The following is a 72089-nucleotide window of genomic DNA, read 5'->3' as shown; positions in this document are numbered from 1 at the left end:
CCATAATTTTGCTGAGAAAATGAATATCAGGACCAATAAATCATTTACTGAAGAACGGAGGAAAATGTTCAGTGCCCAGATGAGGATATTTTTGAGGAGGAAATATAATTGTCAGCCAAATATGTTTTATGGCGCTCCATAGATGGGGATAACGCTATAAAGAAAATAGCCATCAGCTACCATGTCGAGATATGTTGACGACCTTTAGATTGCTTGCTTATCACTTTCGAGTTCCACTTCACTGTACCAAATGGCAGAGGAACCGGAGCTCTAACGATGGTGAAGATGATGGTAATAATAGTAATAATAATAATTTAATTTTTGGAGACGCTGATTTGCCGGAATATTGTCGCGTGGGAATTCATTTGCATGCCGATAAATCCACCGGCACAAGACTGGCATATTTGACCACTTTCTTGTACCACTGGATTGAGGCAGGATCGAACCCGTCAAATTTGGTTCACTCTGCCACCTGTGACTCTCAACTCCGCACTTAGAGTGACGTTTTGTAAGCACCGATATTTTTTAATACAATTTGCTTTATGTCGCACCGACACAGAGTCTTACGGCGACGATTGGATAGGAAAGTTCTAGGAGTGTGAAGGAAGTGGGCGTTGCCTTAATTGCGGTACATCCCCAGCATTTGCCTTGTGTGAAAATGGGGAACTACGGAAATGCATCTTTAGGGCTGCCGACGGTGGGGTTCGAACCCAATATCTCCTGGATGCAAGCTCACCGGTGCGCGGCCCTAACTGCACGGTCAACTCGCCTGGTGAACAAACATCGAATTAGATCTGCAGTATGCTGACATCATGCATACAATGAGGGGTGTCCATTGAACTTAGTCCCGCCCTGTTCGGCTCCATGGCTAAATGGTTAGCGTGCCGGCCTTTGGTCACAGGGGTCCCGGGTTCGATTCCCAGCAGGGTCGGGAATTTTAACCATCATTGGTTAATTTCCCTGGCACGGGACCTGGGTGTATGTGTTGTTTTCATCATCATTTCATCCTCGTCACGACGCGCAGGTTGCCTACGGGAGTGAAATCAAAAGACCTGCACCTGGCGAGCCGAACCCGTCCTGGGATCTACCGGCACTGAAAGCCATACCCCTTTTATTTCATTCCCGCCCTTCAAAAATCAAACTGCGTCTCCCAGGTATGAACCCAATTTAGGATCTGGAGGTCAACATCCTACGACAGAACAACGGAGGAAGGCCCCATATTGTAGACATGCTAATTTGTTACGTCAGTTTTTGTCATTTTGTACTTTTTTAATTTTTTGTAATTTTGTATTTTATGTCATTTAAAAAAAATATACGCCATTATTTGGCCATTTGGCTATTTTATATTTTGGGGTCATTTTATTACATGTTTGAAAATTTTGCAGCACTTACGCGTGTGCTATTAGATATTATTGTAACTTTAATTGAGGATGAATACGGAGGCCTGAGAATCTTCACAACGCTTTGTCAATCTGGAGACCAAAGAAACTTTGTTCACCACTCACTTCTTGGAAATGTCCACATTCCAGGAGAGACACCTCCAGTTGGAGAAGTCCTCCTCGTGAACAGTTCAGATTTTCTTCTGAAGGTGCGGAGCAAAGTTGTCTGCAAAACGTAAAGAATTTCACTTGTTTTATCGATGTGGCAATACCTCAAAAGCATATTATAATGTCTATAACATAAATATAAGTTATACCAACTCTATGAGTAAATTGATTTAAAATTTCATTTAAATTTTGCCATATTTATAGATCACTAGCAGTCACCCGCGCCTTCGCTCGCGTGGATTTCGTAATTTGATAAATGCAATCGTTCCTCGGTACTGCACTAAGACATTATCTGAAGATCCCTAAAGTATAAAAACTCACCGAAAAATTGAGTTTCATTTACCCTAGAAACTCTTTGTGAACCACGTTTTGGGCCCAAGGTGGCCATGCAACATAGAACTGTACATATAAGAAACTTTTCTCAAGTCGAAAAAAAAAACATGTTTCTTTATTTTTAAAGGAGATTCCAAGTATCAATTTTCAGATCTTTAACATTTTTAGTTTTTGAGATATCAGTATCCTAATTAAAAATAGTTCAACCCCCTTTACAGTCTTTTCACCTTCCATTTATTTATTTTCTCTGAAAAACAAAAAATACATTTTATTTACTTTTAAAAGAGATTTTTAAATGCCAGTTTTACGTCTGCAACATATTAAGTTTTTGAGATATACTGTAGACATGCTCGTTTTAAAAATTCTCCCCCTTTTTCAGTTCCTCTTAAGTGGATTTTCCGGAAAAATCATCTATGTTTCTTTACTTTTGTAGGAGTTTTCAAATACCAGTTTTCACGTATTTAACATGTTAAGTTTCTGAGATATACTGTAGATACAGTATTTTTTAAATCATCCCCGTTTGTCACTCCAGTTCACCCCCAATTAATTGGATTTCCCAAAAACAAAAAATACCTGTTTCTTTATTTTTTAAAGGAGATCCCAAATGCCAATTTTTAAATCTGTAAACTTTTAACTTCTTGAGATATAGATATAAGTACTTAAACAATTCAACCCCCTTTTCGCCCACTTAACAATGGAATATTAAAAAAATTCTCCCTTAGTGAGTGCCTACACTTTAAAACACTGTAAATGTATATCAAAAATTGCATTTCTTTATGTCTTTATGGCTCGGACATGATGAATCAGTCAGTCAGTCAGAAAGTCAGGACTTGTTATATCTATATAGATTCTTTTAAACATCATTAGGTCATCAAAATCCTGACCCTGTTCATCATCCTTCGCTACGTCCACATTTCAAACGCTTGCATTTGCATCATAACCACAATTCTATGTTTTTTTCGTGTAGTTGAGAAAATGTACGAATGAATAAACCGTAGGAAATATCGCATTTACTTAACTTCAACTCATCACACCACTGGAAGCCAAGAGAATGAATGCATTTCAGACAGGTTGTGTTTTAGAAAGAAATAAAACTCATATCTCATAATTTTAACGCCTCTGTCCTTAAATTTGGAAACTCCCATAGCAGTGAAAGTTGAAACTCCGGCTCATTGGCAACAGATGGTGTGTTGGCGCTGAGGCCAGTCTCGTAACCAAACTGTAACCGGGTTGACAGGGGAGCAGACCGCTGAAACTAGCGTAAACACTCACAGTTCACATGCTGGTGCCATATGAACTTCTGTGTTTGTGAATTAGCGTATATTGTGATTATTCTATTGCCTATATGGGAAAGGTTCTGAAATGAACTCCATCGACTGCGGTATACTGATCGGATAAAAGTACAGTATTGAACTGCTCTTCGATGTGCGAAAACTTACCAGACCGACCAAGTTGACCGTGCGGTTTGGGGCGCGCAGCAGTGAGCTTGCATTCGGGAGATAGTGGGTTCGGACCCCACTTTTGGCAGCCCTGAAAATGGCTTGTGCAAATCTCACCTCCAATATTCTTCTTAACACCACATTCTCTTTCTTTCTGAGCTAGTCATCGTCCCTGTTTCACTTCCATACAATGCCACGCTCTAGACGAGTCTTCAGAAACATCTTTCTGATTCCTGTATCAATGTTTGAAGTGAGCAAATTTATTTTCTTAAGAAAGCTCTTCCTTGCTTCTGCTAGTCTGCATTTTGTGTCTTCCTTACTTCTGCCATCGTTAGTTATTTTACTACCCAAGTAACAATATTTATCTACCTCCTTTAAGACTTATTATCACCGGCGAGTTGGCCGTGTGCGTTGAGGCGCGCGGCTGTGACCTTGCATCCGGGAGATCGTGGGTTCGAATCCCACTGTCGGCAGCCCTGAAGATGGTGTTCCGGGTTTCCCATTTTCACGCCAGGCAAATGCTGGGGCTGTACCTTAATTGAGGCCACGGCCGCTTCCTTCCAACTCCTAGGCCTTTTCTATCCCATCGTCGCCGTAAGACCTATCTGTGTCGGTGCGACGTAAAGCCCCTAGCAAAAAAAAGTTATCTGCGTCACCTGCCTCCGTTCGACTGCACTCCATTACTTTCGTTTTGGACTTATTTATTTTCATCTTGTACTCCTACGTCCTATCCTAAAACACCATCCATACCATTCAGTACTTGCCCATTGCATTGTAGGGTGCTACTACTACTAAAATGTTGTCGCTCCTTTCACACATCTGGAAATATAAATTATTTCAAATGTACGGAATCCCCGTGAGAGAGGAAAATAACTTTTAAAATGATTGAAATATGATTTGAAAGTAAGAAAGGTCATATTTATAGCATTCACCTCTATTTTCAATCATATACAAAATGATGAATCAAAGCAAGGAGGATCAATAATGTGAAGGTAGGGCAGAACGAAAACTTTCATGGCAAGGCGTGACACAGGCGCCACCTGTCATGTATTGGGTCAAATCAAAGTTGCACTCCACTTCTTGAATCAAAAGCAGCCATGATGGTACAATAACAGCTGATCGCAAACAATGCGAATCCAGTACACATATACAGGACATGAAAAAAAGCCACGGTAGTGGGTCAATGTTTAAATCTCTCTCTTTGCGAAGATTTTTCTTCGATTACTCTCAAGCCGGTTTTAAGTCACGTAAAGGTTTAGCAACACCGCCTTTGAAATCCCATTTGAATTCACCCGCGTAGCGATCTGATTGGCTAATATCAGCAGTTGATAAAATGACAATGGCAAGAGATATTCAATTACATTTTTCAAATTAGTAATCAGTGTGACCAACCCACTACCGCTCATATATCCAGTTCACTTTGTTCCTGACCACCCTGTATGCCGGTGTAAAGTATGGGCAATTGTGAAAAACAGAATCCGAGAGATTTAATGAATTCAGTCTATGGATATAAATTAAATTATTTGCTGAAGAGATCAACATACAAAGCAATGTGTGAGATAAGATTGTATCCTCTCTCCATTCCGCTTTTGAATTACAATATACTCTGATTCTTGTTTCATCCTGCTCGTGATGAAGTTGATCAAGGAATCATAAAGTAAGTAAGGATTTTAGCCTTAAAATAAAAATTAAATAATTGTAATCATAAACTAGAAACACTCTCCAATACTGTTTTAAGTAAGGGTGTCACATCTCAAGTACATAGGATGCAGGCTAACAAATAAAACACTTAAAACACGTCAATTTTCTCCGGTACGCGGAAAGCATCGAATCTATATAAATAAAATGGTAACGACCGTGTGTTGGTACATTGACTATTTTGGCTCAATTTTCATTCAGTTATCCAATTCACGTGTAATAATTGACAAACTGCATTTATTTATTTATTTATTTATTTATTTTAGCTTTGGTGTCTGTTTGTTTGTCTGAGTACGTATAACTTAAAAACCACTGGATATATTTGCACCAAACTTCATATTTAGAATCCAGCTGTCCTTGGGTAAGTTTTAGGGCTAATATTGTTTCTAAATCCATGAACTGATTGGGGGTTTATACGAAACCGAAATGACGGGCTGAGTGGCTCAGACGGTTAAGGCGCTGGCCTTCTGACCCCAACTTGGCAGGTTCGATCCTGGCTCAGTCCGGTGGTATCTGAAGGTGCTCAAATACGTCAGCCTCGTGTTGGTAGATTTACGGGCACGTAAAAGAACTCCTGCGGGACACCATTCTGGCACCTCGGCGTCTCTGCAAACCGTAAAAGAGTAGTTAGTGTGACGTAAAACAATTAACATTACGAAACCGAAATCTTGATTTTGCACTCCGACAAAATATACACAACCAAATTTAATAGAAATCTACCTGACTTAATGGAAATACATTTCTGAAACTGTTTTCGATACAATAAGGAGCCGGCCCCGTGGTGTAGGGGTAGCGTGCCTGCCTCTTACCCGGAGGCCCCGAGTTCGATTTCCGGCCAGGTCAGGGATTTTTATCTGGACCTGAGGGCTGATTCGAGGTCCACTCAGCCTACGTGATTAGAATTGAGGATCTATCTCACGGTGAGATAGCGGCCCCGGTCTAGAAAGCCAAGAATAACGGCCGAGAGGATTCGTCGTGCTGACCACACGACACCTCGTAATCTGTAGGCCTTCGTGCTGAGCAGCGGTCGCTTGGAAGGCCAAGGCCCTTCAAGGGCTGTAGTGCCATGTGGTTTGGGTTTGGGGTTTGGATGAATAAGGGATATATCATTAACGGACCGTTTCCCAGTCTATCTACGAGCGGACTTTTTAAAGTTTTTTTGTCGATTTGTCTGGTCGTCCGTTTGTTGAGTTCTTATAACTGGGAAACAGCTTTATATATTTCTACCAATTTTTATATCTGTCCTTGGGTAGGCATTAGGGTTAATATTATTTCTAAATGCCGGACTACTTCGGGGGTTTATTGGAATTCGAAACAGTGATTTCACCCTCGCACAAAATATACTTAACCAACCTCAATGGAAAACTACCACCCTTAATGGAAATCAATTTCTAAACTTTTCTTTTCATCTGCACCTTTCCGATAGGAGGGTAACAAGGAAGTTATCATTAATGTACTGTTTTACAGGCTGTCATGTTATTGCAGGATGGGATAAATGGTTTAACTAAAGAGCCATTTTACTCTTTTCGATAGAGTAGATATTAACCCTGGAACCGTACACCGGGGCACTGTATGTCCCAGAGATTTTTACTTCCGTAATAGTTTGCTGTTGGCAAGCCTTACGAGCTCCCGCCGCAGTGACTTCTCCTTGACAAGCTTTCAGTTGCTGTGTTTCCCTCCAGTGAGCGACATCTGCTTTTGTGTGGGGCATACAGTACCCCAGTGTACGGTTAATGAAATATTTTAATTATTATAACCACTTTGTTTTAGTGCTCTCGAAAGAATAACATTTTGTTTGATGTAATGAACGTGTGAAATGGATCGCCTAGAAAGTGAAAACAAATTTTGCTGGAATTGTGCAGGCCTGAGCCTCATACCAGTGATGATTTTGAAGATATCTCGGATGATGATTGTGAAACAGACTTCATTGAAGAAGATGATGTGGTAGAAGATATATTTTCCCCTGATACTTCAAAAGATGAATAAGTCCCTGATTCAGGCAGCCAATAAGAGGCAGAAGAAGAAGAAGAAGAGCCCGAACGATATGAGAGAAAGAAGTCTCGAATTATGGACACTAGTATTCATGTCAAAAACTCCACTGACCCAAACCACAATCGTATGCAGGTGCAGTGTGCTCAGGAAGAGCAGGTAACGAAGAGTCTACCTGTTCACGTTGTAGTGACAGACAAACCTTTTCTAAAAGCAAAGAATGGTTATCGGTGGTCATCACAAACCCCTTCAAAAACTGGCAGAACCCCCAGTAGAAATATAGTTGTCATTAGGTCTCGCCCCGAATGAGCTGCAAAGGCTGAGTTAAATGAAGTAAATAACTTTGAACTGTTCATAACAAAAAGCATAACTGATGATGTTGTAAAATTTAATAATTTAGGATATTTCAATTCAGGGAGCCTCCGTGGCTCAGACGGCAGCACGTCGGCCTCTCACCGCTTTATACCGTGGTTCAAATCCCGGTGACTCCATGTGATATTTGTGCTGGACAAAGCGGAGGCGGGACAGGTTTTTCTCCGGGTACTCCGGTTTTCCCTGTCATCTTTCATTCCAGCAACACTCTCCATTATCATTTCGCAGCATTTATCACTCTTTAATAAATCACCTTGGGAGTGGCGACCCCATTGTAATAACAGCCTATATATGTTTCATTCATTACATCCCTGACCCGGTCAATGACTGGAAAACAGGTTGTAGGTTTTCATTTTCATTTCAATTCAGAGGGTTCAATATAATGATCAAAGTTGTACTGGAGAAATATCAGCAGCTGAGATGAGATGAGAGCCTTGTTGGGCCTCTTCCTATATTTTGGTGCACAAAAAAAACAGAATCACACCTCAGCAGAAACTATTTGGCACAATACCAGAGGACTTTGTGTAACGAGAAACGACGTGCCTCAGAGATGCTTCGAATTTTTGGTAAACACATTACGTTTTGATGAAAAAACGACTCGGGCCGCTAGACAGGAAATTGACCCTCTTGCTCCAGTCCGTGATTTATGGATAGAATTTGTCAAGACTTGTAAGGCATATTACACACGAGGAGCCTATTGCACTATTGATGAGCAGCTCTTAGCATTCCGTGGAAAGTGTTCATTTAGGATGCATATACCTAACAAGCCTTCGAAATATGGACTGATGTACAATACTTCAAAAGGGTATATGATCATTACTATACCATATACTGGAAGAAAATGGATACTGGAGGCAAATCTCAAGCAACTTTATTTGTAGAGAAATTTTCTGAAACCATTCATGGCAGCAGATAACTGGTTTTCGTCAGTTCCCGTGTTCAATGACATGCTCCAACAGCATAAGCTGACAATCGTGGGGACATTGAGAAAAAATAATCCACAGATTCCACAGGAGATTCTTCAGACCAAACAACGTAAACCAGGATGAAATATGTTTTCTCCAAGGAACTCACATTACTATCTTATGTGCCAAAAATAAATAGGAATGTACTTCTGCTTTCAAATATGCATCAGGGTCGTTGCATGATGAAGTACTGAAGCCTGTCAGAAGGCATCCACTTATGTAATTGTACTAAAGGGGGAGTTGATGTTCAAGATCAAGTGACTGAAACATACCCCCTGCAGTCGAAAAACAAGGCGATGGCCACTTTGCCCATTTTATGGTATTTTGAATATTGCATGTGTGAATGTCTATATCATCTACAAAGATAATACTGTTTCTGCAAACCACAACGCAAAACCAAGAGTGGAATTCCTCTTTACATTGGCAGAAGGGCTAGTGAGACCGTGGATGTTGCAACGGCTGAAAATATAATCATTCCGCAGCGGAATCCGGCTTTCCATCGCAGAGCAACTGGGAGTTGAATTTCCAACTCAGGCAACGGTAGCCAGTCGGAAGTCTGGAAGATGCAACGTATATCCAAGATCCAAAGACACAAAAACAACAATTGTCTGCGAGGAATGTAAGGTGTTTGTGTGCAGAAACCATGTGGTGGTGATGTGTCCGAATTGTGCTAAGTTAAATTTCAAAAAGTGAAGGGAAAAAAATGGAAGGCCTTCGAAACTTTGAAAACTGGTAGACATTTTGTTTTTCTGTATTTTTTGTGATTGTAGTACTTTTCTGATTTGAAAATGAGTGATAATGTATTCAAAGGGACCTGTTTCTTCTGTTTTGAGTACCTTTTTTAATAAATCTTTGATCATGATGTAAAAAATGATTTTTTCTTTTTAGGGTGCCCAGTGTCCCAGTGTACTGTTGGTGATACACGGCACCAGGGTTAAGGGAGGCTATCGTCAACGATGGGTTTCATGATTCTTCAGCCCCATTGCCACTCCCGGTTCAGATGAACAACAATATGTAACCGAGAAATAGGGAGAATTACGCTCATATTTGGACCAGGAACTGTATCGTTCAGTAAACTCTGTGACCTGTTCCATTCTGTCTCCACTTTGTTCAGTTTTATCGTACTTCACGCTACTGCCACTTGCTTTCGTAGAAGAATATCTGTTTAACATGCCGTCCTAAACGTTTGAATACAGGCATGAAACTTCGCATAAATTCATGAAGGAATCGTGAAATCGATTACCAATTCCCGTGCGAAGAACTGGTACATATGCTAGTCATTAATATTTTTGTTGGGCTTAGAAGACGCCTGGGCGGGTTCATGTGCACAGTTATATGCTTTACCGCGTAGCGGAGAGAAAAATAGGACTACACCATCCGCAAACATCAAGGCAGTCGACGATGACTGCCTCGGATCCAGTGCCCACTCTGGGTAGCCTGCTACCTCAATAATTGGTGATGTTTTCTTTCTTCTTTTCGTGTTGGCCATCTGATGACCACGTTAATTCGTATCAGCTTCGTTTCTTCTGCCCGATATTTTTTTCATTCCCCCATACATTTGCAACCTTCATCAGTCTTCTGCCCATGATGATTTTGTTGTAGGCCTAGTTCTGTCCTGAGAATCTGTGCAATCCTGAATGTTTTTATTTAAAAATCACTGTGGTGTATATCTCTGATTCCTGTATTCCCATTTCTTCTAGATCGCTTTGTACCTCTTGGATCCACCGTAATTTTGTTTTTTTTGTCCACAAGGAACTGTATTATTTGCACTGTTATCCTCTCCTGGTCCATTCTCAGGACGTGTCCGAAGAATACACTTCTTCATTTCCCCGTGACGTCCAAGATTTTCTCCATCTGGGTATACAGTTCTTGGTTCGCTCGTCTTCTAAATTGACCGTCCTCTGTTCTTCGCGGTCCCAATATCTTCGTGAGAACATTTAATTCCATCATTTCTAATCTCTTAAGTACTCCTGTTCGTACTAGGTTATACTGCGTATAAGGCTTCGGGACGGATCACTGTCTTATAGTGTCTTAATTTTTGCATGTCAATCGTAACCAACTTTAAATATTTGAGCACTACATTACAGACACTAGACACATCAAAGATAGAGAGGCTGCGGCCGTAATAGCAATGAATTACATCTTGACCTTACGCAAACTTTCGGTTGAAGTCGCTACGAAATTGTTCCATGCAAAAATATCCCCGATAATGATGTATGGACTAGAACTGATATGGGAACATCTCACTAAAAGAAATATTCGAGACATTGAAAAGTGTAAAAAGCAACCTACATGAAAAATGCATTATGCTGGTCCAAATTCACCCCTTCAAGACTATGTTACGAGATGACAGATGCATTCAACCAGTTACAAACAGAGCTGCGAACCAAGAGATATATGGGAAACATTTTACACCCCAGAGGCTGGATGAAGGCAAACTATGAACTCAGGCACACAGTGACTAAATTAGCAATACACGGTTTTCATCACCGCGTGTGTGTAACAAAACTTTTCAAACCCCGAGAAAGGAATGTATATGTGTATTGTGCGAGAAGACTTGCGACTTATATCATGTTGCGGCGTGTACTAAAAGACAGATGACCGGGCGAGTTGGCCGTGCGCGTAGAGGCGCGCGGCTGTGAGCTTGCATCCGGGAGATAGTAGGTTCGAATCCCACTATCGGCCGCCCTGAAAATGGTTTTCCGTACTTTCCCATTTTCACACCAGACAAATGCTGGGGCTGTACCTTAATTAAGGCCACGGCCGCTTCCTTCCAACTCCTAGGCCTTTCCTATCCCATCGTCGCCATAAGACCTATCTGTGTCGGCGCGACGTAAAGCCCCTAGCAAAAAAAAAAAAAAAAAGACAGATAGGACTAACCAAATTCTGTTTTATGTAATTAGTCATGTAAACATATTTTAATGACCACTGTCTGCAATAAAATCTTTACTTAATTTTTCATTAATCGAAATATCCTTCTTATTGTAGATGTTCATAGTTTGTATGCTTTTACTATTTTTATGATCTGTTTTTCTAAACTATAGACGAACGCATAGCATTTCTAACAACAGACACTTTTATACTTATCTGCATAGAGGAAATTCGAATCTGTTCTATTAATTCTATTAATACATATACCTTCTGGCTGTAGTTGCAGGTCAAGGTCATTGACTGATTCTGTTCTTCATTGATGCCGGTAGGGCAGGTCCCTCGCACGAGCTTCTCACGGCGCTGTTGTACGCTAGTATTGGTGGGACTTGCGCATTACGGAGCCGTCGGACTGCAATCAATGGACGCTGTTTAGGCATTATTTACTTCATCCAATGGATCAATCGCCCGATTCAAAGATAAGCCTGTATGGCTCAGAGTGTTCAGTCGATTATGACGGTAAAATATGAGCCGCTTTGTCTAACAGCTTGGAAAAAGTAGGTCATATATCTATTCCAGAGTGAAATTTCACCTGCCATAATGACTTGAATATTAATATGTTACATGCTTCCTGTCGAATTGCACACAATGAATTGAATTAGATGTTTAAGGCCGTGTTTTAGGCGACGGCTGGTTACGGAAAGGCTATGTCTAACAAGGTATGGATCACAGGTTTAATGAACATTCAGTCTCGCCATTTTAATAGATTGAAAATGAGAAACCACGGAAAACCCTTTTCGTGGTACTGACGGTGGAGTTCGAAGCAAACATATGTCAGGTTTGTACCCTAACGAAGGTTACGGTCATCACTTTCTATGCCCAGCCCTTATTTATCCGGTAGACTTCGACAGCCTGTATGATATGGCACGGTATGTTAAAAAATGTATAAAGAGAAAACATTTATAAACTAAAGTGACATTAACAATACATTTGAGAATAAGATCAAAATGACCGAGCTCGATAGCTGCAGTCGCTTAAGTGCGGCCAGTATCCAGTATTCGGGAGATAGTAGGTTCGAACCCAACTGTCGGCAGCCCTGAAAATGGTTTTCCGTAGTTTCCCATTTTCACACCAGGCAAATGCTGGGGCTGTACTTTAATTAAGGCCACGGCCGCTTCCTTCCCACTCCTAGCCCTTTCCTGTCCCATCCTCGCCGTAAAACCTATCTGTGTCGGTGTGACGTAGAACAACTAGCAAACAAAAAAAAAAGATCAAAATGTGTAAATGAATAAATATGTCCGTTTTCATTCGCCATATACAATATTCTGTAACGTAATTGTACAGTACGATACCTAAACATGTTCAGTACGATCAGTTTTGTCGCTTACACACACCTCAAAAAATTGTAATAATACTGCGAATGTAGAGTAACATAATTATCTAACAATTTAATGAATACTAAAATAGTAATTTACGAGATCAATATTATTATTATTATTATTATTATTATTATTATTATTATTATTATTATTATTGGCTTTACGTGCCACTAATTACTTTCACGGTTTTCAGAGACGCCGAGGTGCCGGAATTTAGTCCCACAGAAGTTCTTTTACGTGGCAGTAAATCTATCGACACAAGGCTGACGTATGTAAGCACCTTCAAATACCACCGGACTGAGCTAGGATCGAACCTGCCATGTTGGGGTCAGAGCCACTGAGCCTCTCAGCCCGGTACGAGAGGGATATCAAGACTGAATTGTCTTCTAAAGATTTAATTGTCTACTAAAATCAATAGTACAAGAGTAAAGGCTGATTGATTTCAGGTCATCTTATATTTCAACCTGGTGTTCACAAACCGCAGCTGATATGTGTATCTTAGACTTCAATTTCCCCCGGTCTCGAAAGCCAAGAATAACGGCCGAGAAGATTCGTCGTGCTGACCACACGACACCTCGTAATCTGCAGGCTTTCGGGCTGAGCAGCGGTCGCTTGGTAGGCCAAGGCCCTTCAAGGGCTGTAGTGCCATGGGGTTTGTTTTGGTTTAGAACTCAATTTTAGATTTTCCCTCTCAACTACGAGTCTATCCAAAAGTTCCTTTGAACAGGCTGTATGTCATGATATCTCGTGAAAAGAGTTCATTGTAAGTTTACAAAACTTGGTGCTTACTTTGAGGTAAAGAGGAACTCTAACTTACGCTATAAATATATGTACGAGATTATTTAGTTTATTTTCCGGGTTGAACCGTGTGATGTACAGACAACAATAACACAGTTCAACCCGGAAAATAAACTAATTCTTCACACCGTGGAAGATTCGCTTCGAAGATATGAACGAGATGTTATTGAAAACAACGAAACGCCTTATTTTTCACTTAGTCCGGGATATAATCGAAGTATAGACAGATAATCAAAAAATGCCAACATAAAAGTTCACATTCGTACATTTTCTGCTAAACAGAAAAGCATAGAATCGTGGATATATATATATATATATATATATATTTGCTTAGAAGACGAGAGAACGCGTTCAGATTCTTTGGTTTTTCCTCTCTTAGTAGCCTCTTACGACAAGCAGTGGTACAGATAATGCATCCTTTGACTCCATTCACAGGGGAGATAGAGAGTCCTGTGAATGGAAAGGGAAATGACTTTATCCACAAAAGAATGCAGAGGCTCAGGAACTGCGAGAAAATGAAAGACATTCTAGACCTTAATAATACTGTTTTTGTTATTATTATTATTATTATTATTATTATTATTATTATTATTATTATTATTATTATTATGGTATTTTATCCAGCACTGTGGTGTACTGATAGTGTGCCTACCTCTTATTCCAAGGCCCTTGATTCGTTTTCCAGCCAGTTCAAAAATTTCAATTCTGAACTAAGGAGTTGAATTATACGAGATTTTTCCGAACCTCTTAGTTGCAGCAAGAAAGCGCACAGTGAGAAGATGACGCTACTGACCTAGTATGCATAGACGAATACTGGTAGCCATGGTTACAATGGTATCGGGAATTGATTACGCTAATTCCAGATAGACTCGCAGGCCGAAAACATATCCATTATAACAACAATTTACACTGATCAGCCAGAGCATTATGACCACCTACCTAATAGCTGCTTTGTTCACCTTTGGCACGGATAACAGCGACGCGTCTTGGCATGGAAGGAGTGAGGCCTTGGTAGGTCGCTGGAGGGAGTTGGCACCACATCTGCACACACAAGCCCCCTAATTCCCGTAAATTCCGGGGAGTCGGCGATGAGCTCTGACGCCACGTTCAATCGCATGATAGATGTGTTCGATCGGGTTAAGATCTGGCGAGTTGGGAGGAGGGGAGACAGCACATCAATTGCTACTCGCGACTGTGTTCCTCGAACGACTCCATCACACTCTTGGCCTTGTGACATGGTGCATTATCTTGTTGGAAAATGCCACTGCCGTTGGGAAACGTGATCGTCATGAAAGGGTGTGGGTGGTCTGCAACCAGTGTACGGTACTTCTCGGCAGTCATAGTGCCTTGCACGAGCTCCACTGGACCCATGGATGCCCACGTGAATGTTCCCCGCCGCCAGCTTGTCTCCGTCCCGCAGTACAGGTGTCAAGGAGCAGTTCCCCTGGATCACGACGGATTCGCACCCTCCCATCGGCATGAAGAAGAAGGTATCGGGATTCATGAGAGCATGCAACACTCTGCCACTGCGCCAACGTCCAGCGACGATGGTCACGTGCCCATTTCGGTCGTGGTTACCAATGTCGTGGTGTTAACATTGGCACATGCATAGGTCATCGCTGTGGAGGTTCATCCTTAGAAGTGTGCGATTCACTGTGTGTTCAGACACAGTTTTACTCTGTCCAGCGTTAAAATCTGATGTTAGTTCCGCCAAAGTTCGACGCATGTCCTGTTTTACCAGTCTTCCCAGCCTACGACATCCAAATATGTTAATGATGGGTGGCCGTCCAACCCCTCAACGTTTGGGCGTAGTTTCACCTTGGTTTCACCACTTGTTGAAAACACTTATTTACAGCACCCGTGGAACACCCGACAAGTCGTGCAGTTTCCGAAATGTTCGTGCCGATCCTCCGGGCCATTACACTCTCCCCTCGGTCCTACTCGGATAGATCGATTGCCTCCTACATTCTACACACGGACAGCACGCTCACTGATAATACATACAGCGTGCGTGTGTCTGACTAGCAGCCATTACTCGTCAGATGATGCTGCTATCTCCTGGACGGGTTTATATCGATAGTAGATAGGTAGTCATAATGTCCTGGCTGATCAATGTAGAGCTTCGTCTTCTTCTGGTGCGGTCTCTTCACAAAACGCTTATCAGGGTTGCCGTATCCTGGATGCCGAGCCACTGTCAGAGGTTCATCGCCCAGGATAATCTCCACCCACGTTCATATTTCTCTTCTATCATCAGTTGTATTTTTCATTTCGGAACATGTGACCGAAATAGCCTATTTTACTGTGTTTGGCGAGGATTAGGACCTTGCATGTATTATCACCACGATGGAGTATTTCCTCGTTGATGACGTCCTGGGAATGTGAACATTCTGCTATTTGAAAAGCCTTCATGAACGAAGCTTTTAGTGCCCAGCCTTCGAAAATATAATGTACCACCGATAACACACAATACTTCAGGACACACGAAAGAGTTTCGATTCAGAAATTATAGCTGGAAACACGATTTTTTTTAAATCTCGGAAACATACTTCTTGCGGTTCTGATTCAGGTTCTGATTCCACATCCTGTTTTAACATAAACATATTGGTCTGCCTGGAATTTGCATCATTTTGCCGACCATTGTAACCATGGCAACCAGTGATCGTCATCTATCTATCCTAGGTCAGTAGCGTCAACTCCCCAGCTATTTCCCGTCAATATTCAGTCAGGCTTTTATACTCGGTAAGCAGCAGTAATCCCATCTATCGGAGCTGAGTGGCAGCATAAGAGACAAAGAACATCACAACAAACAATGGCCAATGTAATGTTATTGTTGATCAGTGCTATGCGCTTTCGATATTGTAGGCCTTCACATTTAGTTTTCTTCCAGCTCCGAAATACCACTCTTATCATAGTCGGTACGGTAAAACTGAATAAAACATAAATGATAGGAAATTGTATTCTCTATAACTTTTGTTATGTAGTACGTTTCGATAGGGCCAATAACATAGCTATTTAAAAATAAAATTTTAGGCGCCTACCCCTATACTACAATTTCATTCAGAGTGAATAAAATTGTTTATAGCTAAGACTGTAGTTTCTTACTCCCCGAATCTATATACCGATTTTCATTAAATTCTGTTAACACATTTTCTCGTGGCTCGCCGTTGAGGTGGATTTAGCAACAAAAATACATATTCATGAATATCTGTGTTATCATAGCCGGTACGATAAAATGTATAAAATATAAATGATCTGATATTTAATTATATATAACTTTAGTTACGTAGTATTTATCGATAGGACCACAAATTATACAAATATTTTAGAATTAAATTTTAGGCCGTTCCTTAAACTACAATTTCACTCAGCGTGAATAAAATTATGTATAACCCGGCTGTAGTGGTTCATCCCCTGACTTTACATACCGATTTTCATTAAATTCTCTTCAGCCGTTTTATTTAAAAGATTAACTTCTCGAGTACCAAACATTACTAGTATTATACAGTTACGCAATTTCGTGTCTAAGGAATATATGCAACTAACTTGCCAGCTATCTTAACATTCACTTATATAATGACTAGCTACCAGCTCCGACTTCGCACGGTAGCAGTTACGAATTTAAGGCGATAGGCTAGTTTTAACTCATAAGATTTCCTTATATACTATATTATTAGTTTTCCTCCAGGAGTGAACACGAAAAGATTTCGTTTTGAAGTAACACGCGAAAGGGACACGTAGTAAAGCTGTCCTTGAGAAAAAAAAAAAATTCTTCATGGAAATCAACGCCAGCCACGCTAAGTGTGTGTTTGTGTGACCTGTGTTCTGTTTATTGTCACGCCAAAGCAGACTCTTACCGCGTGGTTTGAAATTCAAAAGAAAATCTGAAGGAAGCATAGGGATTGTCGGTATTAAGACCGTTTCTCCTGCCCCACAACCAGTTAAAATAGTACGAAGTAGCTTCAATCAAACAGTCCTCCAAACTTTCCGCCATCAATCGCGTCCCAGTCATAACTTCGACGGGTGTAGATTACATATTTCGAATGCAATGTACTTCTTCTTTTCCTGCGTTTCTCCCTCCGGGTGTCGGGGTCCTCTACACGGATTCGTTGTCTCCATTTAGTTCTGTCCTGGGCCATGTCAGGGTGGAGATTGTTGCTCTTCAGATCTTTGTGAAGAGTATCGGCCCATCGCTGTTTTGGTCGTCCTTTTGGTCTCCTAGCGGTGACTTCTAACATGTAACCCGTCTTCGCGATAGTGTCGGGGTCTGCCCTTAGTTCATATCCAAACCATCGTAGACGACTTGAATCGGTGCAACGCCGAATCTTTCCCTGATGGACTCATTGGAGATGAGATCCAGTTTGGTGACGCCAGCTGTGCATCTCAGCATCTTAGTCTCCACGACACCTAGTCGACGCTCTGTCTCAGTCGTATTCGGCCAACATTCGCAACCATACAGTGCAACAGGTCGCATCACAGTACGATAGATTTTTGAATTGAGGTTTGCTTTCATCCTCCGGTCGCAAGTGACGCCGGTTGTTGTTCATACAGGCTGCGGATATCCTTGCATTGACCTCTTCGATAAGTCGGCCATCGTCAGCGATCATACTTGAATCTTGTCTCTCGTGGCAGGTCCTCACCGTCTACCTGAATGGTTGCGGTTGCTTGTACTACGACATGTATTCGCTTTCTGTATCGGCATGATGGGTTATCATAAATTTTATATAGATAACGAAAAATCACTGGTACACTTCGTATCGTAGCATGAGGAACGAATTGTTCAGACTGATTTTTTTTTTAAAGCAGAGGTGCATGAATTTAACAGCAAAATTCCAAAGACATTCTCCCTCATCTCTAATCTCAGCTGAACTGTATAACCTGTGCAAGGAAATGTTCACAGCCGTCATTTGAAAATTCCGAGGTGCATCGAATCACCAGAAAAACTATCGACAGATTGTGGAACGTAATGTTTACAGCCAGAATATAAAATAAGTGAGGTGAATCAAATGAATAGCAAAACTCACAAGACATCCACTCCTCGCGCAAGTTGCAACTCGACTGTTAGCTCCTGGCCGAAGCTGTTTATACACTAGCATGGATGAGAGGGTAGCGCACTGGCTCGCAGTCTATTCCATATTTCAGAATGGAAATTGCGCAGTGAAACGAAAACGATGATATTCCGACTGTACTTTATTTATTTATTTATTTATTTATTTATTTATTTATTTATTTATTTATTTATTTATTTATTTATTTATTCATTCATTTATTTATTTATTTATTTATTTATTTATTTATTTATTTATTTATTTATTTATTTATTTATTTATTTATTTATTTATTTATTTATTTATTTATTTATTTATTTATTTATTTATTTATTTATTTATTTATTTATTTATTTATTTATTTATTTATTTATTTATTTATTTATTTATTTATTTATTTATTTATTTGTGGCGAAGTTAGGGCTCACGGCCCTCTCTGACATGCTGTAAATGACATGCTAATCAGCATTACTTCCTTAAGGTGATTAATAATATATTTTGATAAGGATAACTGATTAATTTAAACATTTGTTTCGACATTTGAAGGGCTTTCTACTGTAAAATGTAAGATAAAAACAGTTACAGTGAGCTATATATTAAGAATAGGTATATGCTGCCGGCGACGTTTTTTGTAGAAAATTTGCACATAGTACAGATGTACATATATCGGTTTAGCCATCGTAAGCTAAATACACGCACGGACAACAGTTTTTCTTCGATTTGATTAATTGAAATCGTTATATTTCATATTTCAAACATGAGATTGCGCGGGAAAATTGAAACGACGATATCTCCTGAAGTGTAGATGAACATTTCATACTGCAAATGACATTTTAATCTTCATTAGTTTCTTGAGGAGAATAAACGATTTATTTTTAGTTGTTTCTAAATTTGACGTTTTCCCTCGCAAACTGTAATATAACCCTTATAATGAGCTATGTGTTAAAGATTGATAGGACTACATGCTGTTGCGGACTTCTTGTAGAACTTCTTATTGTGAACATTTCTTACCCTCAGGGCATAGGATATACTGTACCTTTAACGGTAAAGCCACGCAAACTTTAAAAAAACCGCATGGACAGTCGTTTTTCCTTTTACCTGCTTAACAGAAATAGTAACTTCTTAGCTTCTTTTGGTCGTATGTTCTTATACAAAAATGGCCGTTCTTTTAGCACACAAGTGTATCGCTATAAATATTTGCAAGAATATGAGAATAACAAGCTACGTTTCCCTTTGCGAATTTCAAATTATCATAAATATGTCTCTCGGTCATGGCCATCCATCAACGGCTGCTAATTTCAGATCACCACCCATAAGACAGAGCCTGTACAGTTGCTAGGTAACATTGTCTGGCCATCCAACCATACCTTACATCGTTGCCTGCACGGTTGCTATGGTTACACTTCCTACACACATTTTGTGTAACATAAGTTTTCAGATCACTCCCATTTATAAGGCATGTCAAAACCTTACTCAATAAATGCTTTATAAAGGATGGTGAAAACCGCATCAAAATCAATCTAGTGGTTCTCGAGATCAGCCTTATAGACGGACAGAATCGAGGACTTTATTTTATACCATGTGAAGATGAGTGACGTCGGTTTCCCGTAATTCGGTTTCAAAGTGCAGTCTTAAATTCATTCGACAGTCTGTAAATTGAAAGATGGGTTTTAGCGTACACCACATGTCCTGGGAAGGGGTCCGGGGCGCGTTACTTTGCATTAAACGCTACATGATGTCAGAACAATCATCGCCCTTCGTCTGAAAAATCTCTAAGTGTATGAAGACGTACACTGCATCGCTTATGAAGGCAGTGACAGCAATATTGGTTGACTTGGCCCACAACGGGCGACTTGCACGCAGTCTACAGTGTGTAGCTTAGATCCCTTCCAACTTTGTCTGAAAAATCTCTAAGTGTATGAAGACGTACACTGCATCGCTGATGAAGGCAGTGAGTGATAGCAGTATTGGTTGAATAGGCCCACAATGGGCGACTTGCACGCACTCTACAGTGTGTAGCTTAGATCTCTTCCAGCAGAACAAAGATGACCTAGGCCACCGTAGCTCAATTGGTAGGGCAACCGACGCGAAATCGGGAGGTTTTGGATTCGGATCCCACTGGTGTCCAGGTGGCCAATTTTGTTCGTTGCTTAACTTCTCTTCAACACGTACTAAATGTGCGTAACACGACCTAATCGGCTGAAAGTCCGTTTCGAAAACGTTTCTTATATCTAAACGTATATGGGTATTTATTAAACGATTTCTTTTATTTTGAAAGGCCTGCATAGTAAGAGCTTTTCTTTCTTTTTTAATTTCCTTCGTGCATCTGTTGTCTTCATTTAAAAAGGTTCCTAAATAACAGAAATGTTACACTTGTTCTAATTTGGAATTTCCTATTCTTTCGTTTGTGTTAGTTCTCCCGCCGTCTTTGCTCGCAACTAAAATGTTGACTTGGCCCTCAACGGGCGACTTAAACGCACTCTACAGTGTGATGGCAGTAGTGCCAGACCTGTAGCACGGCCGACTGGATCCCTTGCTGCACTCTAGCTAGGAGCGCAACGAGGGATCCTGTCGGCCGTGCTTAGATCTTTTCCAACAGAATAAAGATGGCCTAGGCCACCATAGCTCAATTGGCAGAGCAACCGACGCGAAACCGGGAGGTTGTGGGTTCGGATCTGACTGGTGTCCGGTTGGCCCTTTTTGTTCTGTACTTAATCTCTTCAACACGTACTAAATGTACGTAACACGACCTAAAAGTCCGTTTCGATTACAATGCGGTCGTGAAAATTCAATATTCGAAGAAAGCTTTTGTTTGTCTGCAGTGTACAAATTTATGAATGGTTGTGAGAGCTGGACTATTGCAAAAGAGGAAAGAGATTCTTTGGAAGCCACTGAAATTTTGATTTGGAGGGAAATGATGAGGACATGCTGGATGTAGAAAAAAGACGAATCTAGATGTTCTAAAGTAAGTCAATGAACAGCGCAGACTGATAAAATATAATGAAAGAAGGAAGTTAAAACTTGTAGATCGTATCCTGAGACGACATGACTTCCTACTAAACGTCTTTGAAGGAAAAAATACAAGGAAAGAAAGTAAGAGGAAGACAAAGGAACACACACAGAAATTTGATGGGATGTAAAGACTACAAGGAAATAAAGAGAACAGCAGGATTGAGAGGAGAATGGTTGCTGCGACAAAGATTTAGCCTTTAGTATATGATGAAGGAAATAAATAAAAAAATCACAGAATGCTTTACCAGAGGATGAGTATATATTTCACTTTTGCATTATTCATATTGGATATAGGGGAGAAAAATTCTTGATCAACATTAATCGAGATGTCATTTTAAAACGCCTAGCGAGTTTTCAAAATGGCCAGTTAATGAGAAAAAAAAAGAAGAGAGAGCGAGTGATGAGTGGCGTTCAACATCCGGTAGTGTAGCCACTACGTTGTTTGAGGATGAAGCAATATAAACAGCCTGGCAGGGACAGGCACACACTGCTGGTTGCAAAATGAATTTAATCCCATAGTAGAATTTAGACAAAGTTCAAGCGCTTAGAGCATGGCATCGCTATGTAGACAGAGAGACGTGATTAGGGTCATTCGGCTTTCTTGTACATGAAACCAATAATTACATACGTTTATTTACGGCGAACCAAACCAAACCCCACGGCACTTAACGCCCTTGAAAGGGCTTTGGCCAGCCCAGTGACCGCTGCTCAGCCCGAAGGCCTGCAGATTACGAGGGATCGTGTGGTCAGCACGACGCATCCTCTCGGCAGTTGTTCTGGGCTTTCGGGACCGGGGCCGCCATCTCACCGTCAGATAGCTCCTCAATTCTAATCACGTAGGCTGAGTTGACCTCGAACCAGCCCTCAGGTCGAGAGAAAAGTCCCTGACCTGGCCGGAAATCGAACCCGGGGCCTCCGGGCGAGAGGCAGGCACGCTACCCCTACACCACGGGGCCGGCTTACGGCGAATATATCATGAGACATATCCTGGATGGTGTGAAAGGAAGGTTCTCTGTTGTAAAGAAAATGAGTAATCCATGCTTTGCAGATAACACCACACTTTTTAACAAGCAGTGAACAGACATTTACTGAACTGATGAAACAACATTCCTTGTATGGCAATTAATTGGCATAAGACGAAAGATCTTTATTATTAAAGGTGAAGAGAGTCAGTTGGCTGCACAACTAAACAAACTCCAAATAGTACGAAAGTTCACTTTCCTGCATTCAGCAATAAATGACACCGGTCACTTTGAATGAGATCAGGATACGGAATCTGCGGGTATGTCCAACATGGGAAAACTAAAGAGAGAGTGTTAAAACAGAGCAATGGCGGTAAACACAAAAAAGAATAGTCAGTTCACTTCTCTTTTCAATTCCGTCATCCAGAGAGTGAAGGTAGAACACCGTCCTTATAACATTGCGAAACAGAAAATGTTAAAATTCTTGGCCACATTAAGATAAGGAAAAATTACAACCTGAAGAAGTTAATTATCGAAGGAACATTTAATGGTAAAAGGTTTCGAGGATGAGCTGTAAAATCATCAGTCGACCCGATTCCTGAAATTACTGGGTTTCCATGGAAAGATGCCGCTCGAAAAGCACATTAATTTTTCTATCGCAGTTTCAAAATTCTCTGCCATTATTGCTCTATCATCCACGAAAGCTAAGCAATCGATTTCCACTCCGTTCTTCTTCGTATTTTTATTATTGCGTTAGGGTCTTCTAGAGACCACGTGACAATTTCATTGCTTCATCTTTTATTGTTCCTATTTCTTCCTCCAATACCCCTTCATCCGCTCACTATGTCTCCTTTTCCTTCCCTCCCGACCTTGGAATCCTTCCATTCTTTATAAAATAAACCCTCTCTCCATTGCTGCTCCTTCTCTTACATTGTTCCTTTCCTCTTCCTTGACTTCATGAATCCAGGTTGTTGTTGACTTCTTGTTCCAAAGATATTTGAAGATCTGTTTGGTTAATCTGTTGTCATCCATTCTATATTAATGTCCGAAATATATCAATTGCCTCTTCTGCATTGTATCTGTTATGTTTTCTATGATCCGATATATTTCATCATTACTTCTTGACTTCCAGAGGTCTCTAGCAGTGGCGGTTCATGACATTTTACTCTGGCAGGACTGTGCCGCCATCTCTTCCCTCTCCCTGATCAGTTCAGTTTTCACTGGCCAACACCACGATATTTTTATTTACAATAATAAAACTAATAATAATAGTAATCCGATGGCATTGCCTGAATAGAAACCTGCTTCCGAGACAGAACGATCACGTAGCGAAAATTAGGTAACATCGAAAGAAAACTCAAAAAATACCTGGGTTGTCAGATGTATCTGCTGTCGTGACCTACCTGTCCTGTGAGACGTTCTAGTTGGTTGGTCACCAGGCCGTTGGAGTTGGCGTATTACCCGTCCTGCCGAGCGGTAAAGTAGGAAGGTGAATTGTAGGTGTGAACTCTGTCCCGCAACTCCCGAAATAAAAGATGAATTAGCTTCATTGTCCTTTATTACCCAGGACGACTATGTACACCATATACAAATTCATTTACAGGTTCTGAATAAGTCGGTCTGACGAGAGCTTGCTTCACGAGCCTAACCTACGGCTACGTGCTAAGTCCGAATTCTGCCCTGCGGCACTTATGTATAACTTCACTGACACGACTGACTGTCGAAAGAGCCTGGTCCTAAGTGTACGAATTACTGGCCGAAAGAGAGCCCCGCACTATCTTGGCTTAGGGTTATATCTGCTGTCCTAGAAGCAAAGGTCTGTCCCTTCCCACTATCTTAGGTGTTGGGCCCATGGGCGTTACGTAGTTGATCACCTTGTAGGTGGCGCCTTCAATTACTATTCTGAACTAATTGTCTCAGTAGGTGCTGCCCTCTGGGCACTACTGTCTCTGTCCTTCTCCTTGCACTTTTGTTTCCTTGTCTCTATTAGAGTACAACTGTACTGGCTTTCTGCTCTTTGTCGGCAAGCCGCACGACTCCTATACCGACTATTAGACTTTGCTTGTCAATACACAAACAAGCCAACGTCTGCTGTTGTAAACATATTTTCGTAAGCGCGTTCCGCAAGCCTTCTGCCTGACTAATGCTCTCCACTACTTGTAGCTTCACTGAAAAACTTCTTCTTCCTCCTAATTATTAAATCTGAATATAATTACCATACAAATTACAAATACATACCGTGTTACTGGTTATTACTCTGACACTGATTTATTCCCCTTGTTATTCTGAGATCGAATCTCGCCTGCGAATCCCGGCTGCCATTCATCTGACAGTCCGCCGGTTCGAACCCTTGGGAGGTCGGTAAATGACTCTGCCTGAGTGCTAGTTCAAACTGCCCACAGAACATAGCAGCATATATTAACTTACTAAGAATGCAGGGCCAACGACATTCGTTGCCAAACAAGAGGAACAAAAGAACACATTCCTTATTCCACATCCGCACTGCGTTGATGGCGTGAAAGTTCCTTTTAGGGATCATCGTAAGTATCTGGGTGTTAATAAAAGGAAAGATCTTCATTGGGTTGAGCTCATAAATGAGATTTTAAATAAAGGATACAGATCTCTGCACATGGTTATGAGGGTGTTTAGGGGTTGTAGTAAGGATGTAAAGGAGAGGGCATATAAGTCTCTGGCAAGACCCCAACTAGAGTATGGTTTCATTGTGTGGGACCCTCACCAGCGTTACTTAAATTCAAGAACAGGAAAAAATCCAAAGAAAAGCTGCTCGATTTGTTCTGGGTGATTTCAGACAAAAGAGTAGTGTTACAAAAATGTTGCAAGGTTTGGGCTGGGAAGAACTGGGAGAAAGGAGACGAGCTGCTCGACTGAGTGGTATGTTTCGAGGAGCTGTCAGCGGAGAAATGGCATGGAATGACATTAGTAGACGAATAACTTTGAGTGGGTTCTTTAAAAGTAGTAAAGATCACAATATGAAGGTAATGTTGGAATTCAAGAGGACAAATTGGAGCAAATATTCGTTTATAGGAAGAGGAGTTAGGGAATGGAATAACTTGCCAAGTGAGATGTTCAATAAATTTCCAATGACATTGAAATCATTTAAGGAAAGGCTAGGAAAACAATAGATAGGGAATCTGCCACCTGGGCGACTGCCCTAATTGCAGATCAGTATTGATTGATTGATTGCCAGTCAGCGTGCTTGTACCTTGACGAACTGAATTTCGTGGTTTATGCATTTTCATTATTATAACCCTTCTCTTGTTGTTTAGTATTTAAATTTGACCGAGGGGGCCCTAACTTCCTTAATTCTAGCCTATGTTCAAAACTTAAATTCTCGCCACTACTCAAAATGCTATTTACAATATTCATCTTCTTTGTCTTCTTAAATAAACACCGTAATACTTATTGTAGTTTTTAGCTAGACAGATAAACACTAAGCACACGAGTGAAGATATTAACACGGGACTAGAATAGTGAAAGTAGAATTTACATGTCTATTTAAACTAGAATGGGTGCCGTAGTTTTATTTATTCAATACTTGCGCTGCACTACAATGGCACTTACACGCACATTAACAGGCTAACAGCTACTGCAATCACGAGTACTAAGCGTTGCACTGTTTAACTGATCACAAAGGACGGTGACGACGTTCGCGAAAAGAAATAAACTGTACATGCCTGAATTTCGCTCGTCTTGCCCAAATCTAAAAGCATGAAGACGTATTTAACAATTTGACCATCCTAGAAATGGTGCCGTCACCTTATGGTTACATTTTAAATCTTTACTTTACCTTCTCTGTAGAGAAGAACTGATTCAGTAGTCAATATAATGGAATTCATTGTTTTTGCAAAATGTTTTGTTAATGTAAGACGTGTGTGTGGTGGGGTGGGGGAGGGAGGCTTAGGTACATTGTAAAGTAGTTGGCGATATTGCTGCGGGCTCTGTCGGACAGACCATACACCCGCCTGCACTCTTCCTTCCCCTGACAAGCCCATATCGTCTGTCCAGGCTCCTCCCGCACCCCGCACATTTGCTAAGCTCTAGGAACCTACTACAGGCTCTGCTGCCAGAGTACGACAGCCTCCATACTAAAGAGAAAACATCGTACTGGCTAAACGGCTGCCACGGTCTGAAAGCCTTTGCCATGTCTTTAAAAACAGAAAAGCGAAAAGTTTACAGCCAAAATAGTAAAGATAACATTACATAACTGAATAGCAGACCACCATAAGTTCGACTTCGCTACATTTGTACATCTCTTTATATAAACGGTTTCAGAGTGAAATTAAGTGTTTTTGAAAAGGCGGCGGGGTGGTGCCCAAAAGCCTTTCATGCACCAATCACCACTGTTCTGTAGTTCTTGGCGGACCGAGTATTTACCGTATAATTTTCCATTCCAGTACTTCTTATTTATTCAGCTTGTAATTCAGTAATAGACATTCACTCGCATATAGGCAATCCGGTTTGACTTCTCTGTTGCAGTGTTGTATTTTGAGGTTTTTAGATAAACCCTTTTTTTTTTTGTAGATATTCCCAGTTATATCGTATGCTTCTTCAATCTTGTGTATTCTTTCTTCTACACCCGACTTTTCCAAACTATTATTATTTACATCGTTATGCCCTACTTAGGAGCTCGATTGAACCAGCTTAGCTGATGTGTTGACCTTTTCCTCCCAAAATATCTTCATCCTCTCGATGAGCTTCTTCCTTCGTTCTTCTGTCCACGTTATAGTGGCTCTGGTGTTGGGTTTGTCTTCAAACTGGTGATTGTCGATTTTGGTTCTGAATTTACATCTCTCTTGTATAATGTTTTCCGAGATGTTGATTTCCTGGAGGTCTGTTTGGATTTCACGAAGCCAAGCTGTTCTTCGTTTCTAAAAGGGAAGGTTGAAAATTCTTTTAGTTAGTCTGTTAATGTTCATTCTGATAATGTGTCATACATTTTCAGCCATCTTTTCTTCCGAAAAGTGTGAGATATTTCTCCAGGATGACAATATAATTCCTGGTATGATTTTTCCTCCTCACTCCCTCTATTATTATTAATTATATTATTAATATTATCAGGCTATTAAATAGAACAGTAAGAATGTTTTCCTTCTGACTCTTTGAAAATAAATGTTCACTTCCTACGGATTCAAGGAATTAAGTTGTTAAATCGAATTCACGAAGAAAATACAACGTTGAATTTGTATGTAGTTATTGAGACAATAACAAAATGAAAGTATTGGCTATCATGTGGGGGAATTGGTCGACCAGTCGTTCAACTCCTGACAGTTGTTGACATATTTGAGGGACAGTGCTGGTAGTACACAGTGGGACTTGTTTTAGACGTAATTAGCAGATCAGACTCGCTCATAAATTATTCCAATGGACATGCATTATTTTTGTAAACAGGATGCTTTCATACGTACAACTTGTTTCTCTGTGTTCTAGTAGTATATTAGCCTGTAGTTACAAACCACATCTCTGTCATCCCATGCCCTGACTCGTGTAATGGCTGGCATTAAAAACATCTCTCACTGGGCCTGTTTCTAGAATACTTGTGCAAGACATCTATCTCGGTTGATACTCCGTTGTAGGAAATATGCGGCTTAGAAACATGTGGCTAAGAATGAAATCTATGGTCAATTAATACGCCGCCCCAGTACGTTCGGTAGTACATGTGTACGTCCTGGCACGTTTCGGATATTCTTGCTTCAGTTACTGTGCACAAACACCTTCTGCATTATCTCTATGGCTGTGTTTGCGAATAATGAATCCTGTTTTTGTATGTACCCCCCTGTGGGTGGGAGACGCAGATCAAGGACACACCCAGGGCATCCCCTCCTGTCGTAAGAGACGACTGAAAGGGGTGACCATGGGATGATGTACTCAGAATCATGAGACTGCTTGTAATTAGTTCCCCGTTATGTGAGAGGAGTGCGACAGGCTTCGGCAGCCGGCACAATTCGTATCCTCGCTGTTAGATGGGGCTTCATTCATTCCATTCCTGAAACTGATTTCAGTGTGTGTGTGTGTGTGTGTGTGTGTGTGTGTGTGTGTGTGTGTGTGTGTGTGTGTGTGTGTGTGTGTGTGTGTGTGTGTGTGTGTGTGTGTGGACCGCCGTGAACCAGCGATTGAAGCAGTTACCGTGAGTGCGAGGGTGATTTCACCTGTGTTAATATTCGTGTTATGAGTATCGCCCTGCTGTTGAACACTGTTGGGCTATTGCTGTTTAGTTGCCCACTGTATGTGACGGTGTGAATTACTGGACTGTCTCTGGAGTCGAACCAAGGAATGGTCATCGTGTGTTGTGTAGCCAGTAGCACTGTGTTCAAATCCAGCGGTCTACACACACCTGCTGTATGAATTGACTGGACTTGGAGGAGTGAAAGTAAGAATTATAGCCTTTTCCAGGTAATATTAACGGGCGGGATTGCCTGCTGTGTCGAAAAAAGAGAGACATGTAAATGGACAGCAATTACTGAATGTGGCCACGGTTGATTAGAATTGGTTGTATACATATATTGAGTCATTCTGAAATAAATTAGAATAATAAAACATACGCTATTTTATTCGTAACAATATGTAGAGTGAGTCAGCTCTTCTTTATAATTTGAAGTCAGTGTCATGCTTCGTATCGGTTTTCTTTCTGCCTTGGAATTACAGACTAGTCTAGAAGTTTACTTGTATGACTGTTCATTTTCTATGGACCTGATAGCCTAGTGAAATTGTCACTGGCATCTCTTCGAAGCGGTCGCAAATCCCGGCCAATTCTACGAGAATTTTGAAATGAGTTTGTATTGAATGCAAAATTGGAGGTCCTGTTAGTGTGATCACAATGCAAACAGTCCCGTAGAGCTATAAGTAAGCTTTTGCTGGGGGGCGTGACAGTACTAGTTTCTCTAGTTATGTTTCTGTGGTTTGTTTTCTAAGCAAATCCGGAGATCCCACGACTATGATTTCATCAGCTATGTAAAACTACAAGACTGCTCGCTTGATGTTCTTTTTGAACTAGATTTGACAGAAGAATATTTCCACCATTCCTTCCTCGGTCTTACAGCGTCCCCTTTTTTTCTGCCTTCCTTGCCAGAAATGTATGCAATGGAATATTTTTTCATAACTTTAGATACTTAAAACTTTACATTTTTAACAGCCGTGAAATAACCTTCTAGTTATTCAGTGCTGTCTTTTCAAACGTATTCTTGTGTGACTTAGGAGGAGGAGAGGAGAGGAGAACAAATAAGCCTGTAAAAATCAAAGTGTTCTCTAAGTCCGTTTAAAAGCACTGTGGGAGAGAGACTGAGAATGCAGATTGTTCTCCCCTCCAGAAGTTCAAGTTGTGGAATAAATCCGACTGAACCCGTACTGTGGATGTGACCCGCGAGACTTCAACTTCGGCTTGATTAATCTACGTTGTTCCCTCTCACTCAGTCTCTCGCTCTCTCTTTCTCACTCTCTAAGACGTCTCTTGCAATATATCCTTCCCGCTATCATATGAGAACTTCCTTTACCCAGACAGTATCCTACAGATCGCCATAAAAAGGGACATATCTTACGGACAAGAAAGGTATAACTTTCACTGTTGCATTGTCTTGCCAGTCTTTACTTAAGGTTTGAACTACGCAGTGGAAAAAGATGCACGGTACTCGTAGGTCTTATTCTCTGCATATTAAAGCTGGAATTCTGTCTCCTTGGCTGAACGCTCACCTTTGCGCTCTTCTATTCAGATGGTCCTGTGTTCGTTTCCTGACCAAATCGAACCAGATTTTACTTACGTTCAATTCCCCTGGCTCCAGGACTTTCTGTGCGTGTTTTTCTTAATGCACACCTCTTAGCTTAAATACAACATGTTATTATATATACATTCGTTTAGCCCCTTAAGGAGCACGTGGAACCATTAAATAGCAGTGGTATTCTTCATCTTATTCTTCTTATCTTCCCAAAACTTCCTCATCCTTTCACTATGGGCCTGCCGTCTTTCTTGTGTCCATGAGTTTTTGAGTTTCAAGCTTTTCTCAGATGGATTCTTGGGTGCAAATTTATGGCTGTTGATCTTTTGTCTGTATGTATTCCTTGTAGTTGCAATTGGATCAACGTCGACTTCTGCGAGGTCCTTTTGTGCATCCACTAGCCAGCGAACTTTGGTTTGTCGGCTTCAGTTGATAATAAGAAATATTTTATTAGTCAGTCGTGAGTCATCCATTCGTGCTAAATATCTATAAAATTTCAAATGCCGTTTGCGTGCGACTGTAGAGAATCGCTCAGTTAATGCGTGGAGTTCTTCCGAGCTTTTTCGCATCCATTTATCCTCTTGAAACTTAGGCCCGAATATCTTCCTCAGTACCTGTCGTTCAATTTTTTCAATGTCCTTGATGTTAATGGTAAGTGCTGATGTCTCAGTTGCGTAGAGTGCCATATTATTATTATTATTATTATTATTATTATTATTATTATTATTATTATTATTATTATTATTGAAGCCTGCGTAGCTCAGGCGACAGCGCGCCGGCCTCTCACCGCTGGATACCGTGGTTCAAATCCCGGTCACTCAGTGTGAGATTTGTGCTGGACAAAGCGCAGGCAGGATAGGTTTTTCTCCGGGTACACCGGTTTTCCATGTCATCTTTCATTCCAGCAACACTCTCCAGTATCCTTTAATTTCATTAGTCATTGCCCCAGAGAAGTGCGACAGGCTTCGTCAGGCAGCATATTTCCTATTCACGCCACTAGATGGGGGTTCATTCATTCCTTTCCTGACCCGGTCGAATGACTAGAAACAGACTGTGGATTTTCAATATTATTATTATTATTATTATTATTATTATTATTATTATTATTATTATTATTATTATTTCGAGCTTAGTAGCTCAGGTGGTGGAGCACTGGCCTTCTGAGCTCACATTGGCAAGTTCAAACTCCAGTCCATTCCAGTGGTATTTGAAAAGGCTCAAAAATATCATTCTCCTGCCTCGGAGACTTACAGACAGGTAAAATGACTGCTGTTAAACAAAATTCTGGAACCTTGGCGTCTCCGTAAACCGTAAAAGTAGTTAGTGTGACTTAAAACTATTATTATTATTATTATTATTATTATTATTATTATTATTATTATTATTATTATTATTATTATTATTATTATAGGACGGATTAAAAATTTTGATCGGTTAACCGAATGACTTTAATCGATTAATTGGCCGATTAATCGGTTTCACACACTATAAAATCGAGAAAGATACCTGGCATAAAACTTTTTTTTTATAATTCGACATCGTATAAATAAGACAGAGGCCAATTTTTAATGTTAATTGTTTTGGTGGCATGCAAGTATTAAAAACATAAAAAGCCGTTAATATTTAAAATGTATTTCAATAAATGTTTGAAACTGTGAAGTTGGCAATTACAGTCATACCTTTTTGCTTCGGGACTTCTGATATGTCAGTACGTTTGACGTGTTGAGAACCAAGGGCCGCCCTTATCTTAGTACCAATATTTCCAGCATCACTGAACACTCTCTCACAAGGAACTGAAGTTGCTGGAATGCAAATCAATTTTTTTTGCTATGCGTGCGAGATGTGGAAGTTGGACCGAATGTATTTTTCACAGTTGCACAGCCGCCTGATTGTGTTTTGTAAAGGTCCGCAAATATACTACAGTAGCCTGTCCGGTATTTCCTTTCCAGTAGTTCGATAAAGCAATAGTCATTTATTTATTTATTTATTTATTTATTTATTTATTTATTTATTTATTTATTTATTTATTTATTTATTTATTTATTTATTTATTTATTTATTTATTTATTTATTTATTTATTTATTTATTTATTTATTTAATTTTAGCAGTGGCGAAGTTAGGGCTCGTGGCCCTCTCTTACACTTAACCACATAATTGATCTACAGATAATACATATATAAAAGAAATGTACTATTCTATCATAAAAACAAAGATAAGCTAAAAATTACAGATTTGGACAACATATAATGAAGAAAGAAAGCAGAGTTCAACAAATAAAATAGAATAAAATTCGGAGCGTATAGATAATGAGAAAGAGACAAAGTCATAATGAAAAAGTAAAATACAAACTGAAAAAATAAGCAATACATAAAGAGAACACAATAAGTAATAAAGTAAATGGAAATATAAGTATGGCAATAAAAGTGATCTATGTACATGAGTAAGAAGCTAAATATTATGTACATGACATTATAATAATAATAATAATAATAATAATAATAATAATAATCACAATCACACAACCTATCATACGTCATCATACGAAACAATCACACGAAACAGTCAGCGGTATTCAACAGGTAATCTCTACATGCAATCTTAAATTTCGATATTGAGTCTGAGTTCCTGACAGCAGCTGGGAGTGAATTCCAAAGTCGTGACCCAGCTGCAACGAAGGATCTGTTATATATTGAGGAGTGTTTGACGGGAATAGCGAGGGAAGTGCCAGATCTAGTGTTACAATTATGGAATGAGGATAATAAATGGAATTTTGAAGAGATGTATTTGGGTAGATTTTCCTTCTTAGTTCGATATATCAACGTAAGTACGTGGAATTTCCGTCGCCTCTCGGGTTTCAGCCCTCATTTTAGAAGAAAGTGATTAATGAGGTATTATTGTTTTTACCTTTCTGAGAGAAAGACATGGGCATCTGCTGACATTAATGACCTGTCAATCGTATACAGTAGTAGCTGAGGCTTGCACACCAAATGACAGAAATAACACTCTACACAGGTTTTGTGCCACGCCAAACAGTTAGTTTTTCTTCACCACACTTTAATTTTGATCGGTTCGATTAATCGGTTAAAGCGCATTGATGGTTAATTGTTTCGATTAATCGATTAACTCGAGAGCTCTAATTATTATTATTATTATTTTTATTATTATTATTTTTTTTTTGCTACTTGCTTTACGTCGCACCGACACAGATATGTCTTATGGCGACGATGGGATAGGAAAGGCCTAGGAAGTGGAAGGAAGCGGCCATGGCCTTAATTAAGGTACAGCCCCAGCATTTGCCTGGTGTGAAAATGGGAAACCACGGAAAACCATCTTCAGGGCTGCCGACAGTGGGGCTCGAACCCACGATCTCCCGATTACTGGATACTGGCCGCACTTAAGCGACTGCAGCTATCGAGCTCGGTATTTATTATTATTATTATTATTATTATTATTATTATTATTATTATTATTATTATTATTATTATTATTATTATTATTATTATGAATGATAAACTTTATGTTGCGTTTTATTGAGATAGTCGCTCTGGTTCAGTTTTTGTAAATCCATTTTTCGCTACATTAAGTTAGGAGCATTCGATGATGGATGGGACTTGTTAATCAGATTAAGGACATTCTATACTGAGCTCCTTTCAAGTGAGACACTGATCAGCTGTCGCTCGTGGTGTACACGCGACTGTACCCATTATAACGTGACACACTCCACAGTCACGTGTCTCCTTTAATGATTCATAAGCTGGTTTTTAAAATGCCACTCTTTTTAAATCCCCTTACTTGTTCCACTAATGAACGAATGTTGACGTGTCCGGTCTAGACAGCCGCTACGTAGGTCTGAAACGAACGCGTGTGCAATTGACCTCTTCTTTGTTAGCCAGCGTCCACATTGCACGTAGACATGGCCACTATATAGACATTAGTGTTTCTCCTCTTTAACGATGTCGGAAGGAGCGTCAACATCGTAAATACATATCATTCGATACCTTGTAATAGTTTTATTTTCTTATTAACTTTTATGTCATATTATTATTATTATTATTATTATTATTATTATTATTATTATTATTATTATTATTATTATTATTATTATTATTATTTCCACCTTTGTGATGTAGTGGTTAATGTGGTGAGCTGCCACCACCGGAGCACCGGGTTTGATTCCCACCTCTGCCACGAAATTGGAAAAGTGGTACAAGGACTGAAACCGGGTCCACTCGCCTCCGGAGGTCAACTGAGTAGAGAGGGTTCGATTCCCAACTCGGCCGTTTTCGAAGTGCTTTTCCATGGTTTCCCACTTCTTCTCCAGGCAAATGTTAGGATGGTTCCAATTGTCGCCACGGTCGCTTCCTTGCCTCTTCCGTGGGCCAATCCCTTCCAGTGTCCCATCCCCCCCCCCCCCGACAAGGCACCTGTTAAGCAAAATTGGTGAGCTTGCCTGGGCGAGGTACTGGTCCTCCACCCCATTTTTATACCCGACCAAATTGATCACGCTCCAGGATACTGCCGTTGAGGCGGTAAGGGTGGGATCTTTCTTTGATCCGGAGAAAACCAACCCTAGAGTGTAAACGATTTAAATAAATAATAGTTTTTAGTTCGTTCAGGTCGTCTGAGAGCCGCGGTGCTTGTGCTTTAGCTGTGTTGTTCTTGTTGTTTTCTGTTGCCGCTTCTGGTGTTCTTAATGGCAGGTTTTGCTGCTGCTTTCTTCTTGGTATCTTGACCTTTTCTTTTCTTCCAGTAATCCTTAATTTTTGTGATGAACTTTTATTTGCAGTCTTCGGACCATTTCCTGATCTCATTGTGGTTAGCATCTGTAAGGGATGTTATTATTATTATTATTATTATTATTATTATTATTATTATTATTATTATTATTATTATTATTATTATTATTATTATTATTATTATATATACTGCGTTAGGCCATCTAAGGAGCACGTAGAACCATTAGTTAGCATTCTTCTTCTTGTTTTTCTTATCCTCCCAAAACTTCTTCATCCTCGCACTGTGAGTCTGTCGTCTTTCTTGAGTCCATGCCTCCTGGAGTTTCAAGTTTCTTGTACATTGTCTGGCTGCAAAGCTGTGCAAGTTAATTTTATGTCTAAATGTAGCCCGTGTAGTTGTCAGTGGGTCAACGCCGACTTCTGCGAGATCTTTTTGGGTGTCAGCAAGCCACCGCACTTTATTTTGTCGGGTTCCGCTGATAATGAGGAAGATTTTCTTGGTCAGTCGCGAGTCGTCCATTTGTGCTAGATGTCCGTAGAATTATATACGTCTTTTCCGGGCGATTGAAGTGAATCTTTCGGTCAGCGAGTAGAGTTCGTCCGAGCTTTTCCGCATCCATATTCCATCTTGGAACTTTGGTCCAAATATTTTCTTAAGTATTTGCCGTTCCATTTTCTCGATGCCATTGATATTGATGGTCAGTGTTGATGTTTCAATCGCGTAGAGTGCTTCAGGAAGAACTACTGTATGGTAGTGACGCAACTTGGCTTGGATGGAAAGGGATTTCTTATTGTAGATATTCCAGGTGACTGTGTAGGCTTTACGTAAGTTTTCGGCACGGGTTTTGTTGGCTATCCTGTCGTTACCAGTGCTTCCGATAATTTCACCTAAGTACTTGAAATGTTTAACTCGTGTGATATTGCCATATTTGGTCCAAAGTGATTCCACACTGGTGTTCTTGGAGTCCATGTATTGTGTTTTCTCATATGATATTTGGAGACCAGTCTTAATAGCAATCTCATGCAAATTCTCAAGAGCGGTTCTGGCTTCCTCGGGATTGCGGGTGATTATTGCTAGGTCGTCAGCAAAGGCAAGACACTTAATATTGAATCGCTTATCTCTCGTTCTCATATTTATCCCGTGTACTTCTTTCTCCCATGTTCTTCGGACCATTTCCTGATCTCATTGTGGTTAGCATCTGTAAGGGATGTTATTATTATTATTATTATTATTATTATTATTATTATTATTATTATTATTATTATTATTATTATTATTATTTCCGCCTCCATGGCTAAATATTTAGCGTGCTGGCCTTTGGTTACAGGGGTCCTGGGTTCAATTCCCGGCTGGGTCGGGAATTTTAACCATCATTGTTTAATTTCGCTGACACGGGGCTGTGTGTGTGTTTTGTGTGTGTGTTTTTTTAGGCTTCATCATCATTTCATCTTCTTCAATACGCGCAGGTCGCCTACGGGAGTCAAATCAAAAGACCTGCACCTGGCGAGCCGAACATGTCCTCGGACACTCCCGGGACTAAAAGCCATACGACATTTCATTATTATTATTATTATTATTATTATTATTATTATTATTATTATTATTATTGTTACCGTGTTTTGGTGGTAGTTATGCATGAAAGAAGGTGCTGGGTGGTGAAGGGGTCTCAAGCTACTAAAGTGACATTAATTTTAAAATTTAACAAGGTTATATTTTCTTTTCAAACTTAGGTAACAACCAATAGAACAGGTACTTAGTAGCCGAAACACGATTGACAAATACATTTACATAGGTACCCCATTTGGGTCTTCAAAAAGTCAGAAACATAATTCTTGAGCCATGAGCCCAACCTTACAATGAACACCATACAACAAAGGGGCCGAAAACCCCCAAACATGCCAGAAACACCGGCTTCCAATTACATCCAAAAGCCTCCTTGAGGCAGAAACACAATTTTCAAAAAGGGCAACTTCCCCTTAAAATACAAGCCTATCATAGGCCACTCCGAACTCCACCTTTAAGCCGTCCTCAAAGGACATATACACAGGGGCAAAATACCCAATCTACTGAGGTCTGTTAAATGACAAGAAAGTTAATACATGACCTCTAAAATCACAATTTGAGAGGAGGCGAACTTGCACTCCTAATACACTTTGTCTTTAAGACCTATTTTGGCTCTAAGGCCACTGATGCAAGGGCTAATCCCATACTACAGAGGTGACTTAAGAAATTACTAACTTACATTACTGAAGAATAGGTTGCGAAAAATAAGTTCACCTCAAACAATGTGAGTGGGAGCTCGAGAGGGTTAACACTCTCTATCCCAGTATGTCGCTTTACAAGAGAATAGAAGAAAAGAGAAGTTACATTTTAGGAAAAGGTTACATAGGGGAACGCTTAGAACCTGCCCCGAAAGTTAAACTGCTGAGCTGGCAAAGAAAAAATTTATTAATCGGCCATTACCTTATTGTTGACCGCTGCCGAGGAAAGAGGCGCTTCCCGCCTCCTGCTATGTACTTAATACACTGAAAGATGGAACCGAAGTGGCCCGGAGACCCTAAAATCAGCAGTTTAAATACTCTCGCAGAAAGTTCTAGGCGTTAGGGGAAAGAAAACACCCTCCCACAAAGATTTTATTGGGTAGGACCCCGCAACAGATTCAAGTTGGGGAAAGATACACCAGATTGGTCAGAAATTAATTGAAAAAATTCGTGATTGGATACATTCAAAACAAGGGGAAGAAAGGGGTAAATATTGCCAACTTAAACAATGACAGAAAGAAATTTAACAAAGAACAAACTCCTGAAATTAAATTTTCTCCAACAAAATAGTTCTTTGACTCCGCACTAGGGTGCACTATTGTTGATCTTCAGTAGTGTCCTCTAGAAGAGAAAGTTCACACTTCTTAATACAAGCAAGACAAAAGTACGTCGAAAATGACACAGTTCACAAACTCAAAAATTTCCAGGTAGTGACATCTTCTGAGAAATTTGGAAATTAAGACCGTAGATAAAGTTCAGACTTCCTCCAGAAGAGGAGTTTCAACTGGCGCAACTTTTAAATAAACGGTGTGGAGGTGTACCGCCCGGTACAATTATTATTATTATTATTCTATATCCAGGATGTTTATGACCTAAAATGTATTAAAATATGACAATAAATATTACTTTAAAGGTTTTTGGTCACACTTTCACACTTTGAGGTGGGGGGGCACGGGGGTAGATATAAAAATGGGCTAATATAGGCAAAACATCGAATTTGTCGTATAAGGACGAGACAAAGCTCAATTTAATTCTCTAGGAATCGGATAAAGTAATGAACTGCCATAACCATGGCAACATCAGCTCTAGGATTCTACAGCAGCAAAATTATCTAAAATAAATCACAAAACCTAACATGTTATAGACACGATATTTGGAATCCCCTTTAAAAATAAAAGAACACAAATATTCGTTTTCAGAAAATCCACTTAGGGGGGGGGGGAAAGAAGTGAGGAAGGAGTTGAATTATTTATATGAGGATACATATATCTCAAAAAGTGAAGATGTTACAGACTTTAAAATTGGTACTTGGAATCTCCTTTAAAAATGAACACACTCTTTTTGGAAAATCGACTTAAGGGGCTGAAAAGAATAAAAAAGCGGGTGAAATTTAAAATGAGTATCTTCTTCTATCGCGTCACCCACGCCTGTGGGGTTGCGGGTGCGAACTATGTCGCACATGTGGATTTGACCCTGTTTTACGGCTGGATGCCCTTCCTGAAGGCAACCGTATGTGTAGGGATGTAATCTATACTTTTATACTAATATTATAAAGAGGAAACATTTGCATATTTGTTTGTAACGGATAGACTCAAAAACTACTGAACCGATTTTAAAAATTACTTCTCCTATAGAAAGCTACATTGCCAGTGAGTAACATGGGCTGTATTTTATTTTCAGGACAATTCGAGGTGGGGGCGACGGGGGGAGGTATAAAAATATTAAAATAATAGGGTAATATAGGCGAAATCGAATTTGTCGTACAAGGACGAGACAAAGTTCATTTTAAGCACCTTTACATTAAGAACAAAACTCGGTAAACCCTTCGGGCCCTAAAACAAACCGTTATGGAGATATTGCAACCACACTACCCCTGATCTAGGAATCGGATAAAGAAGTGAACGTCCGTAACCATGGCAACGTCAGCTCCAAGATTCTACAGCAGCGAGATTATGTATGTACGTTTTGGCATAGCTGCCAACCAAAATTGATACACATATGACGTACTATCTGGAAAAAATAAACTGTTGTGTCGGACGCTCATAGCACACCTTTGGGCGGGGATGGAAAGGGAGTGAAGTATAAAAATAGTAGCCCCGGAGATCTCCGTAGTACAGCGACCAGCGGTTGTCGACGGGCCTCCGTTTTTACGTACTGGCTTAGGTTTCAGCATTTTGCTGAGTCTGTTACCTACAGTTTAAACTTTCTATCAAATCATGGAGTAGTAGGATCACTGATGTTATTAGTGCCGATATTTTGGTCCACTTTTACGATCATTGTAACCATGAAAACAACCTATATACTGTACACAATTGTCAAGATGGTGCGCCCATGACTTGAAAAATTTCTCAACATTTATACTCATATTCATTATATGATGTGCGACATGTGTGACAAGCCCTGAGAATTATAATTCTCGATAATTATAGTAGTTTTTTATGCATCGCGTATTTCCTTGATCATTTGTAATAGTTACGAAATGTCGGATCAACAAATACATTCAATAATATTTATATTTGTGGTACTATCTAGCGGAAGTATACTTACACTAAACCTGCAGGTTTGTGAAGGGAGCAGGTATATCTAGGTGGATGTGAAGGAAAAACATGGTAGCAAAAGATCTTAACAGTCGACGCCAATTAGGAACTAATATTTAGAGGCCCCCATGAAGAAAAGAAGAAGAAGAGACACTATAATTCCAAACATGACAAATAATTTCTACGTACTTAAGTAAATACACCAGTTATACAAATATATAATGAAGTCAGTCACACCGATAGTGTGAGTAACCAAAGCCAGTTTCTGACAAGCCGTACGGGTACTTCTGCTAGTATATTATATGAAGAAAAGTTACTCCTTCCAGGTTTTATACCGCATTCGAATGGAATCAAAATAGGTATTGCATTTTCTTACAAACCATACAGAGTTCGTTTGTAGCTCTGAGTACTCTGCGTACTCTTGAGAAGGATAAATACGACTGCCCAAAACGAATGACCATCAACAGCGCCATATGCCCTGACTCCATATGAGCACTACGGGGAAGGTTTGGAAATTAAACCAGACTTTTGGTACCCATTCTACATCACCTCCCCTACCGTGCCGGCCAACATTCTGATGGTAAAAATACCTTTAACGACCGCGACTCGAACTCGTTTACCACGTTGTCAGACCACATAGATTTAATAATAGTAATTTATTCGAATAATTTGATGCTTAGGTCATTGCAGTTCACTGTATTCGTGGTAGATGGCTCTATGAAAGTTTTCTTCACTGATCTTTCTGTGCCAGTTGGCTTGGCAAATCTTTCTATGTTGATCCGATAGATGGCTGTGTAAAATCAAGTTATCGTCAGAATGTAGGTTCTTGCTCCATGTTGGTTCTAATAATCGATTTATGACAAAAATAATTATAAAATTCGAAGTCATTACAGGTGCTTCCAAGAATCAGGTTATTTAATACCGTAACCTAAGATTGGTTTGGTTTCTACTGACAGTGAATTCAAAGGGAGGCAGTTTCCGTTATGTCTTGCTTTCGCAATGACATTAACAAAGCACAGGGTCATGTTTTAGCAATACGTCTTTCAACGACGTCTCCGAGTGGTACAGCTCAGTTAGCAGCAGCTACTCCTTAATCCCCAATATTTTCTCGGCCGGTCGTCGCCATAAGACCTATCTGTGTCGGTGCGACGTAGAGCAAAATAGAAAAAAAAATCTCGGCCGGGTGACTTACCAGCTATACTTCAGCTACCTCGCTGACTCTAAGAAAACAAATTGGCTGACACCTCGTTGGTAGTCGGCCTCCCCACATCATGCATACCTGCGTAGTTCGCGACGTTGACACCTCCATTTGCGCTCAAGCTATCCTCAATGAACTCCACCTAAATGGCGTTCCAGTTCACCAAGTTGCCAGGATTACAAAAGGCTCCGCACCAACCCCATTCGTCCGCCTCTATTTCGCCTCCGAAGACGACGTCCTGGAACTCATTCGTACCGGTGTCCATATCTTCCGCCAGCTCCATCCAGTGGAACCCAGTCGTCGATATACACCACCTCCGCCATCTGCCGCCGCTTCAGTCCCACCTGCACCACCCGCGTGGACAGCGCCACCATCAACGTCAACCTGCTTCTACACTTCCGCCGCTACCACCACCACTACATCTGCCCACCCCCTTCCTTCAGTTCCTATCACTACGACAGTAATGGCCCATATTTCCCTTATTATGACTTTAACTCCCCCCATCCAGCCCACACAACAACAACAACAACAACAACAACAACAACAACAACAACCTCAGCATCAATCCGAAACCCTCCAGCAGTCGGAAGACACCACCTCATCAGCCCTGGACAAATCTGCAGACACGGCATGATCACCATCGCCATCGCCACCACCGACAGCACAAGTCAATATGTTCAGCTGCGTCGTCCGTGGAGTCGACCCCACAGTTCCTGAAGAAGAAGTTGTCCAAGGACTCCGCTTGGAGAGCTACCCCGTCCGCAGAGCGTTCCGCATATATAACGCCCACGAACCAACTTACCTCGTGCGCCCCCATTTTCCGCATCCAGAGGACGTTCAACATCTCATCGCCCACGGAGGTCGCTTCTATAGCCGTCGCTATAAAGTTGGATCTTCTCGCTCCTCTCCCCAACACATGAACCGACATCCCACCAACAAAACCCGTCCACCGTCCACCTCTATTCCAACCTAGCCATACGTTAGTTTTCATCCTCCCCAACCAATTTTCTTCCCTCCACCGCCAACACCCGATCTTCTCCAACTCCTCCTAACTTCTATTGTTCATTACGCTTCTACATTTTACATCCTTGCTCTTCACCTTATCCATAACAACAATAACGTAAAACCCGTTATACGTTATTGTTATTACGAGTCAATACGGACCAATCAAGGACCGATATGGTCAAGTTTGTCGACTTTATCCATAACACCCCTGTCTAAATCTCCAGCTCCTTCCAATCTCACTCGTCAAGAGACCCCATCCCCGCATTGCTTCTCCTTTCTTCTGCACATTCTGATGTCCCTCTCCATCTCACACATATTCTGATTTCATACATCGCTTGGCCAGAGAGATCGCATATCGATTTAGGGAGCCCGCCCCGCCCTTCGGGCGGGGAATGAAAACATTAAAAAAAGAAGTCATGTTTTGACAAAATAGGTACTTACTTATCTCGGTGCGTTTTCAGCTATGGTCAGTTATATGTGGCATTTAGTAGAGTTAAAACTGCGAGAGATGTCAGAATTTAAATTATAACTACGCTATATCAGGGTCAGTTCCCCGAAAAAACATAGTTTACAAAGAAATACCGTACTATAATCAGTCAATGAATAGGGTTAAATTGCAATAATTTACAGTGAACTGTAGCCTACTTCATTAAAATGATTCGTGACTGTTACAAGCATGCACAAGAAGATTATGAAAGGGTAATTGTGAAGGTTCAAAAATTCCGTATGTACTGTATAGTCACAACGGAAGTGTAAGTTTTTTTTTCTATTTGCTTTATGTCGCACCGACACAGATAGGTCTTATGGCGACGATGGGATAGGAAAGCCCTAGAAGTGGGAAGGAAGAGGCCGTGGCCTTAATTAAGGTACAGCTGCAGCATTTGCCTGGTGTGAAAATGGGAAACCACGGAAAACCATCTTCAGGGCTGCTGACAGTGGGGCTCGAACCCACTATCTCCCGATTACTGGATACTGGCCGCACTTGAGCGACTGCAGCTATCGAGCTCGGTGAAGTGTAAGTTTAAAGGCAAATGAATAGTCTTCCTGAGTTCAGTATATTTTCCGTTACTTTTCTAACGCTTCCTTTATCATCAGTTTCACTTTTAGTCTTTGCTCACAGCAATTATTGTTGCGACAAGCCACTAGTAAATATAGATTTCTGCAGGTAAAAATTATTACACTATTACAGATAGTGAATATTTTACTCCCCACTCTTACATGGGCTTTACCAAGACGGCTTTTGTTTTGTACCATGCAAGACGGCTGTGAATGTAAGAATGTTGCTGCTAGAACCCATTGCAATCTCTTGAAGTTCCTCAGCCGAGTAATTCTGCCACCTGGACTTGGCAGCCGGTCACACATACATTATAAATGCATTGTAATTTGCTCTGTAAACGTTAGCAGAAAGTTGATTATTGCGACTGGTCGCATGTGCTGGGGAACTGTTTATAGGTTAGATATGGAGATACTCTCCCCCCTGCGTGTACAATAATAGCCTTCGCGCGCTTTGCCCGTGTGTCTCTCTATACACGCGTGCATGGGTGGGGTCGGAGACAAGTGTCCTCGTAATGACGGCTTTAAACTCGGAGCGAACACTCTTACATTCATTATACTAACAAGTTTGCATTTTGTGTGTCAAGGGGATTCGAGCGAGTTACGTTTAATGATAGTCATGTCATTTTAGGGTGACGCTATGTTGGCTACTTCCGCAGAGCTTATTGCCTTTCATTGTTGTCCACGAATTGGCTTATGTTAAGCTGGACCGTGGAACATTTTTAGAGCTCGAACAAACGACCCTTATGCGAATGTGTGTCATAGTTTCCTTGTATCATCCTAAGCGTTAAATTTGTGCTTAGGTTTGTATGCCTCTAAAATTTTGAAACGAGGCCTTCACTTCACCAGTTACCTCAGACACACTGAAGTACAGGGGTCTGATGACCTTAATGCCCTAATATCTTAAAATAATCAACAATAACATTTCTCTGACCGATTGTTATTCATTGAGGTGTGCCCTGTTCCGTATGCTGCCACGTAACTTTCGCTGGACTAATGACGGAGGTGGTGGTAGTTATAACTGTTTTAAGAGGAAATCCAACTGAGCAACGATCCTCTATTAACACTAATCAGAGGGAAAATTGTAAGGGATCCGACACTTCGAAAAATTAAGCTATCAGCCAAAAGAAGACAAGCGTCACAAAAGGCGTAAAAATGAAAGATACCCTACACCTCGAAACCTATCACTGTCGTGGTCGGAAAAGAATAAGACCAAGGGAGCTCAGATAGTATAAATGGAAGTGAGGAGCCTGGCATAAGTAAGTGGAAGCAATGCGGGGACTCAGCTATGGGCCATGTGGTCGCCGACCCACGTTCCCAAGTTAACCCTCTCCCCTTCACTGACAGGTACGGTATAGAGAGAAAGCATATGAAGGCTAGTTTATCACACGCAAGGGGTTGTATCACCATATCTAATCTATAAACATCTCCCCTCTACATTATGATCAGTCGCAACAACCAGTTTACTCATTGACCAAACAACGCTCACCCGTTTGATTAAAGGAATTGCGATGAATTTATAATGCATGCGTCACCGGGTAACAAGTTCGGGTGGTAATAATTTCGTGTAGCTATTTCTAGCCGAGTGCAGCCCTTGTAAGGCAGACCCTCCGATGAGGGTGGGCGGCATCTGCCATGTGCAGGTAACTGCGTGTTATTGTGGTGGAGGATAGTGTTATGTGTGGTGTGTGAGTTGCAGGGATGTTGGGGACAGCACAAACACCCAGCCCCCGGGCCATTGGAATTAACCAATTAAGGTTAAAATCCCCGACCCGGCCGGGCATCGAACCCGGGACCCTCTGAACCGAAGGCCAGTATGCTGACCATTCAGCCGACGAGTCGGACGTTCGGGTGGTAAAACTACCAGACTAAGCAAATGCTGACAGAGCCTATCATATTTGTGTATTCCTCTCATTCATTCCACGTAAAGTATTTGATACTTAAAAAAGCATCTTATTTTACTCATTAATCTGTCCAAGTAAGGAAGCCACGGCTCTCAATTTAGAAAGACTTCGGAAAATTGTATACGACAGGAAGAAATGGCGCACTTTGGTCTATGGGGTCACGGAGAGTCGAAAGCGACTAAACGACTAACAACAACAACAACAACAACCTCAATTAGGCCTATTACGAGGTTTCATTCAGAAATAATGGCAACTATTTATTTCTCTCGAAGAAACGTCAACAGAGAAAATATATTAAGTAAAATTGGAAGTGTACGACAAGGACTTCAAAAGTGACATCACATGGGGTAGGGATACAAGATTCTCTGGTGAAGCAAAAGGACAAACATGGAATTTTGAAATCGTCTTGTCGTGCAACCTGTGTAAAAGAATTTTCACATATTGTACAGACTGTTTAACATCCTTCAAAGTAGTTGTCTAGGTTGTCCATGGCTCGTTGTCTTCGATGAGGAAGACGGAAAATACCATCGGCTGCATGAAATTCCTCAATGTTGACTTCCCCACATCGAAATGCTCGTACAATGCCTTGCTTGTTGGCTAAGCGTTTCATACGCAATGGCTACGTTTACTTTGGGAATAAGATCGGAGTCACACAGACTAAGATGAACTAACGGTACTCGAATTTGGTTACCTCCATTACGCACTGCTGTCATTTCATTGGACAGGGAGCGTGATGACGGCCATACACAAGTCTGGTCACGCTTCCAGAATTATTTGCGGCAGCGGGCATATTGGTACCAAAGGCCTCCACTGTGTGTTATACGGTGCAGTGAGATTAAGTTGTCGTGGGTTATTATGTGCCGCTCCAAAATATAGAAGTCATTCATGTAAAGGGACTAGGTTATTTAGATTCCCGAAATATAAGAACAGGAGGGCAAAATGGGTTCAAAATTGCCGACGTCATAAGTGACAGCCTTCAGAACATTCGCAGCTGTGTGAGGTTAGTTAAACCTTTGCTAGATAAAAATAAATAATCCTCAAGTTTAATTATATTTACTTTTGTGGTGTAGTGGTTAGTATGATTAGCTGCAACCCCTGGAGGCCCGGGATCGATTCCCTGCGCTGCCATGAAATTTGAAAATTGGTACGAGTACTCGATCGGAGTCCAATCAGCCTCGGGAAGTCAACTGAGTAAAAAGTTTGTTCGATTCCCGCCTCAGCCATCCTCGAAGTGGTTTTCCGTTGTTTTCCACTTCTCCTCCAGGCAAATGCCGGGTTGATACCTAACTTAACACCACGGCCGCTTCTTTCCTCTTCCTTGTGTACACCTTCCAATGTTCCCATCCCCTGACAAGGCCCCTGTTCAGCATAGCAGGCGCGGCCGCCTGCACCAAGGTCTATATACACAGGTCAGGACACGCTCAAGGAGCCGCCATATTGGGACTAAATCTGGGCGTTCCCCACAGTATTTCCGTATTTGATACCGGCGAGTTTCGGATTTAAAAATGGATTTAAGAAAAAGCTGTTAAAATTAGTTTTTTGCCTTTGACTGCATGTAATTACTAGATTTACCATAACCTGCGAATTGTGAAAGTATGCTAATTTATATATCTTGTCATCTATAAGCACTCGGTTTTCATATATTGTGAGCACTTGCAGTGGCATTAAGAACAGACTATATGACAAAATTATCATAATTTTTTCAGCCAGTAGGCCTAATTTAGGGTACCTAAGCATGAACAAAGTAATACAATGATCAAAGAAGTGTGAACGGTTAAAATTAAATAATTACATGTAGGCTAAGACCTAACACAACATTAGGCCTATTATAATAAATATTGAAGCCAGCAATTTAGGCTACATTTCTAGTAACAGAAATAAACGCGTATATTAGAGAACTGCCTTCGTAGCGTAACGGTTTATGTAATTAACTGCCGTCCTTGAGGTACGGGTTCGATTCCCGGTACTGAGAGAAATTTAAGAATGGTATGTGGTCGAAATGGTACATGCAGTTCACATCTATTGCGGGTGTGCCTGAAAAAAGAAAGAGCCGCACCGCCACGGGATGACGACACAAGTTTACTGTATAAGTAAGTACAAATTTACTGCAATAATAATTATTCGTATTATCCCGTAATGTTTCTCACATAATGGCGCCATTCGTAGGCAACGCAAACCCATGGTGCACTTCACATAGGTGTACTAACCACAGGTAACTTAAGTCCGTGATGTTCCGCATATAGTGGTACTAATCACAGATACTGGAAACCCACATTGAACCACTCTGCTGCTACTAATCACAAACCTATTGTGTACGTAATATAGTGGTACTACTCGCAAGTAAAGGTGTCCCATGGTGTTCCCCGCGTGATGGTACTAATCATAAGTAGTTTTATTGTTCTAATTCAATCATCCCTTCGTTGCCCCTTTTAGTAGCCTCTTACGACAGACAGGGAATACCGTTGAAGTATTATTCCTCTGCGCCCCCAGCCACAGGGGGTGACCTAATACATTAACGTTTCATTAGCTTTTCCTGAAATGTATGATTTGCTTTAAGATTTTAACTTGTACATTTTTTTTACGATTTGCTTTACATTGCACCGACACATATAGGCTTCATGGCGACGATGGGATAGGAAAGGATTAGGAATGGGAATGAAGCACCCGTGGGCTTAATTAAGGTACATCCCCAGCATTTGCCTGGTGTGAAAATGAGAAACCTTCTTCGGGGCTGCCGACAATGGGGTTTGAACCCACTATCTCCCGGATGCGAGCTCACAGCTGTGCGCTCCTAACCTCACGACCAACTCGCCCGCTCCCTTAGTTATAATGCATACCCTAAATTTAATATGCTATGAAGGTAAGAACAGCAGAAGTAAGATGAAACTTATGTCCAGTATCCTCACAATCTTAACACTTTTGTTCTCAGATGAATTCATCTTTCAGTACATTTAAAACTTCCATCAACTTCACTCCAGCAACATCTAAGGAAGGAATTATCTTCATATTTATTTCATGCTGGAGCCTACTATAGCTGGCGTGCAAAAGCGAATTATTAAAGCACTGAATCCCGGCAACTGCTGCGCTAAGTACTTCTGAACGCAGCACTGCATGGATGTCCGTTTCAACCATGAGCAGTGTACTGTCGAAGTTTCTTATTGATTCCCCCATTTCTCATACGAGACAGTTCCCTAGAACACAACACTCTTCTCCTGTGAAATTAAACAATGACAGGACATCCTCTCGTCTGTGCTGTGTATAAAAGATCTTCCGATAATCATTAGTTATGTTTTCTCCCAGAAAGCTCAACACTTAGTTTTGTATTCGGAAGCTTTAACATTCCGCATAAATGAATATTGAAGAAGTTCCGTATCGGATATCAAACGCACGCGCCGTGTATCACCGCCCATACAATACGTGCAGCCATTGTTTCGTAGCGTATCACCAGAGTGACATATTTAAGAGGTTCCGTGTACGCAGCCTAAACGAGTGTATGTAAGAAGAGAAACAGAGGAAGAATTATTATTTAAGAAAATTATTTAACTATTGAATTACTTAACGTCTCACAAGCTTATAAATGTTCTCGGCAACAACAGGATAAGAAAGAAATAACTGCGAAGAAAAAGTAAAACCCAGCATATTTTATAATTGTGAAAATGAGAAAGCACGGCAAAATATCTAAAGGTCTATCGATGGTCGCATTCGAGCCAATCATCTCCTTAATCCAAGCTTACAGTAACACGAGTTTAATAGTATTGATTTAATTTTGTTGTTTAATTAATTAGTTAATTATCTAAATTATTTAATTATTTAAGAAAAGACTAGTTAAACAAGAGATAGGGAATCTGCCACTTGGGTGACTCCTCTAAATGCCGATCAGTGGTACTTGGTGGTGACTGGAAGTAACCTAGCTACTGTGCACCGCTGTGAATGATTATGGCAGTACTGCCACTTAGCGGAGATGAATAGCAGCAGTAGAGATACAACGCACTTCAACTAACGGCAGTAATAAGCGTCATGTTATTTTTGTCGCTGTAGGCTGCCACATTTTAATGGTTTTTTGGGCTGGGGGTCTATCTGGAATTACCGTCATCACTTTAGCGTAGTCAGAAAACCGACACGGCGGTAACCAGGCAACCACTGTTTGTCATATGTGTACACTACCGGTAAATCATCTCCTTCCCCATGTTATTACCGTGTGCCAGAACACAGCCTTCTATATACAGTAGGTACAAATGGCGCCGTGTTTTAAACGACTTTCCATTGTCTTTGACTGGTATTTCGTCTAGGTCTCAGCAAAGCCCCTTACACATGGTAACGTCACCGAAGGCAGCAGAATTTTTAAACTAGTTTCCTTTGCCTTTGATGTTTCGTCTAGGTCACAGCAAAGCCCCTTGCACACAGTAACGTCATCGAAGGCAGCAGAATTTTTAAACTAGTTTCCTTTGCCTTTGATGTTTCGTCTAGGCTACAGCAAAGCCCCTTACACACGGTAACGTCATCGAAGGCAGTGGAATTTTTAAACTAGATTCCTTTGCCTTTGACGTTTCGTCTAGGTCTCAGCAAAGCCCCTTACACATGGTAACGTCACCGAAGGCAGCGGAGTTTTTAAACTTGTTTCCTTTGCCTTTGACGTTTCGTCTAGGCTACAGCAAAGCCCCTTACACATGGTAACGTCACCGAAGGCAGCGGAGTTTTTAAACTTGTTTCCTTTGCCTTTGACGTTTCGTCTAGGCTACAGCAAAGCCCCTTACACATGGTAACGTCACCGAAGGTAGCGGAGTTTTTAAACTTGCTTCCTTTGCCTTTGACGTTTCGTCCAGGCTACAGCAAAGCCCCTTACACATGGTAACGTCACCGAAGGCAGCGGATTTTTTAAACTAGTTTCCTTTGCCTTTGACGTTTCGTGTAGGTCTCAGCAAAGCCCCTTACACATGGTAACGTCACCGAAGGCAGCAGAACTGTTCTCATAACACATATCGTGCGAATATTTACTGACATAAAATTGTGTGCTGTATCAGTGACCATTTTCCTGCACGTAGCGCTATCTTTTGGCATGTCTTAGGAATGTTGTGTTCTGGATCAGCTGCTGTGTTGTTGAACGTAGATCATGATGCTACATTTCTTTTGATTTAACGGAACTCTTACTCTCCCCCTGTGGGTGGAGTGGAAGGATGCATTGTTTGCACCCCCTGCATATTGTAAGATGCTAATAAGAGGGGAAGAACCAGTGGGTTCACCGCTGGAAATAGGTCAAGAACCACTTCAGACATCATTCAACTAAGTGACGTCTACAAGGAAATGAGTGCTGTCTTATGGCACATCCTTGCGCGAAGCCACGATCTTGGAGGGAAAATTACTACTACTACTACTACTGTGCTACTGGGATCGAATTGAAGTTTTGTCACAATAACGTAGTCACCAGCTGACCTGCTGACAGTAGAAGGAGAAGCGTGGACAAGAGCATTCAGTTACCAGGAGCCGACGTGAACACTTCCGTAGCAACTGGCAAAGTGAACGTTCCTCCCTTCCCACTCACGCTGGAGCATATGGACTCGCCCAGATACAAAACCCTTTTAGTGCGCAACTAAGGTTTTGTGCCATCAGATATTAATAGCGCTATAGCAGCTTCATATCTTCGAGTGCAGTTGCACAGATCTGTCCTCGTCTCAAAACTTGCCGAAAACCGTAAAAGTAGTTAGTGGGACGTAAAGCAAATAGCAAATAGAACTTGCTTGTCCGCAATCCCATTCGTGCCGTCAACGTACAAATGTGCAGGACGGGACAAGGCAGGAAAGACAGTCCGTGCTTCACAACAGAAAGGAATAGGAAGTCCGCCGTGCATAAAACGGGCAGGATGGGATATGAAAATGGTACGGATTTTGCAGAACTCTCTGCTTAATTAATATCTGTCGTCTTCAAGTTTTCTAAAACCAAGTGAGCTGGCTACCCTGTAAAACGCATATTGCTGTAAGGTTGGATTAGGGAGATGATTGGTTCGAATGCCACCATCGATTGAATCTTTAGATATTTTGCCGTGCTTTCTCATTTTCACAGTTATACAATATGCTAGGGTTTTCTTTACAATTAGTTTTTTTTTCATATCGTTGCCAAGAACATTATAAGTTAATGCGACGTTACCCCCTTACCCAATTCAAAGTTTCTCAAATTTATACTACGTTTACCAAGTAATTAATAATTACAGCCGAAAATTTTCCGTTCATGTAAGACCTTTCTTTCAGGGATTAATTATTACTCCTACTATTATATTACGCTATTTGTTTTCCGTCCCTCCGGCTCTTCAGAGGTCATATGGCGAGGATAAGATTGGTCAGAGTAAGGAAGTGACCGTAGCATTAATTAACGTACAACCTGGTCTGAAAATGGGAAACCATGGAAATCCATCTAGAATGTTGGACAGTAGGGTTCGAACCTCTTATCTTCCGAATGCGAGCTAACAGCTACACGTTCTGAACCGCGCAAACAATTCACTATGCATTGTATTATTATTATTATTATTATTATTACGGATATTCCGTGGCTTACGGGGGAATAGGAAGCGCCCGGGTTGAATGGCTGAACATAACAAATTTGGTCATTTTCTTTCTTTCTTTTTTTAAAATTGAGAGATAGAAAATCTGAATGAATAACAAACAGTAGGACGGGTTATTAATGATATCGTCAGCCCTAACAATATTGGTGACTTAGAGGTCTGAATATTAGGTACGAAAACTAGCGATAAAAATGTACATGGAGATGATCATAATTGTTCCGGACACGTAAAATATTTTATAAGAGCAAAATTTGCTCCTAGCAGTTACATTACATAGGAGTATGATCCCCAAGATACCATAGTCTATCCTCGCAGAGGCAATTAGTTTCCTTTGATACACTTAAATTACACTAGGCAACCCATCAACTGCTCCATAATAACAATAAAATTAAGCACGGTTCCTAAAGCGAACCGAAAAGCAGAAACAGTTACAAAATAAACAGGGGCATGATTGCCCATACTACATGGCCTCAATAGTAGAAAGAAAAGGGTTGCACATAACCGGTCATAAACAAAAGCAAGGAGGCAAAACACCTGCACTCCTTATAGACGTTAGTCTTACTAATAAAATATCATTATACCGTTGTTTAACACTTGTATTGTTATACACTGAATAAAACCTGTAGAAGCGTTGCATAATTTTCTTACTAAAAACGTGGTATACGCATTGTATTACTACTATATACTGCACGTATACACTCGTTTGAAGCCGTAGGAATCTCTTCCTGCAGTTCTTGACGTATTTTTTCACGTTCATGGTCGCTTTTGCTGGTCAGGCCTATCTGTATATAAATCTGAATGTTATCGGTTGAAATAGCTGCATACCCAGTTATGTACAGAATTTCAAGCCTCGTCTAATACCGTTAACAAAAAAAATATAAAAAAGTAATCTAGTGTGAAAATATGAATATACAGTAATGGAAATTTACCTCAAATAAAAAAAATCTTCATTGCATGGAACCTATAATGGCATAACTCCCATTTCATCTTCTTTATGTTTGTAATGTTTTCACTGCTGGTTAAGAAACATTTCAGCTCAACATCTATAATTTTGATTTTAAATTTGAATTATAAAAAAATCAGTATGTGTCTTTCCTTACAGTCATGTTCAGAAATTGGTATGCGTAAGCATGAAAAAGTCAGTCGCTGGCCAACGTCTTTACTATTAACTTTACACTGTGAGTCAAAGCGAGACAAATGGTTTTCGGATACGGAAGTTATTTTTAAAACAAACCTAAAGTCTTTATCTCGCTTAGTTCTTAATTTATGACAGGAAGAATGTCTCGTTTGCTTAGGTGTCACGCGTGACACTGCTGTCTGGCTGATTTGCCAGTAGGGATCTCACAAACAGTGCGCATTTCTCCAGGCAGTCGTATGTAGTGCAGTGTTCATTTTATCAGTTGTATAATATTGACCAAATAAAAATCAGTGATAAATGTACAATTCTTGAGGACAAGTGGATTGTGTTTGTGAAGTCTGTGTAGTTTGTGAGTGCGTGCTTGTGCGTGGGGGTTCTTAGTTCAAAGAACAAAGGCAGAATGGTGCACAATGGATTCTCAAATTATGAAGAAACGTTTCATAGTAATAATTGTCACTGATACTAAGTCCTAACCTATTTCCGCGCTCATGTCCGTAGTGCTGTGAGAATTTGAAGTTGTAGGATCTAGGATCTGTCATTACCGGTAAGTCACTCTTGACTGTGTTAATGACAATTCGAGCATACTCCTTCGTAAATATATATTTAGTTTTAAATCTTCCGTCATCTAAGAGAAACTGGTCACTCCGCCTGTTAAAGCGTTTTTATTTTAGAACATTTCCATCCTCCATAATCTCTATGTTCTGTCTTCTACTGTATTTTAAAAACATCGTGAAGATCATCGTTGTTTTCCGTTGTTTCAATGTGTTCTCAATGGTTAAGTCGGATATTTCACCACGATTATATTACTGCAGGCAGTAAATGTCACTAAAATAAAGTGATGACTCGTTTCTTTTTCGTCACTCGTTGCTGTACAAGGCTTATACAAGTATCCAGGTCTGTATTAGTAATTCAGTGAATCATTATAACAGGTGTATACACAAGAGGCTTATACACGGTTTATTAGTAACAAATTGGACATAAACGGTGTATAAACCTGGTATAAAAGTTTATTAGTAAGACTGATGAATAACTATAACATGTGTATACACAGGAGGCTTATACACGGTTTATTTGTCACAAATTGCACATAAACGGTGTATATTTTTTTTGCTATGGGCTTTACGTCGCACCGACACAGATAGGTCTTATGGCGACGATGGGATAGGAAAGGCCTAGGAGTTGGAAGGAAGCGGCCGTGGCCTTAATTAAGGTACAGACCCCGCATTTGCCTGGTGTGAAAATAGGAAACCACGGAAAACCATTTTCAGGGCTGCCGACAGTGGTATTCGAACCTACTATCTCCCGGATGCAAGCTCAAAACGGTGTATAAACCTTGTATAAACGTTATACACGTTTATTAGTAAGGATGATTGCTGAAAACCAAAGTGGGCTTATGATACTGAGGTTAATCCTATAATACAAGGTGTGACTGAAGGAGGAACATTTAAAGCCGATACAAGATTTACAAAATTTTGAGGTTGAGGGTCACTACTCGTGTTCCCTTATATTACATATTTCCCAGTAGGGAACAGAAATAGAGTCCTCAGACTTCGCCGATAATCCTACATTGAAACCATCAGTTTACAAAATTGCATTAAAAGAAAAACGGCTGAAACCTTCCCCTTAAACTACCCGCAGGCGCTATCACATGTTTAGTTAAATTCTGCCATTAGCTCTTGTCGTAGGATGTTCTTCAAGCAGGCCTCGCCCTGTCTCCTGGGCTTCCGTCGAGTCGCACTCCCAAGCACTGGAGCAATTCAGACAAGACGGCCCTAAAGTGCCCTGCTTTTATACTTCAATAAGGGGAAACTTCCAGAACACTTAGCTGATAGGCTGGATTCCTGTACACACTCCCGGTTTTAATTGGCTAGAGAACATATTTAGAAGCCTCTGATAGGTAGATTACAGCCGAGGAGGAACCAGCTGAAGTGTTGACAACTTCGGTACATTAAAAATTGAACAGTCCTCAGAAAAAGGTTTACCAACTCCAAAAATAAACATTTCTCCACCAAATAAGTATAATTTAGTTCGAGAGAGGGAGCAAACAAATCAATGGCAGAGCCATCTATCTGTAGAAGGCGAAATTCTTGGGAGTTTAAAAGTTCAAGTCTGTTGGCGTAAATGGCCGTAGAGAAGGCGCGCAGTTTAAATAGCCGGAGAAGGTGTGCCCCTGGTATTATTCTTATTCTTATTCTTATTCTTATTCTTATTCTTATTCTTATTCTTATTCTTATTCTTATTCTTATTCTTATTCTTATTCTTATTCTTATTCTTATTCTTATTCTTATTCTTATTCTTATTCTTATTCTTATTCTTATTCTTATTAATTTAAGTCCATTAGGGAGCGCTTATGACTAGTTTTTTTTAATGCTCGCTTTCGTTCCCAATACCTGTCCAGAACTGCTATTAGTTATTCCACCGAGCTCGATAGCTGCAGTCACTTAAGTGCGCCATTATCAAGTATTCGGGAGATAGCGGGTTCGAACCCCACTGTCGGCAGCCCTGAAGATGGTTTTCTCCCGTAGTTTCTCATTTTCACACCAGGCACATGCTGGAGCTGTACCTTAATTAAGGCCACGGCCGTTTCCTTCCCATTCCTAGCCCTTTCCTGTCCCATCGTCGCCATAAGATCTATCTGTATTGGTGCGACGTAAAGCAACTTGAAAAAAAAATCCTTCATTTCATGTGAAAGAGTTTTGCGAGATTTTACAACCTTTTGTAGAGGATACCACAAGTTTATCCTTTATTATTATTATTATTATTATTATTATTATTATTATTATTATTATTATTATTATCATCATCATTACGATGTTTGGTGGATTGAATGTTTTTTCTTCATTCTTTTTTGGAGGAAAGAAATTACATGTTAGCATATGTGATTGATGTCTTCTCTACGAAACCATGCCGAGGCTGTATTCGGACGTGTTATTACAGGAGCCACTGCATTTAGGTAATTCACTTGAGTGAATGTTCATTGCATCAGATGGAAGCTACCAACCATATCATTGTGCTTTCAATCCATTAGTATCTAGCCGTGAATATTTATTGCCACGTTATTTGGACGGAGAACAGTTTTTATTTTTCTGTAGTTGCTGGAGTATCTCCTAACACGATTAAAACCAGGTGTGCTCCATTTTCAGTAATGATATTTTTACTTAATTTTAGGATATAAAATTCATCATATCAGCTAGCCCCATATCACATGATTGATCGAGGTTTGATCATTAGAAAAATAGATAATTCTTTAAAAGTCGTAAGGTGGCCGAGGTGGGGTAGGGGATTCGTAACTGAGACTCAGAAGCAAAACTGAAGTAAGCAAGGGTAAATAATTCTTCACCTAGTGGGAAACGTTTTCACGGAGAGAACGTTTTTTTTTTTTTTTCAAGAAATCTACCTGGTCAGAAGTGGAACATAGACGCGTTATCAACAAGCGTGTGATGCGCGTACCCAAATCGGCGGGTTAAAAGAAAGCAAACTTCATTATTTGGGTCACTTGCTTGATGAGTTTTGTTTTTGAGGTGAGGAGATGGGGCAATTTTGTTGTGCGAATTTAATGAGTGAAATACTGAACTGATTAAATCACTGCATTGCGGCACGACCACTTATGACTGCTAGCTCTGCGCTCATGGAACAGAAGGTGTTGGAATCCACCGCCTTTCATCCCCAAAATGGTTTTCTGTGGTTTCCCATTTGAGTTCCAGAAGAATGCCGAGATGCTACCTGTCTCAAGGCTACGGCCTCACCCAACGGTGTGCACGTAGCTCGTCCCTAGGGGGTGTACCGGGCAAACAGCTACAGAACTAGCGAGCCGAACATGTCCTCAGACATTCCCGATCGTCGCCATAAGAACTATCTGTGTCGGTGCGACGTAAAGCCCCTAGCAAAAAAAAAGAGGACATTCCCAGAACTGAAAGCTATATGCTAATTTAAAAAAAGCGTTAAATGCTCTAATTTCCGTCTGTACTTTGGTTCCTGAGTTTTTAATCACAAACCAAAACAAACAGGTACCTCAAAATCGCTAGTATTTCAAGCCATCTTCACCCCTGCACATTTAACTCCAACTCGTCCCCAGTCTCATATTTTCTCTTACGGTTCACATTTCCAGTGAGACTATATCGCAACCATTCGGACTGGATCTTTAGTTCGGGAGCTGTAAGCCTCAAAGTGAAGACCTGATTTCATTACATGAAAGTTGGAATCTATGTAGGCTGATTTTATAAAAGTAATCACGTCATAACAGCATTTCTCTCGAGATGCCTCTGCCTACAGATCCACCTACTCCCAAATGAAAAGGCATTCCTACAACTCGGAGATGGTCATCTCCGTGACCTTGCTACGTCCCACCACACTAATTGCTGCTAATTTTATAAGACGTTGTCTTGACCTTCCCAGCTTGTATGACTGCGACTGATTCTCACAGTAATAAGTTATGTCGCTTCAATTTAAAGTCTGTTTTACTCCTCCGAAGTATGTGGTCCAATTATACCCTGCCATTGATTCGAACATCCGCTAGATGATCGCAGCTGGTCTAAAAGTAGTCTATCACATAAACGCCCACTTGTGCGTGACATAGACGAGGTGAGAGCGGACAGACGTTGTTTCATTCTGCTCATCATCATCATCGTGTGTTCTGCCCACAGGTAGGTTTTCACCTGGCAGCTATCCATGATCTCCTGTCTTCTGCCATCCTCTACAGATTATTGTTAAGTTCCTCTTTCTTTGATATCATCTATCTTCTAGTATTTGCAAGCACAGAAATGGTGTCCCGACATAAACAATCAACACTGCCCACTCCAGTACTGAAAAGGAGGGGAGAGAGTGAAGGGGTAGTGCTGAAGGCACAGTGTGTGTATTGCTATACATCCACCACCGTGCCTACCTGCAGGAGGTGGGCGACGCCCTGCTTTGTTTATATCGGGATACCATTTCTGTACACGCGTATACCTTCTCCTTCCTCTGGCCCCTTCCGCAAACTAATGCTCCCAGTTCTTCCGTTAACAAACACTCCCGTCTCTGTAAGTGTCCCGTCCAGTTCGTTTTCGTTTCTCTCATAACTTCAATTTTTTCTTCTCACTACACTTTCCAGTATTATTTTTTCATTTCTCGCTCTTTCCATCCAGCTTATTCTCTCATTTCTCCTCCACATTTCAATCGCTTCTAGCCTTTTTTCATCTTCCCTTCTCACTGCCTACGTCTCTGCCCCTTTTATGCCACACTCAAGTCTAAGCATTTACAAAGTCTCTTTCTGAAACCTGCATCAAATTTGCCGCACAATGATCTCCTCATTCTATTGAACGCTTCCTTCGCTGTAGCAATACGATTCCACGATCAACCCCTCATAAAGGACGCATCCTTGAAAATGCCGTGCAAAGTCTCTGGTGAAACATTGGAGCCAAGAATTCAACTAAACTACGGCCTACAAGCCCGTGAAATTTATTCTGTCTTCATCATTTAGGCACACCTTAGTCAGGTAACTTGGTGGCTTTATCGCTAAGAATCTGTGTTAAATTTATTGAAATATCAAATAACCTCATATTGGCTCGTATTCCATCTAAGTCTGCAGGTCTCATGGCTTTTGAAGTAATTCTTCTTCTTCTTCGTTTTGCCTCATGACTGAGGCGTCGTGACTATCATAATATTCAGCCCTCTAGCCGATGAACCATACTCCGCCATTCTTCCCTATCTAAAGCTTTCAATGTGGTTACTCTGAGAGAACACTGTAAGGGGCCATTCACCATGTCAATCCATCGCGTTGGTATTCGTCCTCGTTGTCTGGTTCCCTGGACTTTGCCCTCAACAATCAGCTTTTGTAGACTACCATCTCGCCGCATTATATGTCCAAAGTAGCGTACAATTCGTTGAGAGACCTTACACGATAGACGAACTTTTATTGAAGTTGGTTCAGGATTGATGTGTTCGTGCGATGAGCTGTCCAAGGAATCCTTAAAATTTTCCTCCAGCACCACATTTCAAAGCTTTCTATCCGTTCACGATCACGTTTGAGGATGGTCCACGTCTCTGCGCCATACAAGAAGACTGAGAAGACTAGAGATTCAACGAGCTTCTCTTTGTCTTAATGGTGATGTTGTTATCTTTCCAGATCTTCCGCAGACGGATCATTGCTACCTTTGCTATTTCAATTCTGCGCTTTATTTCATCTTTGGAACCACCACAATTGGATAGTAAGGAGCCTAGGTATACATACTGATGTACAACTTCACACCCTCCAATCTGTTTGATATGTGGACTGTTGTTGTTCTTACGATCAACAATCATGACTTTGGTTTTCTGTCGATTTAGGCGTAATCCAATTTCTAGGCTTGCTTCCTCTACTCTCTTGATCAGCTCTGTCAACTCCTCTTCAGATGATGCTATCAAGGTGGTGTCATCAGCAAACTTGCTTGGTTTCTAACGATCACTTAGGGCCGAGTTGCTGTGAGCTTGTATTCGGGAGATCTCCCGGTGGACATCGGTTTGCATCGGGCGACGGCGTGTGTGAGTGGCTGCATGAGGAATGACATCACTAACATCGCCCGTACTTCAGTCACATTCATACCGTCGAAGCGAAGGATGAGAACCTATGCAAACAACAAATTTGTTTTAGATCACACCGCCCACCTGGAGACTATCGTAATTGAGGCGTCAAGTCTATATCGTCTGAAACCGTGCTTAGCCGGTTCAAATCCCATTGGTGTAAAATATATTTTCCACCTTCACAGTGTTGGCCGACAGGTAGGAGAGGCGGTGCTATACAATTTCCAATCACTAGATACCGTGTCAAAAGCTTGGATTAAATTCCAAACCTCTCCTCAATGTTCGTATGGAGTGAGGGCATATGATTCGTCCGTCGGATGGAGACATAAAGCCTTGGAGTTATTCGACAGTATGAGGGTATGCGCCACTCCCTGCCTTATCATCCTCCTTATCATCACCCCACATCTTGACGCGCAAGTCGCCGATGAGCGTCAGGTGTAAAGTCCTACATCAAGAGAGCCGAGGATATCCTCGAACACTCCCGTCTACAAAAATAGGCATACGATAAATAAATAAATAAATAAATAAATAAATAAATAAATAAATAAATAAATAAATAAATAAATAAATAAACCCAGGGAGTTGGCCGTGTGGTTAGGAGCGCGTAGCTGTGAGCCTGCATTCGGGAGGTATTGGGTTCGAAACCTACTGTCAGCAGCCCTGAAGATTGTTTTCAATGGTTTCCCATTTCCACGCCAGGAAAATGCTGGGGCTGTAACTTAAGTAAGGACACGGTCGCTTCCGTCCCACTTCTAGTACTTTCCTGTCCCATCATCGGCATAAGACCTATGTGTGTCGGTGCGACGTAAAGTAACTAGTAAAAAAAAAAATACGAGAACATAACAGTGCATTTCAAACACTAAATCGCAGCGGACATGGGTCTAGGCTGCTGTAGTCTCTGCATCCGACAACAACACCGCAGCACGAAGACTTTTTAGCCTACGTGTAGAAATTTAATTATTTTTCTGTGTTCGTGTGTACAAGAATTTTCCCTTCATCATTTCGTAGTTATATAAGAAGACGAATTCTAACCTATTATGAATCACTTTTTCGGAGGTATATTTAATGGAATAGCGGCACTGCGTTAACATACTGCACGCATTACGCCGGCGTACGGTGTGTGACTGTGCTGCAGGAATACGCCATAATAGACTGTGTAATTGATTAATCACTTTTCCGTTCGACACTAATCGAATATTTGACCTTGATTAATTAATAAGAGCTGATTATCTATTATTCGGATGTGAAATTAGCGCTAATCAATTATGTAGTTTTCCCTCATAAATTCACTAACAGACAGTTCGATTTATACGGTTTAAACTTTCGCACTGTTGTTTGCACAGGGATGTCTAAAGTGGCGTCTAATTCACCATTTGTCTGACCGAGGAATTAACATTTATTTAATTAATTAATACTGAATATGCAGTAAAACCCCCTTAACACCAAATCCGAGGGATCGGAAAATCAAGAGGGCGGGTTTTAAACAAATCTTCATTTTTTGCTGTTATTTTTTGTTCCCTCCTCCGCGTGGCGTAACAGCCCCGAAGGGCCATGGCCTACCAAGCAACCGCTGTTCAGTCTGAAAACCTGCAGATTACGATGTGTCGTGTGGTCAGCACGGCAAATCCTCTCGGCCGTTATTCTTGGCTTTCTAGACCGGGGCCGCCATCTCACCGTCAGGTGGCTCACCAGTTGTAATCACGTAGGCTGATTGGACCTCGAACCAGCCCTCAGATCTATGTAACAATCCCTGACCTGGCCGGGAATCGAACTCTGGGCCTCCAGGTAAGAGGCAGGCAAGCTACCCCTACGCCACGGGGCAGGCATTCTTCTTCTTCTTCTTCTTCTTCTTCTTCTTCTTCTTCTTCTTCGATTTTGGCCTACTTTGGACCACACTAAACAGTTGACTTTCTTGTTAGTCCTTTTTTCTTCTCCCAGAACTTCTTCATTTCGCTGCAGTTTCTGTTCCTCTCCTCTGACCATACGTTATTGGACTTTACATTTTGCTTTTCCTGGAACCCCTTGAATTTATCAAATTTAGCTCGAAATATGTCTCTATTAAACATTTCTTTTGGATTGATACCAACTTCCCCATGTCTGTCATTGTTTCTTCTACCCATTTAGTAGTTTCTTTTAATTTGATGATGTACTGTAGTTAGAGTTTCATTGTTAGTTGACTCTCGTTCATTCTTGTTACGTGGCCATAACACTTCAGTCTCCTCTTACGTATGATGTCTGTGATCTTCTCTATCTGTCTGTCTGTATAGACCTTCATTTCTCCTCTTCCTCCATGTACCACCTTTTCTTTTTTAGGGTCTTCCTCAAGATTTTTCTTTCTGCTCTAGCTCATCCATTTCCCCTTTCTTGTTCCGTATCAGACATTCTGAACTGCAAAGTCCATCTGGCTTTATAACCGTGGTATAGTGTATGACCTTTGCTCTGTAAGATACCGTTCTTTTGTTGTATCTCTTCTGTACTAATCTATAGACTGACTCCATCTTTCTGGCCCTTCCCTTATTTGCTTCTGTATCATGCCCATTCGGTTAGTTCCATTCATCGAGATATTCAAATTTATCTGACCTCTTGACTTTCCCACACTTTGTTTCCAGATAGTTTTCTATATTATATTTGTATTCTATTTAATCTGTTTTTTTCTTCACATGGGATCCTCATTCCTGTTCTCTCTGCGATTTCATGTAATTTTTCAAACATTATTTGGGCTTCTTCTTTATCTTCTGCTAGCAATGCCATGTCGTTAGCGAATGCTTAGCAATCCACCTTCACATTCAGCTTATTTGTACCTACATAGATTACTTCTAACCCTTATTCTTTTATTATTATTATTATTATTATTATTATTATTATTATTATTATTATTATTATTATTATTATTATTAATACAGTGAAGGCTCCGTGAGGATGATGTTATACTGTATACAGTAAGAAATGAGTTACACGATTGAGAATGACTATAGAAAAGACTTCGACATAGCTGTGAAATTGACAGTAGACAATGGTATGAAGAAAGACTGAGTGAAAAGGGTTAGGTTTTAAGTTTCACCAAGCCTCTCAGTTTTAATTAGTGTGTTGATGAGGGTGAAAGTATCTCATGGCGTTCACTCTAAGTATCTAGGTGTTAATATAATGAAAGCTTTTCATTGCGGTAATCACAGTAATGAAGTTGTAAATATGAAGCTGAAGTTTGGAATTCAAGAGGACAAACTGGGGCAAATATTCCTTTATGGAAGCGAGTGGAATAATTTACTAACTTTTTCAAAATCATTTAAGAAAACACTACCTAAGCAACATTTTTGTTTAAAGTTGCTTTACGTCGCACGGACACAGATAGGTCTTATGGCGACGGTGGGGTAGGAAAGGCCTGGGAGTGAGAAGAAAGCGGCCGTGACCTTAATTAAGGTACAACCCCAGCAATTGCCGAGTGTGAAAATGGAAAACCACGGAAAACCATCTTCAGGACTGCTTGCAGTGGGGAGGTAAACAGCTGATGGGGAATCTGCCACTTGCGCCACAGCCCTGAATTCAGCTCGGTGGCGAATGAATGAAATGAAATAATTGTTTGCATTTGCATTATTAAAAAGCAATTGTTATTAGAAGACCGCGGATTTTAGGGAAAATCCTATTTAGTTCCTGAAGAGACAACTTAAAATGAAGTTGTATTCATACGTTTCATGTATTTATAAGGTTTAAAAACGGTAGTCCTATAGTGCCTAAAATGCCTAAATTAACTTTAGAACCCATATTTGCCTATGTTGCTACAATTCCTATTTTTGGACCCTAAATCGATTTTTAAAAAATTAATTTATTCCGAGAACTAAAATAATAATAATAATAATAATAATAATAATGCTATTGGCTTTACGTCCCACTAACTACATTTACGGTTTTCGAAGACGCCGAGGTGCCGGAATTTAGTCCCACAGTTCTTCTACGTGCCAGTAAATCTACCGACACGAGGCTGACGTATTTGAGCGCAATCAAATGCCACAGGACTGAGCCAGGATCGAACCTGCTAAGTTGGGGTCAGAAGGCCAACGCTTCAACCGTCTGAGCCACTCAGCTAGGATCATCCGAAAATGTGTAGGCCTATAACGAAAAAATGTGAGACGCGATGTTGCCTAGCAACAGTACCTTGAGAGCTGCACAGGCTGTGGATATGTATGTCATGGCCATCCATCAACACTTCACACCACACCTACGTAACATCGCGCATTTTATTGGAAGATATATTAGGACCATTTGATTTTCCCAAAGGGAAATGTAATAACATTTTATGTATTGAGTGGGTCCAGCAAGGGTTACCGTTCTTCCTGAATTATAGTTGTCGGTGAACGAGAGTGCGTTCGCCGTCTCACCATTCCCGTACTCCCGTAGAAAACCCATTAACTCCGATGAATTGACAATCAGATCGGAAAAACAATAACATTGACCCCCATTGCAGTAAGTGTCGAAAATGCTCTCCTTCAGCCTGTAGCGTGCGATGATATTCCGGTTCATTCTCTGAAATTCAACCTCATGTTTCTTCAAAATATCGGTGCGAATTGCATTTCAAAATCTACACCACACGTAAATACGCATTTCAGCACTTGACTCAGAAGCCATGAAATGCACTTACCTGATATATTACAGCTGTACAACAAACAATCACACTGTACGCTGTACGGAAGCTTAACGCAGACTAGCTGAGATCATGGTATCACTGAGTGAGTTACATGGGTCAAGCGGCTATCGCATCATCTAGTCGCCCAGACATGCTACAGAGAATTTCCTGTAAGTCAACTGAGGCTCACACTATACATACTGTACGTAGTATGTTCATTCGTTCCCCTGTCCCCAACTGATATCCCTGTGTCCACTGTTTGTAACGGAACTACTTTGGATTTGTCCAGTTGATGGATGTCAAGAGCTACTGACCCTACGAGCTGAAGCCAGTCCAACGGGTCACGGAGATTATTCCAGCCGTCGAATGAGGCGTAGTAATCTATGTCCTTATCGAGTGTAGTGCAGTGGCAACCAGTCGTGAGTGAGTAGAGTAGGTTCTGAACAGTCTTCGGAAAGTGCTGAGTGGTTGAGAAACAGTAGTTCAAACAGAAAGTAGGGGACTCGCTGGTAAATCCCGATGATCACATATTTTGGAGGTGCGCGTTGTCAGTCTTGGCGTCAGCTTGTTGACGGTAACGTACAGTGAAAATGGCACATTTTAATATATGCTTGCTTTATTGAATGGATTGAATTCCACGTTCGATGCTGTGTTCACTTTTTACAGTATCCATGTGTGGGATGCACCAAATGGTTTCACACCCAAAAAATCGGTTTTAAGTGTTAATTTCTTAGTCACACTTTGGCACCAACCATAGTTAAGAAAACTTGAATTCATAAAGAAGGATGTCCCCCTCGATCTATGGATTTTGATGAAACGCCATCACATTTCTCTGTTTGTTAATGATAACAATCTCTGTGGATAGGCCATGTATTATCATTTCCTGGCCCCCACGCTTACCAGATCTGAATAAAATTTACTCTGTGAATATCTCTAGGCCAAAGTTCATACTGTCTCCCTTACAACACTATACTTGTTTAACAATGTTGTTAGCAGATCTATGGTATAGGTGTATACGATCTTTAACATCTATATATATATATATCTATGGCATATAACATGTCATAATATGTTGTGACATGCGCAGTGCGTAAATTGAACATCTAAGAGTAGGGCATCTTATAGGATATCTCGCTGTGGTTTATACGTAAGCTCAGTTGCTGGAACAGGGTTGTATCAAGTAACTATTGCGAGATGTATTAAAAATCTATATTTTTATATTTCCATTCAGATTCTTTGTTATTTTAAGGTGCACTATCCACCATGTAGTTAATTTCCGGAGCAATTGGTACATCGTCTATTACTTTTAAAAATGAATATGTTGCGTTTGATTATTCCTAGATATTAAGGAAAGTAGGTGTTAACATATTTGCTCTTCAGAAACTATAAAAATTAGACAATTATTGTTATCCCTGTTACCCGTTTTTCATCTTATCTTTCATTAAAACTTCATTATTACTTTTAAGATTAAGACCTGTTGTAAAGTCCTGATATACACAGTCAAGTACAGCTGAGTTTACCACTGGAGAGGCCAAGCTCTCTCTAACCACAGACCTCATTCTCCTCCTGTTAGTGGTTCACCTGTGCTCACCTTTGTATGGTAACCCTTTTCTCTGACCGAGCTCAGAATGGAGTTGAATACAAGTCTCCAAGTCTACCACAAATAAACTGCTTGTTGGGAAATGTTGTCGCTCCCTTTCCATTGAAGACTAGCTACTTCAAGATCGGTTCTTTGATTAAGGAACAAGAGTCAGAACGGTCGCCGTTTGCATACACACAGCGCACTCTGTGGTCTGGAAACAGTGTTGCTTCTGAAAACCGAAAGGCTTTCCTTAACTTGATTCTAGGAGAATATCCTATTTTCCCATACTGAACAAGTACTCAATTGAAGGAAAAAATAATTGGTGGTTGTGAATTACGGTATTTTCAATGAAAAGCGAATTTGAATTTAATTACTCATATAATGACTTTGTAAAATATTTTTAAATCATTTATTTATCATTTGTTTTACCCACCACTCTGCTCCGTGCAGTCGGCTGCAGTGGCGTGCTTAGAACCCCATTTACCCCAGCGATGCTGGGGTAAATGACTTTGTATTTACATGTTCTTATTAGTCCTTATAACGCTTTTTTTAAGTTAAAAACTGTGAAGATCTGAGCCAAGCCAAGTACAGCTGTGTCGAAAATCCGCTCGCAGTACCGCAGTTCAGCTTCTCCAGCGATAGGCCAGCTAGCTTGTGTAAGGTATGTTAGTTTTAATACTTGACACTCGAAGTGTTCAGCACCACACACTGAAGGCTACAAGAAAGATATCAGCATATTAATAGTACAGCCACTTTCGCATCGTCTTGCTTATAAAAATCGAGCCAGTTTATGAAATCAATTTTAATATAGCAGAATATGTTTTATTTTTGGATTTCGGTATGTATAAAGTTTTTCGAGCAATTCATCGATGGTATGTGTAGAGTATGTTTTCAGAAAGCCGCAGAAAAATATTTAGGTTGCCCAGTATGAACACAGAGCTAAGTGCGGAGAAAAATAATTGTGTATGTAGATGTCTGAATGGCGGTATATAGTGAATTTTTAAAGTGTTCCTCTTGGATTATAGGCGAAGGTTTTGTGAGATCGGTGCCATTCTTCATTATTATAACATGGTATAAGTTGTGACGAATATTTTCCCTCGTTTATCGTTGATGTACATACACTCAGTAAGCGAATGAATCTATAGAACTTCGGCGACGGTAAAATACCATTCAGTTTAGGTTAGGCTTTTAAAGTTAAAAACAAATAGTCCCAGTGTATTTTTGTGAAAAGTGTGATTGTACTATCACGAAACGTCACCGGGTGAAACTGTAAGTACATTGTTTAAAGTCTGCTATAGATTAAGTTATGATGGTGTCGTCACTGCCGTGAATATCAATGTGGAAATATGTGGGGGCTACGATTGCTTATATTTAAAAAAAACATGTTTGCAGCTGGGGTAACGGATGTGTTCACCGCACGTCACTGCTCGGCTGTATTTTCAGGTACGGTAGTTTATAAATTTCTTACACAAAATTAATTTTGGCCGACGGAAGAATGTAAAAATTACAAATTACAATTAATTGTCATTGATCAACGCCTGTAAGAGTGTGAATACAATACAACGTAGAGACATGAACATTTCAAACCACCGTGTTTGAATGGCTTGACATATGAAAGAATTTTCCGGCAATATAAATACTCAAACGAGATCACCGTTCGAAGAAAAACTTCTCCCCTTACATATTTCTTATCAAAGTGTAGAAAGCACACTGTAGTACTAACATCCACTTTCAAACGATGATGCTTAATATCCCTAATATATTTAGACTTATAATAGATTTATAACTAGATCGATAACCTGGCATAGATTGTTTCCAGATCATCTCAGTTATTTATCATATTTTTACATTTAAAGCCACGAACGTGCTACGCTGGCGTAGCAGGGGAAGAGGTGATACTCCCACGTGGCGCGTCCGAGGTGGCGGATAGGGGGGTCCTAACCGGCTTGCCGGCGGACTTCAGGGAAGTAAAATACCTCTCGCGGACCGAACACACAACTCCCTGTGGGTGGATTGCCGCAGACGAAGAATACACACACGGTATCCTCTGCCTGTCGTAAGAGGCGACTAAAAGGGGCTACTAAGGGATGATCGAATTAGAACCATGAGACTACTTGTAATTAGTACCACCACGCGGGGAACACCATGGGTCGCTTTTACTTGCGCGTAGTACCACTCTGTTAGGTACAAAATAGGTTTGCGATTAGTAGCAGCAGAGTGCGTTGCCGGCTTTTACAGTACTTGTGATTAGTAACACTATATGAGCGACACCATGGTTCTGGCTTGCCCATGATTGGTACCCACTATGTGAGGAACACCACGAGATAGCGCGAGTCCCTGTGGTTAGTACACGTATGTGATGAACAACATAGGTTTACGTTGCATGTAAATGGCGCCGCAATGTGCGAAACACCATAGGTCTGTATTCCATGTGCGAATTTCATTAGCTGTGAGTAGTACCATAATGTGTGGAATACTGGAGTCTACGCTACTTTTGATTAGTACCGCAACATGTCAAATACCATGGTTCTACATTCCTAGCGATAAGTACCATTATGAGGGGCCAATGGCTTGGAGTTTGGACCCCTTTCGACTACAAGCATCATCGATTCAGTATTGTGCTATAGAAGCACTCCCTTGGTCAGTAATGCTATTGTTTTACGCTAGCTTTTGTGAATGTAAGGCACTCTGGGTCGGTTCCAATGAGTGTTTTAAATTCATTTCATCCATCCATTCATTTTTCGTCCTCACGTTTTTGAGTTCTGGTCAGTGGAGGATTTTGGACTTGTTTGTCATTCCATTTCGTCTCATTTCGTACCAGTAGGGGCCGATGACCTAGATGTTAGGCCCCTTTAAACAACAAGCATCATCATCATCTTCATACATTTAAAGCAACTTCACCAACACATGCTCTGAACAGAGCAACCGAAACTCCAGTTTAGACTTACGATATTAATAAATTATAGTTGCTACAACTATATATAGTATTAGCACTTTGGAAAAAAATTCGGTCGCTGTAGCTTAATTTCTGTTTAATACTAATGGATGATGAAATTGCGAATTTAAACAGCGAAGACTAGACAACATAAAGTTAGCATAAACCAAACGAAGTGTAATAATGTCCCATTATCACCATCTACACAGGGTCTAACTTTGAGGTTATTTTAATATATTGATTTATGGATTCAAGTCTCATAGTTATAACTGGTGTATACCGCTTACAGGCACGTTTCCTTCGACAACGACAACATTAACAAAACATCAACTTCATTGTCGAAAGTTTTGAATGAGTTGTATACTGCACATTCATATCTTCGAGGAGGGTCTTCAGCTGATGGTTTTCATTTATGAGTGTACCGGACATACTGCTGCAGGAGATAGTTAACTTGTCGCTCGCGGATTTGAAACGCAAGTTAAATCGCCCTTGGGGACGCCGTTGGCTACCGATCAATCTGGCTGATTGTTTCTCGACATACGTAGAGCACTTTCCACCAGTGTTGTAATTCTGAATGAGACGATATTGTGGTATTCAGTCGATAGCTGAACGCGTTTTAAATTGCTGTATTGTGTGAGGTTCTGAAAGGTCCACTTGACAAGTCGCGATTAGGACAAGATTCTTAATACACCAGATGAGTGGGCATATCATTTGGGCTGAAAGATTGACAATAAAAGGGCGAAGCACAGGAAATACTACTTATTAAACAGTTCTGTGCTCGTTATGCTGTAATATGTTTCTAATCATCAACTTCTGCTTCTTAAGTACAGTATAGGATGACATAAACACTGAATAATACAGAGTGTGTAATGTATTTCAGTACACAACAGAGCAAAGATTCTCGAACCTTGTTGCATCACAGCGCTCAGCTTCAACTTGCTCAATATTGTGGGCCATTCGATATGATTTAGAAGGATTCTAAGCACTATAAATTAGTCCATACAGATCACAAAGCCCATTGAAAAGTATATAGATCACTGGAATGCTAGACAAACATGCTGGATCACTCATGCTTTATCTCTATTACTTGTTTTAACAACATGCTTATGCGAACCGGTATTTTCGGCACTGATTAACTTCAAATAAGAAAAGGAAAGAGTAGATTAAGAATTACGGGCGTCTTCGTCTTCTATTCTTCCCAGTATTGTATAATTGCGCAAGAATATACAAAGTCGCATTTTCCACTGGGTTGCAACAGTAATGTAAATTACTCACAGAACACACTGAATTTGCAGTTATCTAAGGTTAATAAATAACAGAATAACCTTTGAGATCTAACAGATAAGGGCAATAAATAACATCGCTAAACAAGTATCAGGCCAAGTGGCCTGTTATGGTCTCAATCCATATTTAAGCTGAGCGTCCAATAGAGTGGTGGTATCCCAAGATCTGTCTTGGGATTTTTCCCTTTCCATTTTGTTAATATGTTTGTTCAATAATTGCAGTATAATATGTTCGTTATTGGAAATTGTACATTTTCCAGTCAACTCATTCTTGGTTGTCAACGTTTCGCACCAGTGTGCCAATGTGGACTCATCAGTTGGTAACTACCACACCTACCAAGACACATGGCTAGTGCATGAGTAGAGTTTGTAGCTCAACAACGTTTATACCTTTGTGGGTACTGAGCTATCAGGTTCCGATAGTTCAATATCGCGCTGAGCTTTATCTAATTCAGTCGAAATGAGAAGACATGTGATGTTACTTTGTTTATTAATATAGCCGGCTATTCCTATGTACAACTGTACGTTAAATTACATCTCTCCTATAGTTAGTTGTCAGGGATCGAACCGATGACCTGAGACGTGTGACGTCTGAGTGCTTACTAGTCTGTAGCTGACTGGTTGACGAATGAGAACGAGTCTTATGAGACTGCTAGTTATACTTTCGGCCTTCAGGTTAAAATCACGGGTCAGTCCATTGGAAAACAATGTTATATGTTTTAATAAGATGGGTTTGTGACGTATAGTTGAGCAATATTGCAACACGCTTGTGAAATACTGCAGTAAGTCATGAGGCCACCAAATCTGAACAACATATTATATTTTCTCAAAAGAAGAGAGTGAGCTGGTTATTGTCAAGATTTGTTATTCTCAAGAAACTCATGTTTCTTGGAGAGTGCTTCCTAAGTTAAATAATATGAAGCAATATAATTGTACTTCCTTCTGAGGCAGCCAAGTCAGATTTAACTAGTGGCTTTAAAATTGCTTATATATTTCGCACAGGCTACTTGCAGGCTCAGGTAGTGCCAATCCACTATGAGAGATAAATATTTCGAGTTCCCTCTGGGAATCGAGATCTGTATCATCTAACGGTTTAGCAGGGATCATCTTTTGTAAAAGAGACCAAGTCACGGCTGGTCCGTGGTCCGACAGCTCTGCAGTCCGACCGTCCAACCGAGCAGACGAGGGGTGGCCGCGGATCTACCGTGACTCTACACGGATGGAGAGGGGCTGGTCTACACCGTCGGCTGTCCGTGGTTTTCCATTCTCCTGCACTAAGGCGAATACCGAGACAGTTCCTAGTATAGCCCCTCACATCTTCCGAGCATCGCCTTGACCGTAACAAATCTCCTCGCTTGAGAGACGGCGTCACCGTCTAACAGGCCCGCCTCCCCCTTCAGGTGAGGAATGGAAACAATGAGTAGTAGTAGTAGTAGTAGTAGTAGTAGTAGTAGTAGTAGTAGTAGCATCCACTATGTGCACTAGCCATGTGTCTTGGTAGGTGTGTTGGTTTCCAGTTGATGAGCCCAAATTGCCACAGTGGAGCTTAACGCTGGCAACCAAGAATGAGTTAGTTGGATAATTTATAATGTCAAATAAAGGACCACTTATATTGTAATTATGAAGTTACTCATTCAGGATAAATATTTTAATTTGGTACACTGGTGTACTATTTGATGCAACCGCCGTCAGTCGCAATGACGGCTTCAGTATGGGACCGGAAGTGCTGACATGCATCAAGGAGATAGTCCTTACTGATGTTGGACATTACACGGGTATAGACGGTTTTTAGTGAAGCAGTGGTGTTGTAAGAATGTTCATTAAGAGGTACCCGCACGTAATAAACTAGGGGATTTTGGTCTGGTGTAGTATTTGACCACATGTTTGGTGTGATGTAAACGGACGGATTTGCCGTGATTCAATCATATTTCGCTACAGCTTTCCCCGAAGGTGTAGACTACTGTTGAAACACACACGATCCTCCATTATATACACTGAGGACTTTATAACTGTCTCCAGCATCTCAGTGTAGCCAGTGGTTTTCACTTGAACGTCTGAAGAAAGAAATGGAGTGATATGACGCGTCCTTCGTTATTCGCAACTCGTAAAACCATCAGAATTGCATAAAATGTGTTGTTCATAATATGGAGGACCTCAGAAGGGTCTTCTTCACATGACCAAATGCCATGTTTCGTTCGTCTTTTGATTCTGGTAGAAGACATATTTTTAATCGAAAAAACAAAACAGCGTGTCTTTCAGATGTTTGAACTTGTTCACTACTCGCTTTGCTTGTAGCTGCCACTGTTCTAGTTGCAGTTTCTGGTCCTACAAAAATTGAGAAATATGGCTGAAAGGTTCTCATCCACCATACACAGACCCTGCACCGTCTGGCTTTCACCTCTTCGGGCCACTGAATAAATTTCTGGGAACTCAATGTTTCGGCTCAAATGAAGAAGTGAAATCGGCCGTGCGGAGGTGCTTACGATTCACGAGAACATAGTTGTATGAACGATCCACCCTCGTCCATTTATTTCCTAAGTTTGGTATCGTAGTGTTTCCGAATGCTAGAATGGTCATCGTGAGAAAATATGTTTGGAGTATATCTTCCATTTA

Source organism: Anabrus simplex, chromosome 9, assembly GCF_040414725.1.
Source record: "Anabrus simplex isolate iqAnaSimp1 chromosome 9, ASM4041472v1, whole genome shotgun sequence".
In the NCBI taxonomy this organism is placed as follows: Eukaryota; Metazoa; Arthropoda; class Insecta; order Orthoptera; family Tettigoniidae; genus Anabrus; species Anabrus simplex.
This window is presented reverse-complemented; position numbering follows the sequence as displayed.